Source organism: Mytilus californianus, unplaced genomic scaffold, assembly GCF_021869535.1.
Source record: "Mytilus californianus isolate M0D057914Y unplaced genomic scaffold, xbMytCali1.0.p SCAF_10, whole genome shotgun sequence".
NCBI classification, from domain to species: domain Eukaryota; kingdom Metazoa; phylum Mollusca; class Bivalvia; order Mytilida; family Mytilidae; genus Mytilus; species Mytilus californianus.
Genome location: NW_026262582.1, coordinates 44,021,073 through 44,093,161, shown reverse-complemented (window position 1 = coordinate 44,093,161; position 72,089 = coordinate 44,021,073). Strand labels below are relative to the sequence as shown.

The 72,089-nt window shown below is 31.1% G+C and overlaps 2 long non-coding RNA genes across 2 annotated transcripts; one reads left to right on the top strand and one right to left on the bottom strand.

The window, feature by feature from the left end:
• The first annotated feature begins 46,173 nt into the window (after positions 1-46,173).
• Positions 46,174-58,894, top strand: LOC127718201 (uncharacterized). Its single transcript, XR_007989631.1, has 3 exons — positions 46,174-46,245; positions 46,616-46,669; positions 58,813-58,894. It is a non-coding gene; the product is annotated as an uncharacterized LOC127718201 (long non-coding RNA).
• LOC127718200 (uncharacterized) lies at positions 50,445-53,006 on the bottom strand. The gene is made up of 3 exons (XR_007989630.1): positions 52,745-53,006; positions 51,437-51,546; positions 50,445-50,564 (listed from the first exon to the last, which is right to left on the bottom strand). It is a non-coding gene; the product is annotated as an uncharacterized LOC127718200 (long non-coding RNA).
• Positions 58,895-72,089: the final 13,195 nt, after the last annotated feature.

Below are 72,089 nucleotides of genomic sequence, written 5' to 3'. Positions count from 1 at the left end.
GTTCTAGCCTGATACGGCGAGCGCGTGTCGACAAAAAAAATGGTCATGTTAACAAGAGAACAATTGTTGTGAATATGAGCCAAATTTATGGATGGATCTGATTAAAAACCGTTTATTTTCTCAGAGTTTGATTATTTCATATTTTTCATGTTGGGACCGTTTTAAGCCAACTTAACGAAATGGTTTTTAGAAGGCCGTACGGCTGTCTCTGGTGGCTTTCGTCCACTTCATTTGAACTTTACGGATAGTTGTTTCATAAGCAATTCTTAACATACCACATCTCCTTGTGTTTACATAGAGGAAATTAGTCTGTATTTTTTATGACCACACATACAGGTTATCAAGTATAAATAAGTACATCCGAGTCGTTGCCTACAAGTCTAGTGTTGGAACAAACTTTTGGTTTTACTCCAGTATATAGTCCTTTATTTTTAGTTTTTATGAACTCGTTTAATTATAACAGAACTGTGTTTTAAAGTTATTATTCAAAGTCTCTTTTAAATAAAACAACTTTTTATACTATTCAAAATTGAGAATGGAAATGGGGAATGTGTCAAAGTGACATCAACCCGACCACAGAACCGAAAACAGCCGAAGGCCACCAATGGGTCTCCAACACAGCGAGAAAATCCCGCACCCGGAGGCGTGCTTCAGCTGGCCCCTAAACAGACACCAAGTGATGGATACAATTGTGGCTTATATTGTTTAAATAATTTTTTAGAGCAAAAGATTAATTGATTGTTGGTTGCTTAACGTCCAGTGGCAAACATTTCATGCATATTCAGGACGAGAAAACTTTTCAGAAAAAGATAATGAAGTACTAGGTATTACAAATGTTAAAATTTTCTCATCATTGACCTTTCAATACAATTTTGCTTATGATATGATCTTTCGTTGTCTTTCTATGGTTATGAAGTCATGAAGTGTGTTAACTATATATTCTGATTTAGCATATATGTACAGTTTGTCATTTTGACTTTTTTTTATTTTGCCATGGCGTTGTCAGTTTGTCTTTGAATAATAAGTTTGAATATCACTTTGGAAATTTAATTCCGCCTTTTTACAAAAATCATGAGATTCAAATTTGATAAGATGAAAGATTATATTATAGACTAATACGTATGCACATCCGTACAATTTAATGAGATTCTTGATCGGGGGTAGAAAATTCCTCTATCTAAACCAAGAAAACCAATATGTCTGCTGTATAATTCACCTACTTCTATTATATAAAATTGAAAATTGTCCTAACAGACCAAGTATCGATTTGCCTATTTGTAAAATTTAATGTCAGTGGTACACACAGTGGCGGATTGGGTGGGGCTGATTTTGGACCCCCTTTTGTTAATAAGGACATACGGTTGGATCCCCTCCCTTTATCCTTGGTTGGGAACCCCCATTTTAAAATGACTGGATCCGCCACGTGCACTGTACACAGAATTAGTCCGCATTGTTTTCCGGGCAGAATAGACCACCACTGTTACTAATTTTTATAGCTGTAAATATTTACGCTAAATTTTGTTAATAAAGATAGGAATCCCATGCAGAAAAAATGATAGGATGGCCAACTGCATTGCTCAGCTGGCCGCCAGTTGAGCAAACAGTTGAGGGCCAGTTGAGGGCTAGCTGGCCGTCAGTTGAGCAAATAGTTGAGGGCCAGTTGAGGGCTACCTGGATTTTTGCCATGCAAATTAGGTAGCCCTCAACTATCAATTGCTCAACTTTATGCAAATTAGTTGAGCAAGGTTAAACAAAATATCGCAGTTGAGGGCTAGGTGTCCAACAGATGAGGACCAGGTCATTAAAAGTTGAGGGCTAGGTGGCCAATAGTTGAAGGCCAGGTCATTAAAATTTGAGGGCTAGGTGGCCAATAGTTGAGGGCCAGGTCTTTAAAAGTTGAGCATTAGCTGGTCATTGCAAACTGATGACTACAAATTGTAGAAAAAATATATTTAAATTGTGTATTTTATATAGCCAAAATAATGCTGAAAGATCTAAACTCACAACAGACTACATGACAGCTTTATCCTTGCTTTTTAAATGTTATCTAGTAAATAAAATCTAGCTAATCCTGCAGCCATATTACATTTTATGCAAGAAGAAGTAAGATATATATTGAAACAATGTTTAATGTTGAAAAATCCCTAATTGTCCTTTTCTTTCTTTTATAATATCTTCCTTCCACTGTACATTTTTCATTAATTGCACTTGTGACATCTGTTGACAACATCTTGAAATGGATAAGACCAAAGTCTGAAAGTAAAAAGAAAATAAACCTATATATATATATATATATATATATAATTATGATAACTATAAATGTGACAAAACACAGTTTGTAAAATTAATAAGATGAGATAATCATATATCATATTTTTTAAATGTTATTTAACAAACATTGACATCAAAAGTCTGTACAGTATTGCCTACCTTTATAAACCAATTATACAAATCAATTAAACTAAACAAATGTGGATAAATTCAAGATAAGAATGTGTCTGATATTTTGCTTCACTATTTGAGAAAAAAAAATGTTATGAAATTGTTCTTCCCCACTATTTTAATCTGTTGACTGTCAGAGTGCCTTGATAAAGCAAGGTATTGTAAAAAAAAATTCTAAATGCTGTCTTCATGATTGATCACTCTATAGTTTAAACCAGAGGCTAGTAAAATTGCTATAGCTATGTCTATAAGCAAAATTGTTTTAGATTATAGTTAAAGGCCTTAATAAAATTTCGATTACCCTATTAACTGTATTACGTGAACCTGCTCATTTAACCGTAAAACAATTTTTTTTCCTTAAAAATTTCGACCCCACCCCCCTTGATGAACAAACATGGCAACAGTCAGTACAAAGGGGGGTATTCAAAGTGCACATTGCAAAAATACTCAAAACCGAAAGTGTTGTTCAACCAGAAAAAAATATATATATATATGTATCTGTCATTTGTGGATACATGTAGATGTCTTATTGGCAGTAATACCCCAGATTTCTAGTTTTATACCAAATTCATTATATTAGAAGATTCTTATTTTATTTTCAATACTTTATAAAACAAATTGTCTTAATAATAACAAAAATATGTCTCCTGTCTTACACATTTTGATAACATATAAATTAATGCATAAATATATTGTCTATTTTTTTTCTTCTCTCTAAAAAGTTAAGAAGACACTTTAAATATCACTATTTTGAACTAAAAATAATCTAGCATGCATTTATGCACTTATTCAAAATGGTGGAAATTCTAACCCAATGTACTTACCAAAAGATGTTATCCATAAATATGTGTAAACATCAATCTTCCTAAATCCAAGAGTCATGTCATCAGAAGAATACATCTGCACTAATTAATGTCAATACAGTTATTTGTAACTTTTTGATCCACATACATTGTAAAATCCATAATTTGTTCATGATAACTAGAAGACATCTTCACTTGCCATGTGTATGCTCATGCCCAGTTCAAATTTTAAATTTGTTTGAGGTAGTTTAGGGTATTGTGACAGTGGGATCCCTTTGAGATGTGCCCCTAATAATAACTGATAATTACCTAAATCTTGAATATTTGATATATATTATAATACAAAAATATTGTTTGTTTTTTTTCTTTATCTTTATGTAATAAGTTATACATGTAGTAATTACAGAAAAATGTATAAAAACATGTGCTTCCCTTAATTTGGCCTCAAACTCTGTGTACATTTATAATGATACATCCTGTCTTCTTGCACTACACATACATAGATAAATAGAAAACAGATGGCACATAACATTTATATCTCCGGCTCATATTTCTAATTGCTCAACTTTTGCTCAACTACATGAAAACCAAAGATCAATTGCTCAACTTTTCCTCAACTATAAAAAAATCAAAGTCTGAATGCTCAACTTTTCCTCAACTACAACAAAATCAAAGTCTGAATGCTCAACTTTTCCTCAACTACAAAAAAATCAAAGTCTGAATGCTAAACTTTGGTCAACTACATGAAAACCAAAGATCAATTGCTCAACTTTTCCTCAACTTAATGGCCAGCTTCAGTTGAGGGCCAGTTGAGCGACATCTATCCAACATACAGTGCTTGGCCAGGTTTGAGTTGTTCTAAATTGCTCAACACCTAGCCCTCAACTATTTTGCTTAAAACAGCTAGCCCTTAACTGTCCGCCACATGGCCCTCAACTGGCCCTCAACTTTTTTTTTCTGTAGGGGTTAACAGTTACAATTGTGTGGTCATAGATTTCGTAAATTTGTTTTCTGAATCCATATAGCAAATGGCATGACATCATAATGGTGAATCGGGGAATTCACAGAAAGCTTATGGAAATGTCAGATTTTTTTGAATTTTCGATATATGACAATAGCGCAAAAAATATCAAATATATTTTAATAGAGAAAAAAATGACTGTAGCTGTAATAACTATATTTTTATTTGTTTTTTTATTGTGTCGCTCTTTGATGACCAGTTATGAAACCTGCATTTTCGTCTTTCATTCTTACGTACGTCTAGAAATTTACAGAACTCAAATCATATATATGAATAAAAGGAGTTGTCGGTTTTATTTACGTCAATAATATGGAAAACAAACCACAAAAAAAAACAAAAGACATCCAGAGGGCAAAGTGGATTTTTCGGCTTGCAGTACAAACTATAAGTATAAGTATAAAGGACAGTTATATTATAGTCTATACCACGTCAAAAGTTCTCTCGTTCATTTCATTCCATAGTAGAGTGAAAATGACTTACTTTCATTTGACCTTTAAAGAGGCAGAATTAGTTGACACAAATTTTGAAACTTATGATAAACAAGAAATCACAGCTTATTAGTGTTAGTGTACCGGAAACGAAGGTAACAACCTATCTGGTAAGTTATATCATTCAAGGACGTATATTATAGTTATATGAAATACAATATTTACATTTCTTTACGGTCCTATGTTTTATATATAACGGTCTTTCTATATTTAAATGAGATAGGGTAATACCCATTGAATTCCTTTCTGCACGGGCGATTTTGGCAGTCAGTATATAAGGAAAATTTAAGGTGTGTTTGACAATGCGACGTTCGTTACAAGATACTAAGGACTAGGTTAGTTTGGTATACTATTCCCCTCCCACCCCATGTAATTACCCATCTTATGTATGTAACATTATCGTTTCTTTTCGATATGTGTATGGTAAAAAATCATGCCTTTTTGTATGGCTGATTGTATATATTTATGTTGAACATGTTAAATTCAAGGCGATCTTGTAGCGAACGCACAACCCTATACTGTGTTTGGTTTTTTCTATGATATCTAGATAAGAAAAAACTTTATTATCGGAGGGGTGAAACGAGGGAGAAAATAATATGTATTAGATACACATTAAGGGCGTATTACTTGCACCAAGATGAATTGAATATTGTCAATGCAGAATGACAAATTCAATAATTTAGGACAGGGACTTTCAATACTAACGGATTCCCTGTTAAGGAGGATATCTTTTAACAATTTGACAATATGCTATTGAAATGCATGATAAATGCAGGGTATCAAATTTATTTATCGACATCTTTGTGTAAAAAAAGATACAATATTGCTAGATAAATAGAAAACAAAAACACATTTCCTTGCATAATCTAAAATTATTGAAAATTATCATAATTTATGGGTAATTTTTTAACATGATACACCAAAGCCGAATTTTGTATGTTTGCATTACACACTTACACTGTTTGGATTAACGTATCAATTAGAAGGTAGGTTAGAAAGTCACAAAAAAAGAATTAAAGGACATAACGCCATTATATGGTTTTCCGGATAATGTTTTTTTGGCAAATATTAAAAAAAAAATCAAAAACTTTTACATAATTATACATAACATTTTAGGTAAACACCTAGAGTTACAAAAATACCAGCAGACATTTTTGATAGAAAAAAAATGCTTTCAAAGATACTTCAGAAATGACTAGTTCCATGCCTAAGAAATATACATCTATATTATTGTTCACACCTCCATTTAAACATATTGGTTTCTGTCTTGTCAATATCTTAGCATAGAATATGATCAGAATATGGTCTGTGTATTAAACAAGTATACCGCTGTAATAAAAGCACTTGACAATTTATACATGTAAATATATGGTACTTCCTACAAAATTTTGTTTTGTTTTGTTTTTAGTTTTTAATTATATTTTTGTCATTATCGTATATTTTTTTTTAACCACTAAATTTGCGGTTTTGTGATATGTTCGTGCAGTTTTAACAATGTCGTCAATAGTGTTTAGAAAGAAGCTATTATAAAATGTGTTAGAACCTTAAACTACACATATATGAACGGAGCTATGATACCATGACAGGTGTACATATGATGTAATTGTGAAATAGCCATTGTAATTGCCAACTTTTTAATAGTTTAAGGATCATTGATTGTATTACCTTTTGATTATAGGCACGTGCCATCGAAATCAATCTTTATTGACAGAAGATATTAAATAACGAATACATTTATTACTATTAGAGGAAGAAGAAGACGAAGAAGAATTATTTGTTCTAGTGCAACTTGAATAAACAAATAAATACATAATTATTTTATATTAAATAAAATTGTTATTAAAATGAAAGAAAGGATTAACGCATTTACAAGGATATATACTCGATGCTGAACTTAAATTAGATTATATTGTTTTAACGAAAAGTTCTATGAGGATCTGGAGGGGGTTCCTTTATTTCTGTATTCTTTAATTTTTTATGCCGATTTTCTCTATTATTTAAACTTTTTGTCTTTTATTATCAATTCTTTATATTCAAGCACCTTATTATTCTCTATACTTTATTTTTTTTATCCATTTTCTCTATTCTTAATATTTATTGCCCATATTTTTTTTGACATTTGCGCATATTTTTAAATTTGTCATTATTTCATTTGCGCCGATTTCATTTTTTCATTTGCGCCGATTTTATATTTGCTCCTAATTGCATTTACAGTTCAACGCAGGCGAGTAAATACTTGTACCTGTACTATACCTTGAAGTTATATTGGTAAAATTTGGTTATAAACGTTGTTCACTTATGTTTAAGTTAAGAAAATCTAGGCCGTTACGTATGTTAAAATGCGAACTCTAGAAATGCCCGCATCAGTACGTAAGCCAGACGCTATTGACAATTACGACAAATATAGAAGAGACGAAATCACAAGAAAGGAATATATTAGATGTGTTGATAAATACTCGACAAGAACAGATTTATGATTTTAATGTATTCCGTTTTTATGGGTTTTAATGTTGTAAATAGATTTTTAATTTGTCATTTTAGTATAAACAGAGTACAATCAGAGTGATTTTATCTTCTTTTTTTACTTCTTGATTTTGAAGTATGTGAACATAGTGCGTTTAGATTGATTTATCCTGCTCGACATCCTACTCCCATCTCCCCATGGTGAGTAGAGGACAACAGTCATATACATGTTATGAATGACAATTCATATCATTTGTACAACTGGCCAACAGAAGGGTTCAATAATGATAAATGAAAAATAACATTCACCTGTAATTTACCTGTAAACAAATCGGCGCAAACGAAAAAATAAATCGGGGCAAATGAAAGAAAAAATCGGCGCAAATGCAAAACGCCGTTGCCCATCATTCTCTATTCTGTAAACCCCCCATCAACATCTTCTTCTTTCCGAAGGTTTGTTATTTATAGTTTTATTGTCTCGTCACGGTCTAAGTGCAGTTTTCAAAATATTAACTGCACTCGGAGACATGGTTCCCTGATGCGGCTTTGGTGACTACGCATCACTACGAAATAAAAGCAAAAAAAAGACGGTTGTCCAAATATAAAAAGAATAACTCGCACGGGGAATGATTTCTAAATACCACGAAGTAATTATTAAGTTTTAGAGGAGAGTATCGAAAGATAACGAAATTAACGATATAAATTATCTGACATAAAACATATTCGTATTTACGTTGATCGTTCCCGATGATGTTAAATCCAGAAACGTGCTTCAGACGCATGAAATTTATATGGTGTTTTCACTCTTTTGTTAATGTTATGTTTAAAATTTACAATTACTTCTTTTCAAAGAATAAGTAGATATATACACAAATTAACATCAGAAAATAAAAAATAAAATAAAATCATCAACAGTTTTAGGCGAATAATTTATTTCCTCAACAAAACAAAGTCACAAATCACTTAAAAAAAGACCAACAGAAATAAAAAGTCAACCAATGATTTTATGTTAAATTATTAAAAATATACGTTTTTCATTCTAGCATTTGTATTGTAAATTTTTTGTAAATAAAATGTTTCATCCACATGAAGGGGCGTAACTCCTTATATCATTCTGACACACTAAACGGATCTTAACCCGATCTGAAAATTTTGAACATTACTTTTTATGTTTGGTCTGAATTCGTCTAAAACCGTCTTAACATATCTTGCTTAACAGCTAGAGCCTTCTGTCTTGTTTATCCTGACATGAATGAACAGACTGAACACGACATATGGGAACAGCGTCTGAAAGTCTTAAAAAGTCTTAACGTTTTTCCCTAGCGGTAAATTCAGTCGATTCAGACTTGATCAGACCAAAATGACCGTTTCAGACTGAAATCTTGCTACTAGTGGTGTCGCCCTAGGAAATACCAGACCACGACTTTCAATTGGTCCTGTATGAATATTGCCATCTCTTACAATAACAGAATACTTGATTGAACAGGATAAAGAAAGTTTAGATTGTCAATAGAGCAAACATGTATAATCTAAGTAGAAGAAACAGGCAAAGGAAATGTGTGAATGACTTCAAAAATAGTCGGATAACTGCAAACATTGCTACGACTAATAACATATACATTTAAAGCATGACGTTCAACTGGGCCATATGTGTAAAAAAATATTTATTGATGGCATAAAGTTCAGCTATTAGAAATAGAAGTAGGATGTGACAGATATATTTCAGTGATATACAAGTGTATACACTGTGAAATTCAGACTTAGCAATGACGAAACACATTTCATTCTATGTTGTAATCGTAATGCTGATGCACAACACAAACAGTAAATGTCAATAAATAATCAGGATGATATTTTTCTCATTTGAATTGTTCGGTATAGGTTTTGCCTTGTTGAAGGTAGTACGGTGACCTACATTTATACAGTTGCTGACTTATGTCATGTTGTCTCTGATGAATGATTGTTTTATTGATTATAATGCCATACCTCCGCATTTTGTGTCGTACAAGGATTTTGTAAATAAACACGCAATACTTACTTTTGAATTACTTTTCATTGAAGGGACCACCCAGAAGATGGAGACGAAATAAAGACATTACTCGATGATATAACTTCTATTAAAAATGCTAGCAAACAAGTCCTTTCGTGTATGGAAGGCATTATGAAAGCGAAGAAGCATTATTTAGAAATGTACGTACAATTGATATATATTTAAAAGACTTATTATCATTATTATACGAAAACGCATTTTTTGCCATTTGAAAAAAATTAAGAGTGAATGAGAAATAGATATGATAAATTAACATTTAGAGTAAACAATTGGTATACATTTAATACTCAAACTGTTATTTAATCATTGTATTTTATCATTACCCAGAAACATATTCAACGCAAATATGTTTATTTAACATTGAAAGGAATTGGTTTCGAGTCATAAATATTCGCCGTGCCTTATAAACGACTCTTGTCGTAAATGAATATTTATTCTTGAGTTATCATCGGAATTAAATAACCTATCTGTGTTAATGAAATACTGTTCCATCCATCCATTTGTGAATCAGCTGAATATAACTCTTGGAAAAAATCTTTGTTGTACCAATGTTGTGTGTGAATAGATTTTCATACTAATATTGGTGATTTTTCGCCTTAATGTTCTATGGTTAGTTGATCTATATGAAGCAAGAAGCAGTGATACAAAACTTACAGAGCCGCTTCGTAGAATTTAAGATGAAAGAAAAGCGAAATATAGGCTAGTATAAAGGCAACTTGCGCAATCATCTGTATCCATATAAGCGTGATGGATTATAAGGATAATTCTGATGAATTTAGCTAACTCTTGCAATTGCTATGTAGATATATTTTAGCATATTTATGCAATTTTATAGGCTGTACAATGTACAAATAAATATTATTAATATTGGCAATCCAATTTCATCAAAAAGTACATTAATTAAAATTGTAAACGTTCTTTCAACGAATCTCCACGTAAAGACAAATACAAAAATACAGAATTGCAGAGACCAATTCCCTGAAAGTATTTTCCCTTTCATATGAAATTGAGAATGGAAATGGGGAATGTGTCAAAAAGACAACAACCCGACCATAGAACAGACAACAGCAGAAGGTCACCAACAGGTCTTCAATGCAGCGAGAAATTCCCGCACCCGGAGGCGTCCTTCAGCTGGCCCCTAAACAAATATATATACTAGTTCAGTGATAATGAACGCCAGGTTAAACATGTTAAACATACATAAGTATTCATACATTCACGTGAAAAACATACTAATTCAATGATATAGTCCGATTTGCTGATGATCTGATTATTTTCAGTTCTTACTTCAACATGTTGCTCAACATACTGCCGATGGTTCCTCACCAACGAAAATGTGTCATTGAAGGTCATGCATATAACGATCATTAAAAAGTTATCTTTTGCACAGTTTTGCGTAATATTTTTAAATTCGACCTTCTCACTGTATATGCATTGAACGCAACATGCTCGATTACATTTTTGGCCATGAACATGATAAAGTAAATAATAGCATAGACTCTATATATGTTTGTACGTCGAAGGTAAACTTGACACCAATCCTACTAGGATTTGCGAAACGCAAATGGTATATTTTTTACATCAAAAGATAACCTGTGTAAAAAGTTATATATTGCTTTTTGAGACTAAAATACGATACTGGTTTGCAAGGTGGGTTAAGACTTTTCAATCTGACTTAATATGTTAAATAATGATTACTGCATAATGACACATCGTTTCAACCTCTAAATCTTATTGTCGGCTTCAGTTGCGAATTTTGCTGAAAACAAACGAAGAGGTCAAAGTGGTGAAATGAAATGAAATTAGCATATAGATCGCTTAATGGTTTCTTCTTGGAAAATAAGGAGGTGAAAATATGAAATGATATTCATCTTAAGTAAAGATATGTCTGACTCAAACGAATCAAACTACTAAATTCATATTTCGAATGAAGAATTATCAAAAGAAAAAAATATCATATATTCAAACCATCAAAAAGTATAAAAAGAGAATTAGAAAAATGAACATGCTCAAACCAGTGAATAATCCCTTATTACTCGTAATATACACCTTCTATCCAATCCGAAATCCTGCAAAAATAACAAAATATAAACGGTTAAGGTTACTTCATGATAAAACTATTCGTGTTATACTGTATAAACTGTCCTTTTGAGGGACAGAAATTTCATTTAAAAAGTAGTACAAACATTTAATTTAATATTTAGATTATATAAGACAATCAGATTAGCGGGTTAAGGATATTTTCGATTTATCTCAATCTGTATTTATGTAAGGAGATATGGTATGATTGCAAATGAGACAACTATACCCCAAAGACCAAATAATGAATGAAAACAACTATAGGTCACCGTAAGACCTTCAATTATGAGAATAACCATTTTTCTCTAGTAAGCGATGAAAGTCCCCGGCATAACAAAATGTGAAACAATTTAAACGTGAAAACCGAAAGCCCGATTAATGCAAACACAATAAAAGAAAAACAAATATGGTAAACAGCAACTATCGACAACCACTGTATGATAAAGTCATGACCTTGAACAAGCAATTCAAATGTGGCGGGTAGAACATGTTTGGGAGGGCTCAAATCTCCACTTTATATGAGACAGTAATGTAACAGCGCAGCATAAGAACAAACTGACTGTACAAATCAGTTGGAAAGGGTTTGACTCATCAGATCGCACAATGACAAATTATAAAACAGACAAAAGAGTACAGTTCTAATATTACTCGCTGTTACTCAAAAATATTTGTTCTCGGATTAAAACGCCAATCAGTACATACCGAAAAGATTTTAAAGTAAAACAACAGGATTTGAAAGTTAACATGTCATAAAAAGTCTGAAAAGTACGACCATGTACGAAGCCAAATTATTGTACACAGGATGTGGGACTTTTCGTATTCAAAACTGTATGGCAAAACATATTTAATCACGTTTAGATTGTTTAAAACAATTTCAAAGGTATTATTCCAGTGTTAGATTGATAACTTAAGAATTAGCATATTCAAAGAAACATTATTTTTTATAATAAGTTTTAAATTTACGCGCTCAATACCGGCATCACCGTGAAAATAAGGATATGATTACCGAGTTGGTTAGAAGGTTTCTACAGAAACAGTTGAACTTCCAAACCAAATCTTTGCATCTATCAAAGAATTTTGTAAAGGTTTTAAGAAATGAAGGGTAGCGCAATACTGCACTGTCACTGGTGTATTTTTGCACAGTTTTACTGCAGGATCCCAAATATTGTCACGTTAAGCAATGATGTTAGAGAGGAAGAATAAGAAATGTTTTCCAACACTTACAAGATAATGTATCATCCTTCCAAAAAAAATGCTATGCTTATAGTTATGGATGACCTGAACGCAAAGGTAGGCAAAGACAACAGCCATATGCAAGAGGTGTTAGAAAAACATAGATGTTGGACAATAAATAAAAATGGTGAAATATTATGCCAAATCAACAGCCTCATCATAACAGGTTCTATATTTCTGCACAAAGAAAAACACAAGGTAACATGGAAATTCCCTGGTGGAAAACAACAAACCCGATAGATATGAAGACATCAATATAAGTAATGACAGGAGCTGATGTATACAGTGACCACTACTTAGTAAGATCAAAGATCAAAATCAAACTGTCAAGAAATAAAGGTGACAAGTACTGGAAGAAGGTGACATAGAAGATCCATTGTTGAAATATGAAAGTGCAATAGAGATTTACACTGAGGCAGCTTCTCATGTATTGTATAGAAGAAAAAAGATCAGTAAACCATGGATAACCAACAAACATGGAAAATGGTTGAAGAGAGAAAAGAAATTAAAATTAAAATAGAAAGTGCAAGATCTGAAAGATTAAAAGTGAGACTAAATGAAGATTACAACCTGAAAAATAAAGACGTTAAGAAAAGTGCTCTAGAGGATAACAGGTATTGGTAAAATAAGATGGCTGAAGATGCAGAACAAACAGCAAACACTGCAGATGCAAAGAGTTATATAACATCACCAAAATCCTAAAAGGAGACAAAAAGAGCCAACACACAGGAGAAAAGCACAGGAGAACGTAAAAGCGAAAAAACCGATATACTGAATAAATGGGTAGAACATTTTAGTGAAGTGTTAAATAGGCAAGACCTTATTCATCCAATATCAGAGGAAGATGTAGATCTAGCAAAAAATATAGTTAAGATCGAACTGAGGGAATGGAAAGTAGCTGAAGTTAAAAGAGCACTGAAGAAGACACAAAATGGGAAGTCAGCAGGAATAGTACAGGCCGTCAAATATCTAACAGCAGAGAAAATGACAGAAATATCTAACTGCCTATTGGACGACAAAAATGGCCATCAGATTGTAGAAAGGTAATGATTTGCAAGATACTGAAGAAGGGCGATATGACAGATTGTAACAACTGGAGGGGAGTGACTCTTTTACCTGTGCTCATCAAAATATTCTGCATAATGCTGATAGAAAGGATAGAAGAAGGAATATACAAAAGAATAAGGAATGAGCAGGCAGGTTTTAGACTGAGTAGAGGAACAACCGAGCAGATTTTTATCCTTCGAAACATATTTGGGCAAACAAATGAATGGAGGTCAGCATTATACATACTTTTTATAAACTTTGAAAAAAGCATTTGACTCAGTCCATCAAGAGAGTCTATGGAAGATCACGAAGAGCTATGAAATATCATGCAAGATCATAACCATTTAAGAAATATATACCGAATTTCAGCGTACCATCATCGATCAGGAAGAAACATCGGAATGGTTCGAAATAAAATCAGAAGTGAAGCAGGGTTGTTTCAGGTTTTTATTTTTCTTCAAGGCATATCAACATCAAAATAATTTATTTTGTAAAAATATTTCCTTTCTCCATTTGAACTGTACACGTTTACCTAACAACAAAATTATTTTCATTTACCTGTGTTTAAAATAATTGCAAATGGCTGATATTTTTGTTCAAGCATATTGTTTTTCTTATACTGTTAAACATTTCACAGCGGTATAACATGTTACTTAAATTATTCTTCCCTTAGTTTATTTATTTTGTATTTACATTGTACCATAGATCAAATTTATTTGTTCAGTGTATGTTCACTGGTGTTAATATGTCTTTTGATTGAGTTAAGCCTTTTCAATTGATATTTTATAGTGTGTCTTTCTATGATGTGATGTTACACTATTGTTTCAGATAAGGGTGAAGGTTTGGTACCATTAAAACGTTTGTCCTAAGTCAGGAATCTGATGTTCAGTAGTTGTCGTTTGTTGATGTGGTTGATAAGTGTTTCTCGTTTCTCGTTTTTTATATAGATTAGACCGTTGGTTTTCCCGTTTGAATGGTTTTACACTAGTAATTTTTGGGGCCCTTTATAGCTTGCTGTTCGGTGTGAGCCAAGGCTCCGTGTTGAAGACCGTACTGTGACCTATAATGGTTTACTTTTATAAATCTTGACTTGGATGGAGAGTTGTCTCATTGGCACTCATACCACATCTTCTTATATCTATGGATCATGCAAACAACAACTGCAGACAAAGCCAGAGGGATCAGATGAAACTTTACCACCGTTCTGAAAGATCTTTGACTCGGCTGATGACATAGCACTTCTGTCGTCAAATCTTAGCGACCTTGATGAAAAATCACAGAAATTAACAACAAAAGCTGAGAGAGTTGGAATAAAACTAAACCCCAAATAATGTAAAACTCTGGGATCCCAGCATACACAAAGTAAAGAGCTGATAACCTTATACAATGAGAAAATAGAGGATGTAGACAAGTTTGCATACCTATGATCAGTAAGAACACAGAAGAAGGAGGAAGTAGCAACATTAAGAACAGAATACAGAAAGCAAGAGGGACATTCCGTCGCCGAAGAAACATATGGTATGCATGAAGGATTGGTCGAAAAACAAAAATACACCTGTATAAATCATTGGTAAGATCTGTACTCCTGTATGTGTAAAAACTTAAAAACTCACAAACATTGAAGAAAAGAAACTAAATACTGTACAACATCAATGCCTAAGAAAGATCCTAAAATAAGATGACAAAGTAAAACATTAAATAAGACAGTAAATGAAATTGCTAGCCCCATGAACATCAGTTGTGAAAGCAGAAGGAAACGGTCGACATTGATAGGAAACATATTAAGGCGTGAAAGGGATAACAACAGTAATAAAATAGCTGAAGGCCAAACACAACACGGAGAAAAACAACAGAGAAAACCAGAATCAAACAAGGATAGACAAGTTGGAACATGGCCAGAACAGCGGCACAAGATAGACGTTTTGGTTGCTCAACCAATTTTGTCAATACAACGGAACTATAACAAAAACTGTCATACAAGTTGAAGGTTTAGCTAGCTACAAAACCAGGTTTAAACGACAATTTGCTTTGGAAAATGAATGACTGTACCAAGTCAGGACTATGACAGTTGTTTTCCATGCGTTCCGTTCGTTGATATAGTCGAGCGTTTGATTTTGAAAGGCCCCCTTTTGGATTTACATTGGACTTCAGTATTTTTTTCATTAGTCTTTCACTAAACAAAATTACCAGTTACACATATATAATTATAACGTTCATTGAAATCTAGAACAGACAAGGACATAGCAAAATAGTTTGGAAGTATACACACTGCAAGAAGGGGCCGAGGAAATCATCGTCCAAAAAGGGAAACTTAACAAAAGTGAATTAAAAACTATCTTTTTGTCGTACTTTTTCGTTATAGTTTTCTGTGAAACTGAAATATCCAAACGGGAAAATGACAATTATTACTTCTTAAATTAGATATATGCAGAGTCAATTCCCTTCCGATAAATCTCCGTAGTACAATTAGATAAATCTGTATTAATAAAAGCACAATTATCACTGAGGTAACGTTAAGTGTTATAAAATTTTCAATAAAAAAAGCTTTAGACGGATTTTGACTGAGTTTGGTCATAAACTGTGATTCGTTTCAAAGCAAAATCATGTTTGCCATTAGAGAGGTAAAATTGGTGCCAATAGGAATACACACAACGTTCCAATAAACTTTATTGCTGAAATGTAAATAAATATTATCAAGGAAAAGGTATGATAAGTGACATTTCTGCCCCCCCCCCCTTTTTACCCGAATTAAGAAAATTTTGAAGTTGAAATTCATCCCGCATGTGAAATGATCTGTAGTATCTGCTCGTCCACGTAGCACCTTATTTTGGTATAGTATGTGCCCATATCGGTGTAAACTTACACATTAAAATGCCATGAACGCCGAAAAGTGTCCTGTTTGGGGATGAAATTCTACATCAGCGCCTACGTAGACCATCCTGAAATTTTCAACTATCAATTCTACTCTAATATATCTTTCATTTTATGAAATAGCATGATAGTCTACGTTGGTGCTTATACTTTAAATTGAAAAAAAATATCCAATTGTTTACAAAAAAAAGTTATTTCACAAAAATACTGAACTCCGAGGAAAATTCAAAAAAGGAAAGTCCCCAATCAAATGGCAAAATCATTAGCTCAAACACATCAAACGAATGGACAACAATTGTCATATTCCTGACTTGGTACAGGCATTTTCAAATGTAGAAAATGGTGGATTGAACCTGGTTTTATAGCGCTAAACCTCTCACTTGTATGACAGTCGCATCAAATTCCATTATATTGACAACGATGCGTGAATAAAACAAACAGACATAAAAGGTAAAAATGTCAAAATAGGGGTACAGCAGTCACCACCGTGTCACAATCTCAATCACAACAAAAACAAACAAATATTTAAAAAAAAAAGCACAGAAAGCATATATCATATTTAACAACCTCGTTCATTGCTTACTTATTTTTGTATTTTATTAATGTATGCCAAATCAACCCATAAAGGATCGAGTGTTTTAAGCACTGGGACCGAATCGTAATTTTAACATTAACTCTGGCGTAGAATCGCGTGTTTGACGTCAGAATGTAAACCTCACACAGGTAGAGATATGAAATAATTTTGTCGTTCAAAGTATGCAAAAATTATAATAGAACAATAACACAATGGCGGGATGTATAAAGTACAGAGACACGTCATATGTATCAAAAAATCAAAAAAAGTCACACAGACAAAGCACATAAGTAAAAATGAAAAATAAAACAAACAACTCAATGACGGGATGCATAAGTACAGAGTCACATCAAATATATATCATCAAAAACAGACTAGACAGTAAAAGTAATATCAATAAAGACAAATAAAAGAACATATTAACACGTTATTAATATAATAAACAGCGTCAGTATGCAGAATCTATACTTCAAGACCATCATGTATTATTTGTGAAGTTGATACGGAATATTTATCAACAAGGTCTTGGTACCTTCCGATGAACTTTATAGAAAAAGGACGAGACGTTCTATGACATACCCGTGGTTCATCAACTTTCTGCTCAGACACTGGTGACGTTTTACAAAGTCAATTTTGACAAGTCCATAAAATACGTCAAATGAAACGGCCTGGTAACGAGATTATTCCGGGGTTTATAATTAATCATAATATCACGTACTAATAGATAAAAAGCATTTTACCAAGACATATGCTTTTTTTAAAGATGTTATGCTGTACGTGTAATTAAATCTGGGCAAAAAAGTCTACAACAGAGCAGACGACAGCGTTGTATTACATAAATACTGAGAAATGTCCATTGGAAAAGGGTGAATAATTTCCAGTTTTTCAAATATTCAGATAAACCTTAAACGTCTTTAGTAAAGAGGTCTTTATATATTCAACTCTTTTGTTAATTCGGAAGTAAATTGTACAAATATCACGAACTATTTTGCACTTTTTTACCATACCAATAACAGAAAACGTAAAATAGAAGTACTAGTTAAACGACCGACCGGTAGTTAAGGTCTCGTCGTCGTTCGGTTCTTACCCTCTTGGAAATTGAAAAACACTTTTTTAAAGAACAATAAACCTGTGCAAGAAACGGACGGTATCTTTGCATTCAATATTTAATTATTGTGTCAATAATTTATATAAAATTATACATTAAACCACTGATTTGTCAATATTCTTGTGTAATATGTAATATAATTATTGTATATTTTAATATACAATATTTAAATGAAAATAAAGAAAATGGGTAGTCAAGGTCGTAAAACACACTTCCCCCTTTAGTAGTTTTGGCTCTACTGATCGTGCTAGACGAGTAGTCGAAATAGTCGAAAGATCGTTAGTAACCCTGTAGCATTCTATGATATCTGACCATCCATGCAAGTATCTTATAAGTGGTCAATACCAGTTATCTAATAAATTAAATATATCCTATCTTAAAGAAAATCACATATAGGTCACATGATATAAAAAAAAACGGTTTATATGCAAAACTCTAAATCATAAAGAGTGTATGAAATATGCAAATAAATTCAACAAATACACTAAAACATTCGCACTCCCCCCCCCCCTTTTTACACACTAAAATATGCCCTCTTTTTTCAATAGACGCTAGACAAAAAAACTCATCAGTGACGCTCGAATCAAAAAAGATAAACAGGCCAAATGAAGTAAGAAGTTGAATAGCATTGAGGACCTAAAAAGGTTTTGCCAAAAACATGAAAGAACGTTGAATATCCGGCTCCGAATGGTTTCGACCTTATGTTAGATTGCAAAAATGTTCTTAGCGGTTGCCTTCTTCATCTACATATATTCGTGCGTGTTGTTTATATGTTAAACGCAAACCTCGACGAGAACACTGAACTTTGTGTTCGAATTTACTTTATTCAAAATGTTCATTTTACTGTTTAACAGTTCAGAGTCTAGGGTACGAAAACTAAGCTCAATATATTTTTTACAAACTCGGAAAACTTATTAACCAGATGCTGAATTTTCAATAGCATTTTTAACAGCTTTGTGTATTTTAATGTATTCATTATGAAAATGATACTGCAAATGCTTCACTAATAACTTGGACTATCATTTACGAATAAGTGTCACAATAAAGCTTTGTATATGTAGTTTAATTTGTTTATGCTGTTTATGTAAAGAATCATTACCAATTCCTGTGGATAGACTCATTACCAATTCTTGTGGATAGACTCATAAAGTTCATATGAAAGTTATTGTATGTGAATGAAAAAGTTTACGTTTAAGCTCTATATGAAATGGTCTGTATGTGAATGCAGAACATAAGCTCAGTGTATTTTTAACAAACTCCGAAAAATTATCAATCAGATGCTGAATATTCAATAGCATCTTTGAATGCTTTGTGTATTTTAGTGTAATCATTAAGAAAATGATTTGTTAATGCTGTTTATGTAAAGAATCATTACCAATTACTGTGGATAGACTCATAAAAGTTCATATGAAAGTTATTGTATGTGAATGTAAAAGTTTACGTTTAAGATTTCATATCAAATGGTCTGTATGTGAATGCAAAGTGTTATAAAACTGGTTATATGTGGGATCGTAAGAATGAAATCTGATTAAAACAAAATGATTTCTCTTAATTAACGTTCTTGAGTTTGTTCATTATTAACACACTATGATTACAATTAATATAAAAATTTCAAATTGAATGAAAAACTATGTCGGTATGACAACTTTCTCTGCTGAATACGCTTATAAATCAGTATAATAACTTTGGTATTATACATGTTACATGTATATTATTTTCTTTACTGTTGGTAGGTTGTTTATATGCATTTAGTAAATGGTTAATATTTGTCCGATTGTTCATTTCTTTCTGTTTGTTTTTTGTCAATCTATGTATGCCATTTTGTAAGTGAAATTACTAATTCATTTGTAGTCGTCTTTAATTTTAATATTTAGTTTTTTTTTTCTGTTTCGGTTAGCAACATGTAAGTTATTATGCTCTATATGAACTTCATAAAGGATGAAATTGATCGATGTTTGCTTTACGCCGCGCCAGCGTAAAAATGTTAAATCACGGGGATTAAAAAAATAAGGATGACTAAGATATTACATTGAAATGTAACACCATATGTGAAGGTAAATTTTTTAAAGATTTCAAAATTGATATTTGAATTAAAAAAAAAGCTTTTATTAACCATTCCTCATCACGATTTTTGTTTCTAGGTGGCTTATAGCTTACTTTACCCAGTAAACTACAGTTGAACTGAATCATTTCTTTCTACTTTTTTCTTATTCAGATCTAGACAATCTGATTTGTATTCAGGCATTTTTGTAGAATGATATGACATTTCTAGCTGTCTTTAATTTGAACATGTATGGCAATGGCTAAGCAACGTTTGTGTTGTTATGCTCGAGAAGAAGTTTGTTTGAAAAATATTGATTAACATATTTATCTTAAAGTGTTCACGATCTATGAAAGAAAATTCTTTACAAATTGCAAAGTTCATACTTTGACTGTTAATGACGTTTTTAATCTAAATCCATTGGATGTTGGATGAGTACTAATTGATATTCTAGTCTTAAATACATGATTTTTTTGTATTGGTTGTTATTGGCTTTGAATTAGCTGTCAGTAACTTCGTGTACTCTCTGATCTGTACTTAGTGTCTTTTTGTTGTGGGGATTTATAAGTACCCTGACACGTCCACTATGTGTTTTTGTTAGATATATGCCTGCTTTGAAACGATCTGATGAGTTTACCCCTTTTCAACTATTTTTATAGTTTGTACATATGTTGTGCCGTTACACCACTGCCCCAGGTTAGTAGAGGGTTGGTACGCCTTCAAACAAGTTTAACCCTACCACATTATGTATGTGCCTGTCCTAAGTCAGGAGCCTATAATTTAGTGGTTGTCGTTTGTTGCTATATATCATATTTGTTTATCGTTCATTATTTTGTACATAAATCCAACAGTAAGTTTTCTTGTTTGAATTGTTTTACATTTGTCATTTCGGGGCCTTTTATAGCTGACTATGCAATATGGGTTTTACTCATTGTTAAAGGCCGTACAGTGACCTACAGTTGATAATTTCCGTTTCATTTGGTCTCTTGTGGAGAGTTGTCTCATTAGAAATCATACCACATCTTCTTATTTTTATATCAAGAAAACAAAAAGAACCAATTATTCAACTGTTGCTAGGCTCTATTTTGGTTGCTAAGTTGTTTATAAACATAAAGTACTACTGAATATATTACTTTTATTTCTTACTGTTACATACTCTTATACGACAATTTGATTTGCATTTATTTTAATTTCTACAATGACATTTATTGTTTGTGGTTGTTTTATTTAATGCTTTTTTATGGATGTTGCTAAGCAATGTGTGTGTTGCTATGTTCAATGTGAACTTAAGAAAAAAGAATGAAGATATCAGATAAGAATGAAAAACCATTAATGGAAGCTAAATCTTCAAATTCTGCTATATTTATACCTCAGAGGGGCAACAATAACAATATCTTTAAACGTTACTAAGCAATGTTTTTGTTGCTAGGTTGTTGCTAAGCATTTAGTAAACTGATTTAGAAGTGACTTTTCATTTGTAACTTGAAGTTGTTAAATAACAAACAATCCTATTTGGAATTATGCTAATTTGTACAGATAAAAACAATTCATAAGTGATTATTTTGTTATTTAATAAAAACCGTTGCAAGGCAATCTTCCTTGCACCGGAACATAAAAAAATCATTGTTTTCTCAAGCATCTATACAAAGGCTATCAATAATAAAAATACAAATTCATTTGGGAAGGGGACCAAAAACGCCCATTATCATACCTTGTATCTTTAGCCATTACGGTTTCAAAAAGTTGAGTTGTATAATGATTTTTTACATCTAATAACTAATAACATCATCAAGAAAGTTAATGTTGTATATGACAGAAGTCACCCATGCTTAATTACACCAAACTAAATAATACTTTTAAATACCAAATAATGGAGCCTCGAAAGCTGAATTTCAAAAACTTTTGGTATATCTCAAACACTTTAACCTAATATACAGTTGATGTGTTATATGTTAAAAGAAGATTGTAATTAATTTTTTACTTGAAACCTCTTTCATAGTTGGATGCTATCCAGAGGATATGTTTTATTGTTTGACTTTAGAAAACATAATACATTAGATAGTAAACCTTAATAATCAGTATAATGCTATATGACCTATTGTAAACATTATTTCAAATTAATCAACAAAACTATTAGATTTAGGCTTTGTTAATATTGTTTTAATCTGAAGCACTTTTATGTCTACAAATTATTTTTTTCGGTAATGAGTTATCTGTTCAAAATTAAACTTTACAATTATATTACCACATGTACAGAATTTTTATAATAGTGGACGTTTTCATGAAAACAGCAAAAATTGTCAAATTACAAAAATGTTTCAGAATTACAAAACAAATTACAAAATATAAAACCGTTCATGCAGATATGTTCTAAACATGCACGAAAGCTTCAAATGGCTGGTATGGAAACTGCAAGATCAAGGTAACAGTCGCTATTGCTTGCGTTTGTCATTGTGATTATATCGTATCATCTTGAGAAAAAAACCTGTTTTTGATAATTGCTTTTGAAACTTTTATTTGATTGATTTTACATTTGATTGCCCATTTGAATAGGAAAAATTGGAAACAAAATCTCGCATCACTAACTTAACTTTGGGAACCTCTTTATATAAGGAATGGTTTTTTTTCTTCCGCCATCTTGTTAAATTATCACTAACTAGTAGTGTACTTCTCAGTAATATCTGAGGCTAAAGACCATTTTGGAAGAATAACGGAAATCTAATCTGGAAGGGTTTCTATCGAAGCATAACTTTTAATCTAAATTATATAACATTGATATTCTGTATGCATAGACAGCACTGAAATTTACTCTTCATCATCAAATATATATTATTTGAAATCTATTTTTCAAATAATGTCTTTCGAAGTAATAAAAATTATAAGATCAAAATTTAATGTAACCCTGAATATTTCAGTCATTTTGTTCCGCTTCTCTTCAATGGCTGCATGAATGCCTGATGGCCTTGTCAATCATTTTTTTTAATTACCTCTGGATTTACCCATCTCGTTAACATTAAGGTACCATCACATTGGCGCTCTCATTCAAAGAGCTGCATTCAAAATTATGGATTAGAGACGCTTTTTTATAATATAATTTGTTCAGGCCCTCATGGTCGGAAGAGTAGATCATTTAATGAATTATTAGGATTAGAACAAGTATTTTAAAAAACCTTTTAAAGATATCAAATTTCTAAAATATTATTGTTTTTTAATAATCATGTGCATATTCTTTAACACAGGTACAATAAAATAAACTAAAATAATTATATGCATGAATAGTGCATTCTAAAGTTTCAATAATATAAAATCATTCAACGGAGATCCGTAAACTGTTGGTTGTTTATGTAATATACATCTGTACTGAACCACACATTATCAATCTGAAACCGTATTGATTATGTTTATAACATTTCACAAATGAAGATTGATCAATCATACGTTTAAATAGAACATGACAATTTATTGTAAGATTTCATTAATCACCTATCAATCATATATTTGTTTATAATTATTTTACTGAATATTCATTTATTATAATTATCAATATCATTATTCAAGTTTGTGTAATCTTCATAATTATCATAATTATTATGATTATTATGATAATATATAATTATTCATTAAGGTTTGTTTTTCATAAATTTTTATTATAATCATCATTATCATTATTTCGAATATTGCTATTATTATTATTATTATTATTATTTTTATGTTGGTGATGATGATTATTATTATTATTATCATTATTAGTATTTGCTTTGTAAAAAAATGCATAAAAATTTAAAAAAAAAATAGTTTTAAATAATACATTTTGGGGTATTTTGGTAAAGGAATTTATTGTTAAATGATGATCATTGTCTTATTACTTATTATTTAGGGAAAAAGAAGCCTATGACAAATTGGATGATATCCGGAAAGAACTTACAAGTTTGTAAGTTTACATTCTATTTTTGATGAAAATTATTTGTTTTGACCCAAAACAACAAATATTCAAGTAATTGTTTCATTTGAAACACACAATATCATTTTTGTCTTTATTAACTGTTTTGACAGAACATAGGTTTAACTAAATTCAGATAACACTCACATTTAAATAACCAATTTACTAAGGGAATTATTTCCCTTAAGAGATATTTTCAATTTCAGTTTTTATCAGACTCGTAAAGAAAGTTTATGTGAACAAAATTATCAAGATTTGCACAATTCTTGCCATTTTGTTCTACCAGACCTGTAAAATGCAAATATTGCAATGCTTTATAACATGCTTGATTAATCTTTACAAATAAAGGTTGACCTTATGTTTAACTTTTCCATTAATATTTTATCTATAACCAATCCCAATGTTAATTATGTTTGTAAACGACCTATGAATGTTTTATTTAATGAAATGCATTTTAGAGAGAAAGAACGTGAGAAACGTGAAGAACAGACAAGCCTTTCGTTAGAGTATGTCATAGCTGTTAATGAAAGGATTGAAAAGTTAAGCCTTTGTACATACGGGTACGTTATTTCATTATAAATGGACGTTTAAGAGTAAATAAAAATATAACTTTTCATAGACTTGCTTGAAATAAATATGTTTGATAGCTAACATTTTGTATTTTCTAAACCCACAACTTGACCGAATGAGCAAATAAAGCAAGAGCAAAACGAATCTCTTCTTATATAAAAAGAAATGTGATAAATTTCTGTCAAAGTTACTGATTTGCTTGTTACAGTCAAACATGAAATTACTTTACAGGTCAACTAGTATGTAGTTGCCTTCAAACACTTATAATGATTTATATGTATATAAGATAAAAAGAAGTGCCAATAATAAAAATGCTCAACAGGAAAAAAAGGCTAAAATGTGTAACAGAAAAATCGAAATAAATATTTTTATAAAACTTTAAAAAGAAAGAGCCCATTTGTTTATTTGTTAAATCATAAAAGACTAAATGACAATCAAAAACCTTCAGTCGAATAGAGCTTCATTGTCAAAACGAAAAAACGGCGAATAGACAAACAATATAAAAATCAGAAGGTGTGGCATGATTGCCCATGAGACAACTCCACAAGATACAAAAGGACATAGAAGTTTACAACTTTAGGTCACCGTAAGGCCTTCAAGAATGAGCAAAACCCATACCGCATAGGCAGCTAAAAAAGGCCCCAAAATGACAAATTAGACAATTCAAAAGAGACAACTAACGGCCTGATTTATGTACAAAACAATAAACGAAAAACAAATATGATATATAATATAGCAACAAACGACAACCAATGAATTACAGACTCCTGACTTAAGGTGGCTCAGGAGTCTTCCTCCATTTTGGATTTTGAAATAGCAGATAACGTTGGTCTAGATCTTTGATGAAATGTGCAAATTTTGAGAGTAGTATGTAATTTATGTGTAAGACTTTTGATGTAAATATAGAAAATTGTGGGTTTTATCATAGTTACGGCTGTGATTTCTAAAAACACACCTTACTTGTGTTTGATTAATTTTTTGTCAACTTTGCCAAATAAGTGGAGATAACTCAGATAAAGTAATTTTTATAATAGAAAGTGTTGTGAATTTACCTATTTTAATCTGTAGCAAGAAAACAAGTTCGGTGACCCCATTTTTTTCTTTTTCTATCTGAAAGCATGTTATAAGAGCTATCTTCTCACATTTTATCTTAAAATTCTATCATGTAGTTTTCTTTTTATCACACACAATTTGATTTTCCATGCATAATCTATACAAAATCTGACAATTTTGCACAACCTGTAGCGTGAAAAAAAGTCCGGTGAACCATACTTTTTATTATATTTTTGAAAAAAGCATGATAAAAACATTATGACAAATTATTAAAAAGTTCTATCAGATTTAATTAAGACGCCCCAGCCACCTTAAGGCTACAATACACCATGCAAATTATTAAGTTTAGCTGTGCCTGTCTTAAATATGTGCTAGTATAAAGTATATACTAGTATGTAAGGTACAAATAGTTTGAAAGATAGTTTATAAATTTGTAAGATATCCTATGCATCTGTAATTGGAGATTTGATGAGTTTAAGTCAAACGTAAACTTTTTTTATGTGCTTTCTATACAAATACTAGCCTATTTTAAAATATTTTATTTAATAACATTTCAGACAAAAAAAGATAAATGCATTATATTTTCGATTTTCATTTTTAGTTCAACGATCCAAAGTTGTATTCAAATATTTTACCACAATCTGTGACATAGCCCATATACTGTATCATGACTGCAAATGGCTAGAAATGGAAACATTGGAATACTGTTTAACAAAGATAAAGCACAACCGTTCTGTTCTCTTACATCCTTTACATCAACAACAACATATTCGAATTACTACATTTTGGAAGAACATAAACATGAAACAAATACATATATCTTGTTTTGAATCTCTTTTCTACGTTGAACACATGTTGTAGCATAGAGAATCGTTACAACAGTTAAAAAAACACTAACAAAGATTTAGTTATTTTCTTGTCTCATTGACCTTTTGCCATCAATCTTTTTTTATTTTCATGTAGCATTTTACCCAAAAATTACATGCCTATAGTTGATTCATATTACAAAGAGCAAGATTTACAGACATTTTAAATGATGTAAAGATTAAAACAGACGTATTAGAGTTGATATTTAATACTAGTCATCAATCAAATATATTTTGTCGGTAGGATTTTAAATATATTGTTGCCTGTAATGAAATGTGGCGATGAGGCAGCAATAACAATTGAAGAGGAAAGAAAAAAAATGATGCAAGGAGCGGATACAATAAATGCAAGGTACATTGTGATGCTTTGTCCTACAAAAAAGCACGTAACAAAAAAAAATTGAAACCTATAGCAAAACAAAACAAAAAGATAAAGTGATTGTTATAAACAAGAAATATCAATTAGTATATAAAAACACAGAATAAAACAAAAAAGTGTAGTTTTGTTCATCTAATTTCTATTTAATGGATAATTGTAATTAGATATACATGATATATGTTTAACTAGTTTTATGAGTAAACAAGCTCCATATCAGAGCTTCAGAATAAAGACAAACACTAACAGCGAGCCTTTTACCAGAATATCTCATTTCAAAACAGTAAATAACAGTCTGTATTCATTCATAATTGTTGACGCGATATTATTGATTCAATAGCTGAAGCTAGTAAAACTAGTACTATTTGCTAAATCAAAATTACTACCGATAAACAAAATAAATACTTAAAGATTGCGCAATCCCTTCAGCATCCTAAATATTTTTAGTCCAAAAAAGGTTTCGTTCGAATGGTAGATGTAAGTTATATATCAAAAATCACGATATTTATATTCTGCTAAAAAAAAAAACAAATGATACGTTACGCACGTGAATGTAAACATTACAAGGACATCATAGTTTTGAAATTTGATAAAAAAAAATCCTCTTCAAAAGACGTGATGATAAAGAAAAACAATTAGGTTGATTAATCTCCTCATGTTGTTATCTTGAATTGGACTATAACATCAATTTGATTGTTTACATTGTCCTGTCATTTAGATTAAATTCTACCAAATTATTGGATATTGGATAATTACAATGTATTATAATAATTATGATTAATTATTATTATCTATTTTGTTTCGTTTTTCATTTATTATTATTATTATTATTATTATTATTATTATTATTATTATTATTATTTCTACGTTGATAAAAGTTCATATAATACTTAAAAAAATAAATTTAAGGTTAAATATTTTGGAGCATTTTGTTAAAAGAACTTATTGTTAAATGATGATCATTGTCTTATTACTTATTTTTTAGGGAAAAAGAAGCCTATGACAAATTGGATGATATTCGCAGTGAACTAACATGTTTGTAAGTTAACATTTTATTCTTTATGCCAATTATTTGTTTTGACGCAAACCAACACATATTCAAGTAGTTTACGTATTTAAACATGCAGTTTCATTTTGGTCTTTATTAATTGTCAAGTTCTCACAACAACACATGTTAAACTAACTTCAGATAACACTCAGACTTAAATACCTGTTTACTGAGGGAATAGTTCCTGTAAAAGATATTTTCCATTTCAGTTTTTATCAAACGTCGTCAAGAAAGTTAATGTGAACAAAATTATTAAGTTATGCACAATGTCATCACGTTAATTCTAGCAATGTCTTACAATTTTGTTATACCAAACATGTAAAATGCAAATATTTGAATGTTTTAACATGCTTGATTAATCTACACAATTAAAGTTTGACCATAGGTTTACTCTTCCCTTTACATTTTATCTATAACTCATCCCAATGTTAAGAATGTAGTTAGGTGAAATTAAAAAAATCTAGAATTCAAAATTGATGCCATAAGTCAGAAGAACATTAGTTAAGTAACAAAATAAGCTAAAATATTAATAGGTTATGGAGGTTCTTTTCGAGATATTAAATTTTTTTTTAATGGCGGGAAAAATGCTTACTCGGACTTTTACCTTATATTTGCATTGGTATTATATGGGTCTCAAATCGAAAGAAAAGAAATCTAGATTCTGCTTAAATTTGGTAAATGACCTTTTATGAGCTATTGAAGTCTTATATTAAAAGACAAATAGGTGTTATGTGGGAAAATATTATACCCTGTATCGTAGGAAAAACAATAAGGAGTCCGAACATCTGACAACAATTCCGAAACCTGACCTAAGTACATCCTTTAACGCTACATAGGCAATGAAAAACCATATGTGTAATACAGCTCCATTGCCAAAACGAAAAAGGATAAACCAGTCTACAATACACTATGCAAAAAATAAAGTTAACCATTGCCTGTCTTAAATATATGCTAGCATTAGTTATTTAGTATGTAAGGTACAATTAGTTTGAAAGATAATTAATGAATTTATTAGAAAAACCCATGCATCTGTAATTGGAGATTTAATGAGTTTAAGTTAACTTACACTTTTTTGCGATTGTATGTGCTTTCTATACAAGTACTAGACTATTTTCAAAAAAAATTTGTAACATTTCAGACAATAAAAGAGATAAATGCATTATTTTTCGATTTTCAGTTATAGTTAAACGAGCCAAATATGTATTCAACATTTTACAAAAATCTGAGACATAGCCCATTTTCTGTACCTTGACCTTAAACCGGTAAGAAATGAAAACATAAGTATAATATTTTAGCATGTTTAACAAAGCTAAAACAGCTATCTTTCTGTTCTCTTACATATTTTACATCCGACAACAATTCGAAATACTACACGTGGGCAGAACATATTCATGTAACAAGTACTCATGTCTTGTTTTAAATCTCTGTTCTACATTGTAGCATTAGGAATTTTTACAACAGTTAAAAGACAATAACAAATATTTAGTTATTTGCTTGTCTCACACACCACTTTTGATTTACATGAAGCTTTTTACCCAACAACTGCATGCTTATAGTTGATTCATATTAAGATGATGTTAAGATTAAAACTGACGTTTTGAATTTGACTTTTTATACCAGTGACTTCAATCAAATATGTTTTGTCGGTAGGATTTTAAATATATTGTTGCCTGTTATGAAATGTGGCGAGGAGGCAACAATAGCAATGGAAGAGGAAAGAAAAAAAATGATGCAAGGAACGGATACATTACATTCAAGGTATATTGTGATGCTTTATCCTACAAAACCTTAATCAAAAGCACGAAACGAAAAAATGAAACCTGTGTAATAAAATCTTCACAATAATAGCAACACAAAACAAACAAAAATAATTGTTATAAACAAGAAATGTCAATTAGTTTATTAAAACACGGAATACAACAAAATGAAAAAGGGTAATTTTGACCATTTAATTTCTATTTAATGAAAAAATGTAGTTATATATAGATTGAACTAATTTTACAGTTTATATTCACTCAGAAGTGTTGGCGCTATAAAATGTATTCCTAAGCTGAAGGTAGTAATACTGATACTTTTGGAAAATTAAAATTACTATCGATAAACAAAAAAAAAACGCTTAACAACCAACATCCTGGAAACTTTTTACTCAAAATTATATTTCGTTGAACTAATGGACTTAAGTTATAAAACAAAAACCACTATATTGATATTCCGTTAAAAAAAAATATAATGATGCGTTACGCACGTCGATGTTAACATTACAAGGACATCTAAGTTTTCAAAATTTTGTAGAATACAATTCCCTCTTATTTGAACATTATGAGGAATAATAATCCACCATTTTCTACATAAGAAAATGCCTGTACCCAGTCAGGAATATGACAATTGTTATCCATTCGTTTGATGTGTTTGAGCTTTTGATTTTGCCATTTGATTAGGGACTTTCCTTTTTGAATTTTCCTCGGAGTTTTTTTTGTGATTTTACTTTTTATCCTGGTGTTGTTATCTTGGATGGGACTAAGCAATTAAATGTTTACACTGTCCCGTCATTTTGGTGTAATTCTTCTAAAGTGGGTAACCCTACAGTGAATGTCTGTTTTGAAATATGCTACGAATAAGGAAGATTTTTTTCTTTACATTACAAAGAATACATGTATGTCAGCAATTCTTTTTGAGAAAGGAGAGAAAAAATCTTTACACAATAATTTTTAATCGTAATGAAAGTTAACGTATTCTATGCATATTGAGTTGTGTATTTGATAATCAATTTTCGAACGTTATGTATGATATATTTAACTACAAGTAGTGCATACATAGGTAACTAAAGCCAATGTTTTGTACGCAAATGTTTTACCTAAAAAAAACTCTCAGGTTCAGAACAGTCATAATTTAGACTTTTCGACAGGTATTATCTAGCGAGTCATTACAGGTCTGGTAAGCTTTAGTGATGAGTAAACTTGCTTGAATACTCCAAATACAAACATTTCAAGTCAATTTGTTACGCAGTCAACATATCTACTCAAAATTAACTTTATCACAGAATATGAATGTAATCATCTGTATTTTTGAAAAAAAGATCTTTTCAAAAGAATGATCGGAACAAAATATAAATAAAATATCCTTATTTTAGAATCGTCCCTTATATTCAGAAGTATAATAAATCAATCAAGAAACTAAAACAGGAAGTCAAGCAAAGACATAAGGAGCAAATTGAAAAAGTACAAGAATCAAACTTAAATAAATATAATGAAAATATTGAGAATGCAAAAACAGATATTCGTCAATATTATGATACGGAAATTGAGAAAGCACAGGCAATTAACGCTAAATTGAGCAGCAGATTGAAAAAAGTGAACGACAGGTATTTATGCAATCTTTATCATTTCTTACATTTTTTGTAAGTAAGACAAATTTATATCATTTGCAGTTTGTAAGTAGTTACATTTACCGATAGTCATACATGTTAAGTAAAAATAAGGTACGTAATAATTTAGAAGTAACAAACTAACATAGAACCCTATTTAGTTATGTCCACTACTGTTTCAACCTTATCAAACTCTTTATATCCCAATAGGAAATGAAAAAATGTATGTTTTCCTCACAAAATGTCTAAGAGTACTAAATCGGTAATAGTCAATAGCACAAAGTCACTAATTTTACTGCACCTGATACATGTGATAACTAATAATCCAAAGACTTTATAGAGTCATTATGGCACCTTCAACGGAGTTGGGGTGACATATTGTTATTCTACGTTTCCTTTTTTATGGCACCCTCAACGGAGTTGTTATTCTACGTTTTTTTTTTTCCACACTACTTTGTCCAATCTGGATCTCAGAATTGAAAGGACCCACGTTGATGGAACTGTACAATATTGTTAACCACCATGTGCAGATGTGCAATTGGGGGTTGGCATATTCAAGATGGATGCCGTTGCCATGGTAACAGCAAAAACGCCAAAATGGAAAGTGTTCCAATCTTAATGAAACTTTTCATAAATGGTAACTGCCATGTATGGAATTGAAGTTCGATATTGGAATTTCAAAAATGGCCGCCGTAACCATGGAAACAGCAATAATGTCCAAAATTTCTAAATGCTTCAAACTTACAGAAAATTTACAAAAATGATATTTGGCATGTGACGATGCACTCTTAGACCACTTGGAATTAAAAAAAATGGCTGCCATTACCCTGGTAATAGGGGAAGGGTGCCATCCGTTATTGCTAGCAATTACAAATCTAGTTTTTTCTTATTATTTTTCTTCCACTTTTTTGTCAAGATAATTTCTCGGAATTGCATGGACCAGTTTTAATGGAACTACACAATAATGTTAATCACCATGTGCAGTTGTGCAAATAAGGGTTGGCATCTTCAAGATGGCTACCGTTATCATGGAAACAGCAAAAATGTCAAAAAAATCAATATGCTCCTAAGTTAATGAAATTTCACACAAATATTGACTGGCATATGCAGATGTGCAATTTGACATTGGAATTTCCAAAATGGCCGCCGTTTTAATGGAAACAGCTAAAATGTCCAAAATTTCAAAATGCTCTAAACTTAATGAAACTTCACAACAATATTAGTTGGCATGTGTAGATGTGCTGTTTGACCTTGGAATTTTCAAAATGGCTGCCATCACCCTGACAATGGGGGGACGAGGGTGCCATCCGTTATTGCTCAAAATTACAAATCTAGTTATATTTACATTTTGTTGATAAATAACGAGTTTTACCGTTTATTACGATCAGCAGTACAGATTAATTTTCAAGAAAAAATGCAAACATAAACATGATATATCAGTTCGAATACAGTATTCAACTGTATCGATATAATAGTCATTTGATTCAATTACAAGCAAACGATTAATAGATAATACCGTTTTATGAATACAATGTACAGACAATTACTAAAGCTTACTGAAAGGACATATGATTTCAGACATAGCTAAATTGATAAGAGTTCACAAAACAGAGTGAAACCAACAATTTATCAAAATGAAGTTTATTTACAAATTTACAAAAACTTAACTTACAGACACTTTTGTTATAAAGTCTTAAATGTTATGTCATGTACAGTCTAATGATTGAGATAACTTTCAAATGTAAATTCTACGTTGTTAAACTCAAGTTTGTCCAAAATTTCAATGTTTGATATGGTCGACAAGTAGGCTGATCCCAGATAATATATACCACAGGGAACTTATACATTTCAAATGATAATAATAGTACAGTTCACATCATCATAGCTATATTATCCACTCTTTACACCACCATACCACATGAAAACTAAAAACACGTCTTAAAGAAATAATCCAGAATGCTTTCCTACATAAAAATAGGTTACATACGGTACAAATATATTGTCTTTCGATATAATTCTACCTATTTTGTTAAAAATGAGCCCGAAAATAAAACATACTACACCGATGAATAAGTGATCGGTATGCTGGAGTTTGACAACATATTTGATGAAATTAGAGGTAGAATTTCCAGCAGGTTGTCGGCATTCCTATGGGAACGAACTGTGAACCTCTCCTGACCGACCTTTCCTTATTTTGATATAAGTTGGAGTTTCTTCAGACATTTGTAAAAACAAGAGGACCAAAGAAGCTAGATTATTTAATATCCCATACAGGTATATTGATAATGTTCTTTCCATTTACTATCCAACTTTTTCTGATTGGGTTCCATTAATATATCCTCCTGACCTAGATATTAAATATACTGCAGATACAGCTTCTTCCGCATCATTTCTAGACGTTAAACTCGAATTTGACAGCAGAAGTCATCTCAGTACCAGAATCAAACAAGACGATTTCAATTTTGAAATTGTAAATTTTCCTCACCTTAGCAGCAATATACCAACCGCACCGCGTATGGAGTCTACATTTCTCACTTCATACGATATTCAAGTGTTTGCAGCTGTAACTCAGACTTTATAAAACGTCATCGGTGTCTGAGCAAAGAAATTCTAAGTCAGGGTTTTGTCATAGAACGTCTCGTCCTTTTCCTCGCAAATTTTATCAGAAAGTCCCTTATATTAAGAAGTATAATAAATCAATCAAGAAACTGAGCAACGACATAAGGAGCAAATTGAAAAAGTACAAGAATAAAATAAATATGATGATAATACTGAGATACAAAACCAGATATTCGTCAATATTATGATACGGAAATAGAGAAAGCACAGGCACTTAATGCTAAATTGAGCTATAGATTCTAAAGTTGTGTATCATTTTATTTGACTTCATTTTCTCTGTTATTTGTCTTCGTACTATTATGTTTCTTTTGGTCGTACGACTTTTATCGTGACTCGGTATTTATGCATACCGTCATTGGGTTATTGACTGTTTACCTTTAGGCATTCCTGGTGCAGGTAGATCCTTATGAACGATTCGGACACAAATGGTTTTTACAGTGTTGTTTTTATTGTGTTTGCCCCTGTATTTATATTTACTCAATGTTTACTCTATCGAGAAAGTGTATACTATTTACGGTATGTACTATCAACGACAAAAACTGTTCTTTTGTTGACGTCATTGTCAAATCTACGTCACAGATGAATCTTTTGTAGACGAAGTCTGACGAACAATATTTAATCCTTGCATCTATGATGAGTTTATTACTATTTACTACAATGTTTTTGTTGGTGTCTTTGTTCGATTAATTTGAATGTTTGTTTATATTTTCAATCATTTGTGTTTATAAAAACAAGAAGACGTGGTATGATTGCCAATGAGACAACCCTCCACATGAGACCAAATGACAAAGAAATTAACAACTATAGGTCACTATACGGCCTATAACAATGTTGTATGTTTGTGATGTATGTTTACTGAATTTTGGCTGCATGATCTCATTATGTCTATTAGGTTTGTTTGGGTTGCTTACCCAATTTTGTCAATATAACGGAACTATAAACAACTGTCAAACAACGTTGTACAAGAGGTTTAGCTAACTATAAAAGCAGGTTTAACCCACTACTTTCTTCGGAAAATGCCTTTACCAAGTCAGGATTATAGCAATTGTTTTCACTTGTTCCGTTGATATAGTTTGATTTTGTCAGTTTTTATGAACTTCCCCTTTTTGAATTTGCTTTGGAGTTCGGTATGTTTCTTATACTTTTTTATAAATATATAAAACGCGAATGAATTTGGTTCTTTGAATGTCATGCTGCTAATGATAATAACAAAGATGAAAATGCACATTCAGTGATGTCACAATTGAAACTTATACGTGGTCATCTGGGACGAGGTGTTTATTTTCAGTTTAACATCCATCCATGTATTCTGTATTTTGTAATGTACCCCTAACAGAAGCATAGTTTAGAATCATTTCCGGTTTTGTCTACTTTTTGGGTTCCTTTTTATTTGAGCAGCTATTCCAAGTTGGTATATTTTTTGTTTTTTTAAATTTTTTGGCATTAAGCATCATTCGAAAAGCGCATCTGCGTCGCAAAATTGGCATCGTTTAATTGATTGATCTTGTCTTGGATATATTGAATTTTCGGTTTGGGTTTTTCAATGTTTTCTAATATTTGTCAGGTGTGACGGGACCTGCAGTATTCAACTACATCATGTTTAAGTTATGACGAAAGGAAATCATTTAAACTTTTCTTTTATATTTTATATACGCGTTATACCAGACATTGGTGTTTACTGGCCTAAACGGTCAATTTCTTTCATTTATTTGTAAGGAAGAACAGCTTAATACATTTTTTTAAATATTTTTCCTCTAAAGGTCATCTCTTTATCTCCTGTTAAATCTTTTCCAGAGAGTAAAACAATTCTATCAACTGGAAGAACAAGTCTAATATAACATGTCTGTATGCACCTTAATCGATCATAGCAATACATTGATAAATTTGTTTGATAAATTCATCTCATTTGTTTAGAAGCTTGACGTTTATCTTCGTTTGAACGCTTTGTCATAGCACGAGTAAAACACAACAATTAAAGATGTTCCTGACATAAATTTACATATCTGTCGATGAACAGTTGAGGTGATCATTTGTCAAATCAAAACACAATAAACAAATAAAAAACAAACAAACAAATGATACAAAACAAACACAAAACCATAGAAAACAGAACAAAGGCAAGTAAAATACAAATCCACAATTAAATATGAATAATGCGTCAGTAGTTTACAGATGTTCAAATCTCGTAAATCGATTAGGAAGAGGACATTCAAGACAACAAACAAAAAATGACATTCACGAACGATTGGTTGCCAGTGTTGATGAATTGTGCAATAAATCAAATGTCACAAGGAATTCATTTCTATTGTGGCATTTTCCGTTGATGTTTAACTATTCAGAAGAAAAGCAGACGATAGAAATGTATATGTTTTTATTATTATTATCTACGGTTATTTTCAATACAGTTGTTTTGGTTGATAGTTCACGATGAAGATTATTCAACAAAGGTTTTTCGAACTTCGGACATCATATCAGTTTGACTTTTATTTCATTTATTTCATTTAAACTATCCTGTTTGTCTTTTAATTCGCAGTATAAAAACCGCATCATTCAGAAACCTGCTAATAAGGAACAAATGATATGACACATTATCCAATTAAAACCAAGCAATTGTAGTTTTCCCATTCCACCTAAAGTTAAATGAATAATTCTTCTACATCAACACTAATTCTCTTAAATCAATATCTAATTAATCTATTCTTAGTGCTGTGAGGCTTTTATACTAGACTCATGTCTCTATTGAAGTTCTTCAAGTAGCACTAAACAGCTTTAATTTCCATGTTTGTCGTTAATAAACCTTATATACAGACAGAAAAATTGGACCAGTAAAACTCTTTTACACGAATAATGTTTCATGATATAAAATTGAAAATAATTAACAGGAATCAACATAATAAATTTCTCTCCATAGTTTGGTGCCAAAATTAGAGAAAGATTGTAAAAAAGCGTTAAAAGAAGTTGACGATAAGGCTAAACAGCACTACCATGGAACAATTCAAGAGTTGGAGAACAAGTTTGATACAACAGTTGAGGAGATACAACGTTCAACTGAAAGATGTACGAAATCATCGGGGGAAAGGTTAATATTTATAAAATTTGAGAAAACAATTGAAACGAAAGATAACTAGGATAATTTTGGAAAAGAGTGGAAATCACAAATAACAAAAAAGTGCTAATAATTTTCTTCCATTGTAGAAAACAATAAAAAAAAATGACATTCGCCATGATTGCCAAGGAGAAAAAATCAAGAAGAGACCACATGAATTGGACGTAAGCAACTTTAAGTTTCTGTACGGCCTTACACAATGAGCAAAACTTTTACCGTATAATCAGCTATTAAAGGCCCGACGAGATAACTGAAGGACTGATTTATGTTAAAACAATAAGTGAAAAACATATCAAAGACACACAGTAACAAACCACAACTTCTGAATTACAGACTATTGATTTGAAACATATACATAAAACATCATGCGAGGTTAAGCATATTTGTAAAAAATCAACCCTCCCTCGAACATGAGACAGTGATGTTACAAAAAACATAAAAACAAGCTTTAAAACAAATAAGAAAAAAAAAATTTACAACGTATTTCTAGATTTCCAATGAAGAAAATCACCTTTGTTGCAAAATTTGTATTGACCTTCGTCAGTTTAAGAAAAGATAACGCTTAATTCATTCACTATAATTTATTTAACAAATACAGAGAGAACGATAGCACAACCATCCACGTAAAGAGTTTATATAAGCACCAATCAAACCCAATTAACGTATCAAATACTTGATATTTTTTGGGAATATAAAAATATGGTGTTAATTTAAATGAAACTGTGGACATGTTTGATGGTCACACAAGTCCTTGATCATCAACATAGGGATATTTATTAAAATATTTATTATCATAACACTTTTAAGTATTTAAGAACGATCGTTATGCGTAGTGATCAACATTTCCTTTGAAAACCACTCTAGTTTTTGGTTCTTTCACAAAACAACTCGACCATGGCTTTCTGACATCAAAGTAATGAAAATGGTGGTTTTCTAAAAGCGTTCTATTGATTATTATTTTCAATATATGCGATTCCAAAGTAACTTGACGTTACTGTATCATTACTCTCCGTTTGTTCGTGTTATTTGTATAGTCTGCATTATGTGAGGAGAGAGATTTCATCTTTTTTTGTTACTTATTTCATTAATGGCACTCATAAACATCACTATAAAACAAAACATTGGATTATAACAATACTTTTATCGGGATAAGGTTGTGTTTTCATAAAGCAACACCGTAATATAAGGCAAAAACTGGTACTACAAAGAATAGAAAGGATAAAAGCACGAACTCTTTTATTCCAAATATTGATTTTCATCCTTATTGTGAGATGTGATGATACGAAACTTTATATGATAGCTGATATTCCGCCCCTGTTACGAATTGAAATGTAAAATAAGCATGTAATTGCCCATTATACTTGTCTATAGTTTTCAAAGGTACCAGGATTATAATTTATATCAATATACAGGGACTTTCGATTTTTTCTTTCATCGTAGCTTTTATTTATCTTTGTTTTTAATATCATACAAGTGTGGACACAGATGAATGTGGATAGTATGTTTGGATGTTTGACAGTGTTTTATATGACAAAAGGAGTTCTATGTTTTTTCCTATATGGTGTTATTAACTGTGTTGCACGATGACAACCAACCTGAGCATGAGGAGTGTTGTTTATTTAATATTTAAATTTTATGTTCAAGACGGGCATGGAAGAGACACTAATTGCATTAATAACCAAATGATTATGATAGAATATTTTCCACATCTTTGATTTTGGATACATTTTGTAGCTAGGAGAGCAACACATAGTAGGTTCATTTTTTCATGTGATTTTTTTTTAAATGGGAGATGATATCTGAGAACATGACATCAGGAGGCTGTAATTCAGTGGTTGTCGTTTGTCTATGTGTTACATAATATTTGTTTTTCGTTTATTTTGTGTACATAAATAACATAAATGACTATGCGTTATAGGCTTTGCTCATTATTGAAGGCTGTACGGTGACCCGTAGTTGTTAATTTCTATGTCATTTTGGTCTGTTGTGGAGAATTGTCTCATTGGCAATCATACCACATCTTTTTTATATGTATTTGCTCACTATTTGTATGGTTCTATTTATAATACTTTGTGGTGGATTGTCAGTATCATTAGTAAATATTTTGTTAAAATGTCGAAATTGTTTCTCAGATTAGAAGACATTTATTGGTTTTTAGTAATGACAATGCCTGACAAGATGCTTGGGGCTAGATGAGCTAGAAAGTAAACTTCTGTGTTGTTTTTTATCAATTCTTTGATAACATCTCCTCCAAAGCTGGCCGAAGCAAAACAAAGTTTTGACCAATATGAAAATGATATCAACAAAAAAACCTTTGTGAGCATGATTCAAAGACTCATAACTGCTCCAAAAGTAATCTGATAGAATTTCAAGCATGTCAAATCGGTATTATGAAAATCTACTTAATATGTCTAAATATCAAAAAAGTTATTTTTAATATCATAATACATGCTACCAATATGGTTTATTTTGATTGATTGTAACCCGTATGAATAAATATCCCGACATTATAAAATTAAAACCGATAACAAAAACTAGCTAACATACTAACTACAAAATATAATTCGACTTTCGTAAACTTTTCTGAAGCCTAAACAAAAATATGAACCTTACGAATCGAATTATTTCAAACCATTCAGAAAAATATACAAATATAAGATTATCATTATTTAACCCATTTCTCTGACGTCAGTCTATTGTTCTGACTGTAGATTATTTTTCAAGAATCCACTGACCATAGTATTAACTTAAGAGAACTTATATTATAACTTGAACCTTTTAGCTTACGATCTTTTATCCTCTCAAAAACGAGTGGCATGTGGAGGATTCGAACCCGCGCGTATTTTCTTCGTAATCAATACAGTCTTCAGTCTATGCATGATACCACTAGACCACGATGGCTGACATCAATCATTATATAAATAGTACTCTTAAAGCGCTTACTTTGTCAATACATGTCATTTAACTGTATTTCTGTCTCATTGATAAGTCGCTTTTGTAATCTAATGAAATATATATATCTTGGTTTGTTCATGTTTATTGAATTTGTTTTATTTTGGGTGTTATTTTTCTTTAAGAAATGGGTTAAAACTACTTCTTTGACAATAAAAACAGAACAAAATCATTGCCATTATATGAAAATGAAATATATGATACTTCTACATGTTCTAGGATTAAAACAATATTTTGGTCCAGAAAAAAAAATTACAATGAAAAAAATTCATTCCGGGTACAAGGTTCGAACTTTGCACTGTTAATATCACCGTTTGACATTCGTTATCAACGACTAGACGATCACGGCTATGAACATCTTGATGGTAAGTTTATGAAATCAACATAATTATTCATTGTACATCCGTAGCAAGAGCAATTCTGATGTGGATTCAGAATGCGTACCACAGAAAAAACTATTTTACTGACCGGTGAACGATATATGCCAAATGTAATAACGCTAAAATAATCTTAACTTAAATGAAACGGAAACAGTTTAAACAAAATTTAAATATAATTGTTCAATTTAAATCGTAAGCACATAATTTTAATACTTTTAACTGCAATATGAATTATGAAATGGCAGATTTATGGCATATACGCTAATAATATTTAATTGACTAAGAACGACATAATGGTGTTACGATTTCATTATGCCATATCACGTTGCTAAATATAATATATATTAATTTTGAAGATTCTAAATTTTGGTAATTAAAATTTTTTAACTTTTCAAAACAAGATAAATAAATTCTGTATATCAATATATGTCTTTTTGAATAAATTAAATAAACCAAAATCTATTTAATTTAAATAATTTGTAATGATTAAAGATTAAATGAAATATGTATATACAAAAATAAAATCTGGTATTAAAAAGGGGAGCTAACACCCCCTTTAAGTTATATTAAACTTATGTTAACTTGTCAAATGTCTAAATATAGATGCGAACCGTGTGGATATTGTCAAAACGTAAAACAGACAGTCGTTTTACTAGAAATGGGTTAAGCTAGAGAATTGATAAGAAGTAGTGGATTCGGAAACGATAATCAACTTGCGACTAAAGTCGCTCGTTGATTATCCTTTACGAATCCACTACTTCTTATCAATTCTCTACTACATAATAACATTGATTTTCTGTAAAATATTGATAAACACAATATTGCATATTTGTAAAGTAAGAATGGTTTATAAGAGTTGTGTTTTCGAAACATTGATCGTTGATTATCCTTTCCAAATTCATTTCTTCTTATAAATGGTCTACTACATTATATAGCATAACTAATTTGACAGTGTTGAAAGCAGTAAAGAATAATCAAGACTAGGGGAAAAGGTTTATAAATAAATTTTCATTATATGTTCGAGTTTCTATTAGAAAACAAAACAATCTTTATATATAGTAATGGTTTTCTTTTGAAATATGTTTTACGGCTGAAAAAAAAATAGAATTGTTCTCGAAATACAAAAATAAAATAGGCAGAAGACCTTAACCTGAAGAAAATGTATATCGACCATGACTGACTATTACTTAATATCTAAGTGTTTGGTTTCCAAACATTAAAAATCAAATGTATGGAATGACGCTTATTTTTAGAAACGCGACGAACATGGTGAAATCGAAATCTTGTGTTATGTGAACATTTAAAAGTCAAAATTATAGAAAGTCAGTAGAATCCTTCAGTTTTAGTTAATCTACCTAAACAAGCATAAAAGATGGTAGTAATCGCAATGCAGTCCGCAACATATTATGACTGCAGCAATCTTAGTAGATATATCTTTGACAACGAAAATGTTCATCATCACTAACATTTCTCTATCATAATGTTGTTTCTACAAATTGATATTGAAATTAAATGTAATTTCTTATTCTTTCTCCCACTGGTACGGCAATGTCGTGAATAGAACCAAAACCAGAATAGGACCAAAACAGTAAAGACTACTATATTAACACTCAGGATTGTTCAACATTCAACAACAAAGACTACAGGCGTTATGTACTGACTTATTCTGTTAGAATTGTAATTTCTTGTGGGTACATAATATATAACAAATTCAACGGTTGTGTTGAAATTATTGTACTTCAAATGTTAATTTCATTTAAATTAAATGTTACAAATGTTTTCCATTCGTTTGATGTGTTTAAGCTTTTGATTTTGCCATATGTTTAGGGACTTTCCGTTTTGAATTTTCATTGCAGTTCGATATTTTGTCATTTTACTTTTTACAGGATACACCAAATGAAACAAGAGATTCAAGACTTGCACATAACAGTCGATGAATTAAAAAAGGAAAATGAAATGCTGAATGCTACAGTTGACGAAAAAATCAATGAAAACCTTAGGTTGGACACAGAGCTGCAGACCTTGATCAAAGAAAACGAGAGGTTATTGACAAAACATGTTTATCAGCAGATTGATAATAGCATGTTCTACAGTTTTGGTTCAATCAGTCTTCTGAATTGTTCAAAACTAGAATTATTGATAAAGAAAACTTTTTGAGCAATTTTCGAAAAGTCATGACTTTGAGTTTATGATTAATGATCACAATGATAGTGTAAAAAAATTATTAGAGTATTTGAAGATCCTTTTCTATATAAAAAGAGAACATTATTAGGAACAAATGCATATGAATACATTGAAAAAAAAATTTCCCAAAATTAGGAATATAAATATATTATCCGTCTTATTATCTTATTAGAACTAAAATGTAAGTAAAATTGCATGCATTTAAGGAACAGCATATAAAGTATTTGGAGCTCGGAGTCCCAGTGATCTTAGTAGTTCTATCATTGTATCACTAGATTGTCAACACTGATGGTGTGGATTCGAATCCTGCACGTGGCAGGTGCGTTCGACTCCAATCTTAATTGACAAGTTTTGTCAGTTTTCCTGCCGATGGTCGATGATTCTCTCCGGGCACTCCGGCTTCATCCATCAATAAAAAGTGGCAGCCACAGAATAGCCAATAGTGCTGAAAGGGGCGTTAAAACACCAACAAATCAATCAAGTAATATAAAATATTTGAAAGGTGAACGGTTTTAAAGATATAAAATGAATGGCAAATCTAAATTACAGGATAACAGTAAACAAGACAGTCACGGCGTTACAAACGGAAAACGACGAACTAAGGAAAGAATTAATAGACAAACACGTCTTGATAGATCAAGCACACAAAACATTAAGCAGGTAAGCAGGAACATGTTGGTCGCTTAACATATTGAAAAAACATAAAAAAAAAACTTTAAATTTCTTTATTGCAAAACCACAGCTTTAACATTGTTGAGTTTCTTCTGATAAGAATTCATATGGAATTTCTAAACGTTTTGTATCAGATAAAATCTGAATACCTTTTACTTTACATAAAACAGTAAGATCTTGTTAACCTATATGATAATTGCATAAGACATTGATAATTTTATACGAGAGGGATTCTAACAAAATAATCAAAATGGGTTTATCTCGCATAAATTGTTATACTTATTTGGTTAACATTTCCTGTGTAATCCTTGTCCTATGCACGCTAGATATCTTTGTTTAAAGGTTGTTATTGTTGCCGTTACCACGTAATTCAGTAAAACGACCATGGACACAGTTGTCCTAGTTTATTAAAGCATTTTGTTGACAAACTGAATATTTCAATTCTACAAAATGTTTTTAATTCTGAAGGTATCATTATCATTTATTATTATTATTATAATTATTATTATCCCCTGCAAACAAAGTTTGGGGTAAATAGGAATCCCCATGTAAGTCTGTCTGTCTATCGATTTGTCTGTCCGTCCGTCCGTCTGTCTGTCCGTCCGTCCCGCTTCGTGTCCGGTGCATAACTTTTGTACCATAAAACTTAGATTAACAAAACTTGGTATGCAGTTGCATCATGGGCTAGGGATGTCTTTGTACTAGTCAGTTTACTTTGATCTTGACTTTGATCTTTGACACCTATGATAGTTGTCCAATTCGTGTCCCGCTCAAATTTTTTTTACCGTAAAACTAAGGTTAACCAAACTTATAATGTAGCTGCATCAAGAGCTGAGGTAGTGTCATATACCAAAGTCCGGTCACTCTGGCCTTGACCCCTATGATAGTAAAACCTTGTCTGATGTGTGCCCTGTGCATAACTTTTGTAACATAGAACTTAGGTTGACCAAACTTGATATGCTGATACATCATGGGATGAGGTATCATATATCAAAGTCAGGTTTATCTGAAAAAAGTAAAATCACAAAAATAAAAATGATATTATTATTATTATAATTATTATAATAATTATGACATATTGATGACATTGAATTTGGTTTTTGATCCCTATGATACTATTGTACTCTAGCACTTAGGTTGACAACACATTGTATGCAGAAGCATCACACTGACCTTGAACTTGACCTTTAATTTCTGCATTTGCAGTGTACAAACCTCAGACTCGGTTCCTGTGTCAGTGTAATTCTTTCAGATTAACCTATCAGTACCCATGTGTCAATTTAACACAGAGGTAATCATTATACAAAATGAATGGCTGAAAATAAAAAACTTGAAAACGTTATTGTCTCAATACTGAATTTCAAGGCAGCAATTAAAATGCATATACGGGGGTATAGGTCCCATTATGTGGACAGCTCTAGTTATCATTTTTATAATTATTATTATTTTTATTATGATTATTATTATTATTATTATTATTATTATTATTATCATTATTATCATTATTGTTATTATTATTATTATTATTATTATTATTATTATTTTATTATTATTCTTGTGGTTATGGCTGTTGTTGACATTGTTTTGAAAAATCATAAACAAACAATGTCCAAATATTTGACATGTAATATATCAAATTCGTAATATACAAAGTGCTCTATTGATAAGATAGATTACCCTGTCTAGACGTGGAACTAAACGTATCTCAAAATGATAAGCTGAACTAAATTGCTAATTAATCAACAAACGTAAACGATCAAATACGTCAATTATTATTTCTCTTTAAAGAAGAAGAAATAATAAAATGAAAAAAATATTCGGGTCTTTCCATTGATTTGTGCAATTATCATATATTTATTGAACATACTTAAGATTATTGAGGTATATAAATAATAAACCAATGTGGTTGATAGACCTTATCGATTGTATTAATCAAACAAGAAAGAAGAGAAGCATACTTAAATACATAAAAATATCAAATTAAATGGACGAAATTCATGAAACATGTTTCTGTGAAGTATAATTGAACCATTGTGATGTACAAATATTCTTTGTGTTTGGCATAGACAATGTCTGATAATAGGATAAAAAACAAAAAAGTTTAATGTACATATTGATAATGGAGGGAATAACGGACACCATGAATTCAAGCGTTCTAATAATCTCATCATAGATACCAGCAATAAAATTATGTACGCCAGACGCACGTGTGATCTAAAATAAAACTCATCAGTGACGCTCGAATAAAAAGTAAAATAGGCCAAAGAGAGTACGAAGTTGAAGGCAATGAGGACCTATACATATATATTTTTTTTATCTAAACCACAGGACATAATCCCCTCCAAAATAATTAAATTTTCAGTATAGTAATGCCAGCTGTACTTTTTATAATTTTACGTTTTAGGTCTAAATCACTGTGTGATTTAAGTTATTCAAAAGAAGAGATGAAGATTCGATCGAAGATGCTGAAACGTATGCGCAGAGAGACCAACCAACAGCAGCAACAGATATCAAAAGACTACGCAGAAACTGTGTATGAATGCACAGGAAAAGCAAAGTCTCTACAGTCTTTAACACAAAAGTATGATAATTTTAATTCTGATTTTAAAGAAATACAAAAAATGAATCGATAACCACGACAGAATCTTAAGAAGGTAGTTCATATTATTTGCACTATTTTTAATGTGCATTGTCATGTTTCCTCTTATACGTTTTATCCCTGGACACTTTGTAAAGACCATATGCACTGAATCAATATAAAGCTACTGATATTTTACAATGAGATTAAATAAACTTTTACTTGTATCTTTATTTTAGATTAAAAAACGATTACCGATTACAAATGGACGAAACTGGTATGTTTGATTCGGATGAGGATTTAACAGAAAGAGAAATGTAGGTTGTTATTTCGGTCATGAATACTTCATTTTTGCATTTATCTTAAAATACAGTGTTTATAAAGATAAGAAGATGTGGTATAATTGCCAATGGTATAAATCTCTACCAGAGACTAAACGACATATATATTAAACTTTGCATTCTTTGTTAAGCCTAAGAGACTTGCAAGATTTCTTTATGATACATTTCATCTGGGTGTACGATATTTACATTATTTGATGTTAGACCATCATATCTAACTTGATAATGTGTTGTTTATTGAAATCCACGCAATTCTTGCACACACTTTATGCAAAACTCATATTTTTACGGAATTACAAAATATTTTCGTATTTTAGAAATGTAAACATACTGCATTTTCTTTCAGGACAGCTCAAGATATCCTTAAAAGTTTATCAAAGGATTCTAAGACAACGACAACGTATGTATTATTATAAGTTTTTAATCATGAATCCTACCGAGGAATTTTCTTATTTAGCAAATTAGGAAGGTTGTTTAAAACCAATGACAAACATTGATGAAGTAAACAATAATTCCCCTGAATATCTACTTCATGTACTTCTGAGGCGCTTTTTTTTCGAACTTAGTCCCTAATTCATATTATGGAGTTATTATTTCTCATTCAATCAAATACAGTCCAGAAATTCAAGAACCCACAAAATATTGTTGATATATGGAAGCTTAAATATTTTTTTATTTTTCCTAGATGTTGAAAGGTTTTGCACACACCTTAAGCTTTTGGCTGAAAAGCAAAAACATTAGTTTTACTTTACAGAACAATTATAGACGGACCATTTATAATAAGGAATAAGATACATGAGCTAGTTTTTTCGGCATGTTGAACATTTCAACAATGGTACTGTTTGAATTAAACTTAGACAAACCCGGTTATATTTTACGATTATTATTTTTAATCTTGCTTTATTGCCAACTACAAGATAGTGTTTAAGCAAAATGTTTGTTTGTTTTTATTTCTTAACCTTGATATACTTTTAGTGTTTTCGTGAATTGTTCTAAATTAATTTTTCGATCTGGTTGGGTCTCATTGATTTAAAGTCCATATTTCAATTTAAACAGCATCGCTTTTTCTAAGAAATGTCGTCTGATTAGTTTCGAACTGATGATGATTTAATGAACATCCACGATTTTAAGCGCATTCTTTACCAACATTGATCTATATAGTGACGAACTTGCGAGATAGTAACATCGTAAACTTCTCTTGCCTTGATTTATAACTAAAAATGTATAGAGGAAGAATAATATGTGTTTTTTTTTCTATTATCAACGCATTAGGGATTGTGTATGCTCCAAATATGTGAAGACTGCATATTCATATTCCGATCATTTTACTATTGTACTCTTAAAAGATAATGAATGCCGTATGAAATATCAATATAAACACAATGAATTTTCTTAAACTACAATGGCAGAATGATACAAATACAAAAAAGTTATTATTAAAGAAAAACGATATGTACCTATAACATATTTCCAATTTACAATATTGAACCTTTTTGCCGTGTTTAGAAAAAGCTATTCAGATAAGGACAAAAAAAATGTTATTATGGATTTGTGTCAGAAATCATAAAATTTCATGCGATTAAAAACAGATTGATAAACCCTTTACGTCTTTGTCTTTTTGAAGGGACGGGTTCAAAATAATGTAAACTCATATATCCTTGCAAGCAAAGCGCGAACACTGGATCATTATTTAAATCAGATTGTGAATCTGCCATCGAAAGTTAACCGTTAGCGTTGGTCATCCACGGTGTCTGTTATATATTTATGGTTTTATGGGTATATTGGTATCCCAGCTATATCATAAACGTAAATTAGTTTCAAAATGAAACAAAGAGGGTGTGTAAAAGTTAACTAATCATATTGTAGTATTGTTTTAAGAAGGAGCATTGAAAAAGCTGTATCCTTAAAAGATTTATAAAAAGCTTTAATGAAATAAAGTATAATATGTTTAAAAAAAAAAAGGATTGTTTTTAAATTCTATTTTCATTTTTTGCCGTATCATTCAACGAGGAACCAATACAACGCATGTGTTATGCTAATATTGATAAAAGCTTAAAATTTCTATATCAAAATTGATCTATTGGATTCCTTTAAAGTTTGTAGTTTGAACGTTACTGATAAAAGACGCATCAAATTTATAAACTGTATTTTTTTATATTCTAGTACTTGGTCGATACTGCTGCTGGTTGATTGGTAGTACCATCAGCTCAGTTGTACTGACATTATTTATAGCATCCCTTTGCCAAATAATCCATAATCATTCAAGAATTTATTAAGAAACTATGGTGTTAACTCCCTAACGCATATCCGGATTTTCATTATTCATTTGTGATATATGGTAGTAAAAGGTCAAATCACAAAAATACTGAACTCCGAGGAAAATTCAAAACGGAAAGTCCCTAATCAAATGGCAAAATCAAAAGAACAAACACATCAAACGAATGGACAACTACTGTCATATTCCTGACTTTGTACAGGCATTTTCTTATGTAGAAAATGGTGGATTGAACCTGGTTTTATAGCGCTAAACATCTCACTTGTATGACAGTCGCATCAAATTCCATTATGTTGACAACGATACGTGAATAAAGCAAACAGACATAAAAGGTAAAAATGTCGAAATATTCCTTGTCTTTCGAAATTTTGTTTTTGAGCGTTTCTGACAAAGGATACTCAGACGAGCGCTTTTTGCGCTCCAAAGTTTTAGAGCATTATCTTTATATATTTATTGTCAATATGATCGTTTTATTCCAGCCACCATATACTAGTAGTCGAGTTTTTTTAACTTTACATTCAATTCGTCACGATGAATTAAGAAATTTGTCATAATTCACCCATATAAAATCAAAAGTCTGTAGATGTCTTTGTGTGATAATGCTGAACTTTTAATAGAAAAAAACTCGAATTCAGTTAATTCCCTAGATCGAATTTATGATGGGATCAATTATATTCAGTCTCTGCACAGATGTGTAACTATATTTACACACCATGCCATACTATTCATTCACACAAAATTCAAAACTCTTATATTTTTACGATTTATAGATGTATTCAAGTATAAGCTAAAACCAGAAAGACTAATAAAAGAAAATAAAGTCATGATAATTTTTAAGAACACACTAGACCAGGTACAACTAATCAATCAACGTTACTTAGGAGCAGTCAAATATCGCCTTTTAAAACATGCTGTAAAAAATACTCTCATTATCCACGATGATCGATTGTGAAACCGGTAGTGTAATGGATGTTACTGAAAATTTAAACATCAGCAGAACAACCATACATTAAACAATACTACAGTAAACGACGTCACAAGTAAGCCGAGTCTTAGAGATACTAAACAATAACAACGTATTGTAGCCGAGAAAAAAAGAATTCATTAGTAGGAACTAATAAGTATTATGTTACATAAGTTATTTTTAGACATAATATGATTTTATTTTACACTCAGTAGTTTTTGTTTAAGATTTTAGTATGATGTTTTGTTTTATTAACTATAGAGATAGAACCCCAGCAAACACAAAAACATCTTTAAAATGTTTTTAAAATGTTGTGTCTAATGTCATGAAAATATCACAAAAAAACGTGAGAAAAACATTAAATGTATGGTAGAATATATATCGCTAAAACGTTTTCTAATATATTTTCTAAAATATTTGCATAATATAATTAAAATGTTGTAAAGAAATATCATGATAATGTGAAAAACAATGGCGTATAAAACATTTTGATAATCTTTTAAAAAATATTTTCTAGAAATATTTTCTGAACGTTTGAAAAACATCATGAACATCAAATAATGTTATAAAAATGTGTTTTTGGATGTTTTCTTGCAAGTGAGACTGCCTAAAAAATGTTTTCAAAATGTTTTAAGAAGATGTTTTTGGTTGATATCTAGATCATATCAATATAAAAATTTCTGTACTTTTGATTGAGTTTCCTGCTTTTTTAAATAACAAATCATTAGTGATTAATTCTATATACAAACAAGAATAAATCAGTTGTTTTGCTAAGCATATGAAATTCACAATTCAAAGTCTCTAAAAACAAGAAGTATCTACAAATTTTGACACATCCAAAATGGCAGACACAACTCAAAACTTCACTTCTAATAGGGTTACATCTTAAGTCAATAATCATTGATAATTGGCTGAAGAGATGAGAACAAAACACCATTTTACATCAACTATTTGGTTTATTTAAGAATACATTGAAAAAGTCAATCAATTGTCTTATTCAAAGTCACTTGGAATGTCTTGTAGTGTCTTATATCTTTTTCTTGCTGTGCCATGCTTCTGAAAAAAAAATTAATCTTACATTCACATATAAACTTCTTGCACATTCCTTTATTATAGAAGGATTCACGTTGCCTGAAGGATATACATCCCCTCCCCTTTAAAGTTTTGAAACAAATAACGATGATAGTCTGTCGGAAGGGGACGATAAATGGCTGACCGTGTTAAGAGAGAGCAATATGCCACGCTGAACTTCATTTAGTTATTAAAAAAAAACACATAAAAAACTTTAGACTAAATATGTGTCCAGTCAAGAGTCTTATTTCATTATACTCGTTGATTGTTGTCTATCATATTTTTTTTCTTTTATTGTTTTTTATAAATCAGGCTGTTGTTTTTCTTGGTTTTTTTTAGTTTTCATTAAATGCATTGTATCATATAGGTGCCTTTAAAAGCCCTGCTACATAATGTCATTAAACATCTTATTGTCCTTTTTAAGTGTTAAACTCTGTAGAGTGACATACATGTAGTTTATAACTTGTCATTTGTATCTAAGGGCATATGATACAGTCCTAGAAGTATACTATAGGCACATAATAACTTATCGAAGTGTTACGCATTGTTTTCGCAATGATGATAATAATATAACTTAACTTCCGAGAAACACACATATGTCATTAAATGAGTTGTTTATATGTATTTGAAATACTTCAAAGGAAAGCAAATATGTTGTTTATGAAAGCACACTGTTGGACTAAAAGATTGATTTAAATAAACAACTTGTTTCTATTTTGTCACAAAAAAAATAATTTATTCAAATATCCAGATATCTTTTCTGTATTGTATGCCCTTAATCTTGAATGTAATGCATTGTTTATGCTAAATATTTGAATTAAATATGGAATAACAGTAATTCTGTATGAAAATCTTACTTCAAAAAAAAATTCTCCCGAAAGGTTGTAGACATTCATAAGAACCTGTGCCACTTCCAAATTGTAAACCTGCATATTGAACTTGTCCTTTGTGGCTTTTCTTTTAGCTCCTGTTAAAAAATAAAAGATACATTGTATGTACATTGTGTGTATGAAGCAATAAATATAATTTAAGCAACAGTTTATATTATCTTGCTTGTACTGAAGTCTTACATAGTCTTTGTAATGTTCATTAAGCTGTTAAGGGAAATTTAATTTACTGTTTTGCAAATACATACATACACTGATTTTACTAGAAAAAAAAATCTCCATATTCAAATGGTGCTTATGTTAGTGTTATTGTAACTTGTTTGTGTGCCTTGGAAACAAGGTATTGAGTCATGCTTATTGCAATAGTTGTTGTTGGTTTAAGTCTGTCAAATTTCTTTTTCATAATGTGTATTTAATGTAGGCAGTTAGTTGTTTTGTTTCAATTGTGTTGAAAAAAATTTAACATTTGTTTGTCAAGGCTTCAAAGTGGACTATATGGCATTGGTTTTCTCAGTTTTGAATGCCGTACAGTGACCTATAATTTCTTTTATCCAAGTCATTTAAATTCTGGTGGATAGCTGTCTCATACACGTTATCGCTATTTCAGTATTTGGAAATCTGTCCTGCTTGATCTTTTTACGTCAGCATACGTCATACAATAAAACACCTTATCGCTATTCCCGCTTGACCCGAGAATCTATCCTGCTTGAACTTTTGACGTCAAACAACAATCACTTTTCCATTGTGGCATCAGATATTTTTTATGATGACGTCAAAATTTTAAGGGAACTTGTGACAGTTGTGTGATGTCCAGTAATGGTGGACAAATAGCGATAAGGTGTATTACTTTCAATTGTGGTGTCAAATATTTTCTAATATGACGTCAACATTTTACGGGAACTTTTGTGATGTCCATGGCCAGTAATGGCGGACAAATAGCGATAAGGTGTATTGGCAATCAAACGCACAAGCCACATATCCTTATAATTTTTTTATATCAATGAACAAATTCATAATTGGTGTACGTAGATGCTTGAACAGTGGCGGATTTAGGGGCCCCGACCCCCTTATGGAGCTACTTATAAGATAAATGTATAGACTTATAGACTATTTACAAGTATCACTCCAAACCGTAACGTTTGCTTGCCTTGGGCAGGGGCCCCCTTTTTTCGAAACCTTGATCTGCACCTCCAGAAACAGATGTAATTTGGTTCCGATTATGATTGAACACACACAATGAATGCACAAGTTTCATCTTAACAGATTAATCGTTCTTACCAAGTGAGTATATATCACGTAACAAACAATTTTCTTGGCTCTCTTTGTTGATATCCTGTCTTCGTTTCGAAATTCAAATTTCAAAATCATTTCCGGTGATAAAACAAAAATCGATTCCGGAAAAGGTCGGTTTTCCGTAAGGCATATAAACGATACGAAAATTGAACTTAGTACAGTTACAGTTTTCATTTCTTAATTTCTAAAATATACACGAACGAAATGAATAAACATTAAAGAAAGGTGATTGTTTATTAATACATTATTGCTTATTTTAATGTTGACTCTTTTGAATTTTAATATTCGAAGAAGGAATAAAATCTGACTTCAAGGATCTTCAAGATATCAATTAAGGATTTCAACCATAGTATCTTGTTTGTCATGATATTGATGAAATGTAGTACTATATCTTATCCTGAAAAAAACGAGCTAATTCCACAAAACGTTGTTTGTGGGGTTTTGAATAAAGTTTAAATAAAATGTTATTTTTATATCCGTAAAATGTTGAATAAAATATCAGTAAGACTATTAAGTAATGTGTATGTCAGAATATTTTATAGAAAACATTTAGCTGATATTTTTCAGATGTTTTATGTAAAACATTTTAATTTTACGTTATAAAACATTTTATGCAAATAGCAAAACTATATTTTCTGTAAAACATTTTTTTACAGAATGTTTTTTGGATATTTGGAAAATATTTACTTTAAATGTTGTTAAAATATAAAATACCAATTGAAGAAAATATTATTTTTTTATATTATAAAATATCTACGGGATATTTTAGAACAATGTTTGAGAACATGAATAAAAGATATTAGCAAATAATATTTTGTTAATGTTGTAAAAACATTTTACTTAAATGTTAGAAATAAAACATTTCAAAAACAATAAAATAAACATTTTTTTTATGTTTAAATGATATCTTATTGAAATATTTTGTGAGAGACGTCCATATGACATTTAAAAAATGTTTTTAAACTGATGTGTGTTTGCTGGGACGGATTTATTTTCATTTCTCAATTAGCTAGATGCGAAGTTTATCACACGTTCTTTGCCAGAGTTTTATTACATCAATTTCAATACAAATATACATGCTTTGTTAATAGTTTCCAATAGTGGCATTTAACTTTCTTTTGTCCTTTGTTTGTTTGTATATAAACATGAGTGCAGTCTAGCTCCTCCCATTTAAGAATATGTCATTAAGAAGTTGTGTAGTAAAAACCAATACATGCTGCCTGTAGTATCCAGTTGTTTTGTAAATGCAGAATTCGAAGTTAAAAGACTAATTTGTTGCTCAAATAGTGTCGTAGTTTTAAACTTGTAAGTAACACCTATGGAAGATACACAACATACAGACAATTTTGGTAATAATGAGATTGACACAGATTATTTTCCAGATAGCATAGTACCGATTACTTTTAGGAATCAGTGCATAAACACAACAACAATGTATCAAATGGTTAAAAATGAAAATGATGGACAAGAGCAAAAACTGAATCACAAAAACATAGTTCAGTGTATTGCAAGAGACTTTCAATCAATTGATGAACAAAGACAAGACTCAGGACACGAATAAAGAATTCACCTTTATTACTACTGTAACAGTCGTATAATAATACAGGGATTTAAAATAGCAGTGAACCCCACACTTCTAACAGGGGAACATAAAAATGCATAGCATACATCTTTCATATGAGGAACTCACATTGGAAATTGTTCATTTGGAGTGCGTTCTGGTGAATATTTTGATGTTGACACAATCATGATAATATCTCAATCTATTCATAGGTAAATCATTGACGATCAGGATGTTGATTATCATTCTAACAAAGAGGAGTGCAATAATTTCAATACTGCACATCTGTAGTAGATGTTAAATATCTGTTCATACAGAATTAGCTTGTCGAAAGGTTTTTCCCTCTCTAGGTAGAACAGAAGTTCAAACTATGTAATGTACAATTATCCCTGCTCCAAAATTTGAGAAAACAAGTACTGCAACAAATAAGTACGGTAATGACTACATGCTTTTCCTTATCAGGCAACTACTCCAATTAATGTAAATAAATTTGTACAAAAATTATTCTCTCACCCTGACAAAAACAATTGTAAATCGTTTGTGTAATGGCTATTAGAAAGGTTTGCTTCCTTGGTAGCAACAACAGATTTACCAGCAAAAGAATGTAGGCATAGTGTATCTACCAGAAGTGGTTTCTAAGTTGATAGATAAACAAGTCCATAAAAGTTTCTTGTATTTACCTTTTAAAGACACACCTTTTGAAAATTGTAGGGTACGCCCAATAACTATTGCAGATGGAAAATATTCAAGTAAAAAACGCTTAACATTGAATTAATGCTCACCATATAAGGAGTATAACCATTAGAGCATTAATGATCTAATGGAAAGATCCATGTACTTTGAAGGAATAGATGATGTCAATGGTGTTATTTGAAATTTAAAACTCCTGGATGTTCAAGTTTGACATGTCCGATTCATTTAAAATTTGCCAATCCAAGTCAGTGACACCTTTTTGTCTTGAATGGGATGGATGGATGGAAGGATGGATGGCTGTTTAACGTCCAGTGACAAATTAATGATGATGATATTCAAAGGAATTAACATCTTTATAGCTAAATATGAGAAATTACTTCCAGAAAAAAGTTTAAATATAAATACTGCTCGACAGCCCCTTGATAAAGTCAATTGGCCATTTAAATTTTGCTTTACGAGTCAGTTTACCTGGTAGACCTTTTGTTTCTTATCTCATAGGACTGTCCACTACTGTCAATGTTTTGCATCACTATATCAAACTAGATAAGGAATGCCCTGTTGACCTATAGTTTTCTGTGCTTTTCTGGCTAGCTGGAATGGTGCGAAAATGTTTTTAAGACTAATTAATTCAAGTTATGAAATGTAACTTAGCATAGATGCCTCAACTTTCAAAAGATTTTTTTGGATATTTCAAAGGAGAATGGTTTTATTCATCATGGCCATCAGACATTGCTTATCCAGACAAAAAATTTTAAATGGCTATTCTCAAATGAAACCCTATTGTAGTATCAGCTATATTGTAGAGTTCACATTGGACAACAAATTGGATTTTCTTCTGATGTGACAATGAAGCTACAGTAGTCAAAAAGGGTTGTTTATGCAAATGAGGAAATTAATGAGGGAACTTACCTATTATGCGTGTAAATATTATTTTTATTTTAGCTCGAAACATATTCCAGGATATCAGAATAACATAAGTAATAATCTATCCCGCTTTCAGATAGACAGATTTCGCAAACTAGCACCGAATACAGCACAATTCTGATCAAGTGCCCAAACAGCTCAGTCCTAAATCAAGAAGTGAATGAACTTTGGAAATAGTGCTATTGTGCTATTAAAAACAGGCTTAATCCGCCATTTTCTACATAAGAAAATGCCTATACCAAGTCAAGAATATGACAGTGGTTTTTCATTCATTTCATGTGTTTGAGCTTTTGATTTTGCAATTGATAAGGGACTTTCCGTTTTGAATTTTCTTTGGAGTTCGGTATTTTTGTTATTTTACTTTTCGCTACAACTACGAAAACTGTTTATATATATGAGACTTGGTTCAGAAAGTTTGAGACTTTTGTGTTATTGACTGGATTTCAATTTACTCTTTTTTTTCCCTATTTAATATTTTCATAATTGACTTCAAAGACAATTGCTTAACAATTTTGAGTTTACAACAATCTACCATTCAACTGTATTAATGTGGAATAAGATATGGGTATCTGCAGCGTAATTTAAATAATCTCTAGCAATCAGCAAATAATACAACTTTATATATATGCTGTTATATAGGCACCTACGTTTAAATATTGTTTTTATATTGTGTCATAAATCAAACTTATTCGTTCAGTGTATGTTTACTTGTTTTTGTTTAAATGTCTTTTTGATCGAGTTTCAATTTCATTTCAATTGATATTTATTAGTGTGTCTTTTTATGTTGTAATGTTACACTACTGTCTCGGGTTAGGGTGAAGGTTAGCGCCTGTTAAAACGTTTAAACCCGCTCCATTTTTAAGCACCTGTCCTTGGTTAGGAGCTTTGTTGTTCAGTGGTTGTCGTTTGTTGGTGTGGTTCGTAGGTGTTTCTCGTTTCTCGTTTTTTATATTGATTAGACCGTTGGTTTTCCTGTTTGAATTGTTTTACACTATCATTTTAGGGCCCTTTATAGCTTGCTGTTCGGTGTGAGCCAAGGCTCCGTGTTGAAGGCGGAACTTTGACCTATACTTGTTAACTTTTTTTACATTATGACTGGATGGAGAGTTGTCTCATTGGCACTCATACCACATCTTCTTATTTATATTGATTATGTTTTAAATTTTGTAAATGACTGCAAAAACAAAGAAATAACATCAGATTACCAATAACTTTTGAAAGGTTCGACAAATATTGTAAATTGTCACCAAAAACACGTTGTTTATTTGATGTGATGAACTAGATGTAATGTACCATTTTATGGATTTTTTAGATGTCCCGAGTTGACAGTGTCAAAGGCCTCAAAACCTGACCCAGCTATGAATCTATGAATTAAAGATTTTGTAGCTTAAACGAACTAAATAAAAACAATCAAAACCTGAACATTCAGCTTTATATATTAGGTAGAGCAATTTGCCCATAAAAGATTTTATTAAAATATATACAAATAAGAAATGCATTTACCCCCAATGCATCCAACATATTCACTTTTCCTCGCCATTGATAAGGAACCTCTAGAAAGACAATATTTCGTAACCTGTATTAAGAAAGTACTGGATTTATGTGGCTTCAACTCAAGTCACTATAATGGCCATGGCTTTATAATTTGGACAGCTACTTATGCTGGAAAAGCACACACCAAAATTCATTTGATAAAAACATTAGGGCGCTGGTCATCAGATACATAAGGGTTACACTAGCATATATAAAAAGTGCCCAAAGTCGGTTTGGTAGAATTAAAGGAAATGTTAATGTTCAAGTTTTTCATATGCATGTTTTCATATATTAAGTAGTTGAAATATAATATTGTTTTACTAATGTTTTCTTTAATGTGCCATTTCATGTGATTTCTTTTACCTTTGCTTTTATGAGTTTGGTTTTTTTTTCTCTCGTGGTTTTATCCACTTACTCAAAAAATCCATGGGGCATTCATCTGTAACTTACCATTTGAGTTTTGGGGCATTTATGAACTTTTGTCACTGATTGTTTCAAAATTTTCACTCATCTCCTATGAATTTCTGGATACAAACTGTCAAATTTCATTCATATTCATTCCAACACCAATTCAACATTAACACTACTTGGCTTCCTCATAGGCTCATGAAACCATCGTTTCATTCGCATTTTTTTTAAACCATCGTTCCGATCGGATTAGTGTATTGTCAAGCAAAGGGTCTAATCTTTGCTACTTTACAGTACGAACAAAGGGTCTAGGTTTAGGCATGGAGCAAAAGTTTTCGAATTAAGTGACGAATACAAAATAAAAGTTTTATTTTACTAATGATTTATGTTTTTTTTTAACTCAAACCGGTATAAAACTGGATCCACTACACAATATTAAACAAGGAGTTATTTACAATGGGTAGAACAGGACTTTGAATTATGTTGATAATATTATTGGTATAAGCACTAAATGCTTAATTTTACATATTATGAGTTGAAATGGAGAGTTCTGAAAGACATCGAGGAGTTATTAAAATATTATTTCAATTATAAGGAACTAATTAAGTGTGACTTATGGACTTTGTTGATTGACACATATTTCAGCATAACTTTTATATGGACTTGAGGGCAAGTACAGTAACTGTTCAGGGCAGGTTTTTAATGTCAGGTAAAAAATCAATGTGCTGGATGTTTACTCAGGTGTTATATACTTTCCATTATTACTTCACATACTTGAACTGACCAAAGGAGATATACAATATATACAATAAACAATCAAATGCAAGTATCACATTACAATAAATTATAAATACGAACACGAATATATTGACAATCCAAGAATAAAGAATATGTAATATTTCATTGTTAACAATAGCACATGTTATATTTACAGGGTGCAAAACAATTACAATATCATCACCAGCAATGCAACTTTCCAAAAAGACTGCTTGGTAGAGGCCTTTACTGCAACCGCCAATTCAGATCATTCTATTGCTGATTGTTAATTATAGATAACACGTATACTGAGTTACTTTTAACTTGACTTGATTACAGCAATTTTCATTTATATATGTGTGTGTCCTTTACAAATGGGATAAGGTGTAATAATAAACCAAGCAGTAATATTCAAACTTCTCCGGGTATTAAGGTGGTACCCAACACCTTGACTAATATTAATTTGGCTCGTTTAATTTTCATAAAATTTTGACAAAAAGTTTACTTTGACCCTTTGACAAAAATATAAAAATTTCAAAAAATTTAAACCAACCACTTTATCAGAAAAATTTCATTGGTTATATAGCAGTTTGACAAACACTTATTTTGATCATTGAGAAGCTTAATATTTCCTTAACAATACAACGTAATTAAAACGTTTAGCTGATTTTTACAGAGTTATCTCCCTGTAGTGTTAGGTACCACCTTAAGATACATACACGGTATTTATTTTGTAAAAAATCATCGGTGCCTGGGCGAACATAAATGAGCCAGGGTTATTGTCAAATAATAAAGTCCCGTCCCAGTTCAGCGGCAATTACCAAGACCTAATAGATACATATTAAGTGTTTACTTCACAAATAATACAGGATGGTCTTGAATTTTAGATTATATGTGCTGACGTTGTGTATCGTTTTATTTTCTTTACAGTGTTTCCTTTATTTGTTTTGTACCATTATGTTCCATTTATTCGTATGCCTCTTGACGTGAATTGGATTTTAAGTATCCAGCTAACGTGTTTTTGCATCGGCTGTTCCTGATGCGGATGGGTCTAGAGGTACGATTCGGACGCATGAGTTTTTTTTTATTTTATTTTCATTTGTTCACCCATGTTTTCATATTCTACTTAATTTGTGATATATCATGAAAGTGTATATGAAATTATGTTTTACTATTCTTAATGTACTATCAGCTACAAAAACAACTTTGTTTTGTTGGCGTATTTGTCAGATTTATTTGTATATTTGTTTGAATATTTGAGTCATTTGTATTTATATATCTGTGCTGTATGTTAACACTGATTTGACTGCTCATATTTATCAAAACTGTATGTACCTCTTCTACTTCTATATTGTATCCATTCTATTTGCACGGTCACCGCATTAACAATATACTGTGGATTCATTAATATTCGTTGGATACCAATTTTCGTCGATTTCGTGGGTACAGGGGAACAACGAATTTAAAGGTTCAACGAATTACAAATTTCTTTTAGGAATATATTCATACTTTGCCAAAACTATGAAATTTAATATCCACGAAAATGCAATTTTTCTATATTCCACGAAAATTGGTTCCCACGAAAATAAATGAATCCACAGTACGTAATTATGTTGTATTGTGGATGCTGATCATATTATTAATGAGCAAAGAACTGGCTAAGCTGCATCTGATATGCCAGAGTATTGAACAAAAATGAAAACTTCTAATGGCATATATAACATACATGTCAGAACGATAACATTTTGACGAGATAATATTATGAACCTTTAACTAGTAAATGTTTGAGTCATATATTTGACCTAGCAGGGTATTGAACGCAGGACCTTCTTTACGGTTGGTGAGAAGGTTATCAAGAGTTTTGAATGTTGAAATTTTAGGACAGACCAAAAGGTAATCAATAGAATAGTTCAAAATGAGAACAATATAAACCAACTGGGTATTTTAGTCTAAACGATAGTAAGTCATTTACACAAAAGCACTATCTAATGAAATATCAAATTTATTTCTGCTGAGATTTGGAAAATATTACTAAAGTCTTAATAAGAACATACATGCTGTGCGCTAAGCATTCACTTATATTACAATCAATACATGTTATCTAAAGAAGTAAAGGTAATGAAAAGAAATCCTAATCGAAATGATCTCTTTTGGGAAAAACAATAATTGCTTCACACATTTTTTTTTTTTTTAATGTTTGTTGAATATCCAATAATAAGATTTTCAAAAACAATTGGAAAAGAATACACAGACAAGTGTTTATAGGAATTCTAGTTGACTGCAGAAAAAAATCTCTTGATCATATTGGTTTTCAACATGTATACCGTAAAAAACAAAAACATTTCAGCATGCCGATATCATGGATAATACTCCAATAACACTAATAATTTGCTGTTTTGTTCTTCTCTTCAACATTGGTTTTCCTACTTTGATTATTCTAGCGTTACTGACGATTCTAACGTTAAGAACGCGCATCTGGTGAATTTTGACAAGTCAGTTCTTAAGGTTACAAGGGCAAAATCGGAAGAATGCACAAACTACAAAAAGGTGTAGCTGCTTTTGTTATTCGAAATATCGGCGAACCTTGTCAGATGGATATTTACACATTTGTTTTAAAATTAGCAAATAAAACAAATGGTTCGTTGGCAACATATGTTTTTGATCATATGAGAAACATATGAAAAACATACGTGTTTAAAAATCATATGAAAAACATACGTGTTTTAAAATCATATGAAAAACATACGTGTTTAAAACTCATATGAAAAACATAAGTGTTTAAAAATCATATGAAAAAATACGTGTTTAAAATCAAATGAAAAACATATGTTTATCATATGTGTAAACAAATGAAAAATATGTGTTTTTCATATAATGTTAACGATTATATATTTTTCATGATTTTCATTTTTCCTGAACATATGTTTTTATATGATTTGCATTTGTCCTGAATAAATGTATCTAGTAATATGTTTCTCATATGTTTGTCCAAAACCTCTGAACTTGGAACAAATTTTTAATGATAGCTACATAATAAAATATTGGACAAATGCAACAGAGAGGCGAAAGATTCTAAATATATATTCAAACTCATAAGTCAAAAATAAACTGAAAACACCATGGCAGAATAAGAAAAAAGTGAACAATAGACAAACATCAGTACGAACCACATCGCAAATTTGGGATATCAGGGCTCTGGAGCAGCAAATGAATATTCATACAACAAAAATGAATTGGAGGCTCCAATTTGAGTAAACAGATACAGGCACTCCCAATGTAAACCCGGCAAAGTTAATGTTTGAATGTGATTTTGTTCAAAATATATATTGGGCTTTCTATCACGAAGACAGTGCTGAAGAGAGAGGATGTACTGCTCAATAGTCAAAGAGAAGGCAAAACAAGAAGTAAGAATAGATTGTTAACCAGAATTACACACTGTAAACATTAATTATTCAGTAAACAATGAGACATACAAATCAATAACGCAAAAAAGGGGATAACATTTGACAAAATACGAATTGTCTGGAATTTCTCTTCAATGCTGATGAATGGATGCGTCTATTTGTTTGGTTGTTTTTTGTTGTTTTTTTTTTTTTTTGTTGTCTAATTGAATTTATAACCTGCATATCAGGACGGGAACATGATGTTGCAATTTAATTATGACCCCTTCGACAGTTCTTGTCTCGTCTGATTTACATTGTTTTCTTTACTTTATGAGAAAGAATATCCGTCCGTTTTACATGCCAATTCAAATTAGACAATTGTACTGAATTTCATTTATGACTAGGAATAGGCTTTTTCTGTTAAATTTTCAGTGTTGCAATCGCCTTAGAGAATTTATACAGCTTTAAGAGTCATCTTTTTTTACCAGCTAAACATGCTAAATAACATATTGGTTTTTCTTGAACATGTTTTTTGTGTGTTAGTTCCAATTTTTTTTCATTGGTAAATTTTGCATTCCGTTTTCTACAGTGGCGTTACTTAGTGATTGAGTAGTCCGTCTGGTTGTCTGTTCGAATGTTCGCCCGTTTTTTTCCGTTACTGTCTGACAGAATAATCTGAAACTTTAACATATTACACAATATACAATCTTACCTTCTATCTTGTTTCTCTATCTGAATATATTCGGGGTTAACTTGTATATGACATTGAACGAGTTATATCTGCAAACTAAAGTACTTATTTCTATCCATTGTCTATCTTCAGTTCCTCCAAATTGTTGTTGTGGATCACTTATATTATTTCTTCTTATAGTACAATCCTGTTCTATTTAATTTTTTTTTATGAGTATGATATTTTTAATATTTGCTACCTTTGACAAGTTCTGTTCTTGTACTATGAACAACATAATTATCTATTTTGTAATATATATTTCCGTTCTGCATTGTATACCTTACTACAAAATTATTTCATTTACTTGTCCTCGTTATTGTCTTTGGCGGTATTTCGTCCAAGGGTATGGTGTCTTTCTGAAATTGTTTAACATCCAACGCCCTTGTTTTCTTGATTTTGTATTTACACTGTGTCATAGATCAAATACGTTGATGATTGATACTTTGACAGTGACTAGTATCTAATGCATATTCAAGAGAAGAAAAATAAAAAATGAAACAAAAGTTGGTTTATCACGATAGGTCAACAAGGGTGAAGGAATTAAATTTAGACTGCCACTAGAAAAGAAATATAATTAATTTTAGCATTTTAGTAAGATCTATGAATAATGTCGTTATCGGTATTTACATTGTACATTAATTCTATTCTTAAAGTTTGAACATGTTTGTTTTCCATGTATGACCACTTTGGTAGTACTTCCAGTTGAAACTTACATCATGAAATTAAGCATGACCATGCTGTTATAATACTGCTAATTGCGAATTTGAATTAAAACCGTATAACGTACTAATTGAAATTCTAGTCTGAGATAACGTGCTTTATTAAACAAATGGTTTTAAACTAGTTCTTTAAACACTTTTAGACTTTTCTTATGTTGTATTGTGACACTATTTCCAAGGTTAAGAGAAGATTTTCTAATCAATGATCTGCGTATATTTTCCTTTTCAAACTGCTCGTACATTTTGTGGTATTGAAGTTTGATAATTTGAGTCAAAATACTTACAACAAATCTTTCAGTTCCAACACGACGGCCGTGATTTTCAGTCCCAATACTAACATAGTAAGAATGTTAAGGCGGTGCTTAGTTCAATTAAAAATCAATTGATCTACAGTGAAATTCTGTCAGTCTAACCTGTAACATGCATGAAACACCTTAAGATTATCTTAGTTTCCATTTTTAACCACCCTGCATTTATTCAGAATTTTTTCGGTTTTAACCACACTGCATTTATATGGACTTCTTAGGATTCACTAATAAAGAAAAATCTGTTAGAAGCAACAAACCCTCAGTGGTTATATTATCTGTATATGTATATAAAAAGTGTTTCTAAACGATATCTAAAATTAATTTCAATAGTCAAGATACACATTACAGTTTCAATCATTTATATTTATTATATATTTGATTTCTCATTTAAAGTATTTCAAAAACGTCCATAATCCAGGTCACACAATGATAATATATCACACCTGAGATGTATTATAATCGTACTGTACAAAAGGTTGCAACAGATAATATATTAAATAATTGCAAGATAGTATAAAACTGTGTGACGTTTCAAAGGTTAGTCCGCCATTTTCATGATTTTAGAAAATACGAAACTGAAACTACGGAATGTTTTGCAATAATAGTGTTATTATATACAACAAAACCTAGGTTAACTAGTAGTGCAGTTCAGGTTGGTAAATAACTATGAAAACAAGTCATTCATGTTCGTATTTGCATAATTGTATTACTAGGATTACATATAGAAATACGGAGATGTGGTATGATTGCCAATGAGTAAACTATCCATCAAAGTTCAAATGAAGTGCATGTAAGCAACTAAAGGCAACGGTATGGCCTTCAATAATGATGGAAAAAAACATACCGTATAGTCTGCTATAAAATGCCCCGTCATGAATTTTTTTGATAATTTTATTCAATTTAAAAAAAACTAACGGCATTATTCATAACAAAACAATTTACGAAAAACAATTATGACAAACAGGACCCAACGACAACCACCACAACATGCAGGCTCCGGATGGGCTAGGCACATATAGAATGTGGCTATCTGAAAAACTAGTCTGAAGGCGCTGATCCTGTCATAACCTGTGACAGTGGTGTAACAGCAAACACAGGAGCAAATATGCTAAACAATAAACGACATATAATGACAGCCTTTCATTTACAGGTTCCTGATATGGGACGGGCACATTTACAATAAAGCGGTTTTAAACTTGTTTGCTGGTGCCAAATCCTGCCCCTAACATAGCACAGTGGCGGGAAAATACAAAATTAGAACAGACTTTACAAATCAGTTGAAAAGTTGTTTTTTTTTTCTGATACCAATATGTTTTAGTAAATAATGCAAAGATCGACCCTTATATTTGCATTAACATTATTTTTTTTAAACTGTGTATGAATAGCAAACATAAGACTCGTTTAGTAAAACGAATCAACCATCACCACTAAAACATCTGCAAGGAATAACACTGAATAGATGTTTTGTACACATCATATATTTCGCATCATGAAGATTCCTGCAGATGCGTCATATAAAGGCAGCAGTAGTATACCGCTGTTCAAAAGTCATAACTCGATTGAGAAAAAACAAACCCAGGGAAACACATCAACTATAAGAGGAAAACAACGGAACAACAGAAACACTGAGGTGCAACAAAAACAAACGCCAATACAACATACATACAAACGAACTATTTGATTACAACTGCCATATTCCTGACTTGGTATAGTACATTTTAAGAAAAAATGTTGGGTTGAACCTGATTTTATGGCTAGCCAAACCTCCCGTTATATGGCAATGTTAAAAACACCGCTAAAATGACAACATTACGTGACAGAAATACAGTACACATAAATACAAGAACACTCAGGACAGAGAAATACATAAATAAATAATATAAAAGTACATTTCGACATATTAACTACAGAACAACAACGACATATTTTACGACAGTACACAAATACAGCATAATAGAATTATAAATTGTGAGTCACACGAATGTATCAACGGCACAAAAAGTCACGCCACATGTAAGTTTCTTAAAACTGCATAGAAAATCAGGATTAAGTTAGTAATGGTGATATTTGATATATTTTCTAACAATTACAAGAACATTGATATAGAATTGTGTTAGTTATGGTGTAATTAATTCTATTTTCTAACTATGTCGGTTTTTCTTCTAAATCAAAATATGTAAAAACAAATAAATCCTGTGCATATAGTTGCTTTAAACTAAAAATTATATAAATGAACTAGGTGATTATCTTTACTTTTACATACATATAGAAAATAAAAATAGAATTAAAACCACAAACGATAAGTCATAAAACAATATATAATTAAAATTACAAATAAATCATCGTAACTGAATAAACTAACTCGGCAAAACAGTCATATTCGGGAATGGGTCACGTTCGATACTTAAAAGACCAGACGATGTAGATGATAAACCACAATCGAAAACGTGGTAAAAATGTAATACGATAAAATAAAGCTATAAATGTTTTGTTTAAAGTATTCGTTAACGTTTTGAAACTCAAATTTCTAAATATGATGCTTTGGCCCATGCGTTTATCTCAATCAGAGAGTTCAGTATGTTTTTCATTTTTTAAAGGTTTGTACAAAAATGCAGAATCAACTCGAACTAGAGGCACTCTCAGTTAGACTATTCAAATACATGTGCGATGAAGTAGGTGGTTCTGAAAACATCGTCAGATACAGAAGATTGTATTTCAAACTCCATGATGACATGTGCAATCAAACCTATATGGAATATATTAGCAGTGGAAGCAAGGCTGAAGGTTTGGATCTTCCAGGGAGCGATTTTGATTTGATGTATCTCTGGAAACAATATAAAGTTTATGAAGATAAGCCTAGAGACAGAGAAGACATTTTAATGATTGACACATAGAATGCTTTACCGGGTTTTGCACTATTGAAAATAGCAGAAAGTTCATTTTTTCCATGTTCCTCAACAAAAACTGATGATGGGAATCTTATTTGCAACAGTAATTTTGGAATATTGCCCATGATCTCGAGCGAAACAGCACAATTTGCAGATTTTGCCAAATCTTTTGAAATTCATGGACCGTGTATTTCAAACTCGTATCCTTTCAATATTGAGATATTGAATTGTTTAAAGTGCCATACATAGCCCTCTGTAGCACAACAATGGTTGTTAAGGTTTAGACCTTCTGGATGGCCCTCGCAAGATATAATTTCGGACATAGTGTCTCAAGGTTGTTTAATAGTACCGGTTGGGAGCAAGTCATCATGCAACGAAGGTCATCCTTTTGAATGGCGATTTTCCTTTTCTCTTTCAGAAAAACTATTGGTTCATTCTTTTAATCACACCCAATTGCTTTGCTATGCGTTGTTGAAAATTTGGCTAAAGGAAATATTAAACAGTGACAACAAACTAAACAACATGAACAATAAATTATGCTCCTATTTTATGAAAACCGTGCTATTTTGGATATTAGAAGAAGGTGAAAACTTAAACTGGATCCCACAAAATCTTCTGCACTGTTTTATTTTATGCATTGATCGTCTTCATTATTGGATTGTATGTGGTTATTTTCCAAACTATTTCATACCTGAACATAATATGATTGATGGGAAACTCTCTCGTGATGATCTCGCATATCTTTTGTTAACTTTAGACAATATGAATATGCGTAAAAATTGGAAAATAATGTTTTCAGTTCCATCATTACGCAATTTTCGAAACTTTCTTATATGCATTAAAAGAAAGTCATATCGTTTGAATGAATTTCACGAAGCAGTGTTATCGCTACAAACTTTTGGCAGTTTCATGATGAATAGATCGAATGGTTGGATAGAAGACAGTATATCTAAATGTATAATGTATAGGATGATACACAAGCATCTACCATATTCTGCAAGACAAATTCTTAGCTTGATGTTTTTGAGAGAGAATAAGAATACATTAGCGTCTCTTATTATTGTAAATCGTAACAACAAACAAGGCTATCTTCGCATCAAGCGATGTCTATCTCGCATTTTGATAAATACATTTTACGATGCCGAGTCTGGATGGTTGCTTCTTGCAGCATTTTTTTACTCCACAGAGAAGTATAATGAAATGTCACGTGCATTACAATTGTCATCGAGTATTTTTTCTTTGAAAATGTGTTGTGTACATAACAATGATGACATTCAATTGCATAGAGACATATCGAAATTAAAGAAAATTGTATACAGTAGGTCATTTATAAAAAGGATGAAATACGAAAGTTCGAGAGTTTTTCATATGGATTATAGTGGTATTACCACTGGAAATTATCCATTTCTAACTGAAGAAATTCCTAGAATAGCAACTGTTGGAGGACATCAATCTTATAGCTTATTCTGTTTTCTTAAATGTTTATATGGTCGTAAACAAGGAAACTCACTTGACACCCAATCTGCCTTGCAATGTCTTAAAACGATCTTTGAAGACGAAACAGATAAACCGACAAATACGTCCTGCTTAGTTTCATCCTACAGGTTTCTAGCAAAAGCGTTTGAACTTTTGAATGATGAAGAAGGGTGTAAAACTTATTCTTTTCGTTTTTTAAAAGCACTTAAAAAGTCTGATAAATTCAAAGCTTTGATGAATTATGAACATATAAAAAAGGTACTTGAATTAGTGTCAAAATATTTTAAAGGGGCATTAGCTGTCAAATTCATGTTCACCGATTTGGCTTAAATTCTCATATTTGATTTATAACATACTAAAACGTATATCCAAATTAATAAAGTCTAAAATAAACAATTCACAATGCATGATGTCGATAATATTTATCAGCATTTTGTATGTATTTTAGTCTAGATGCCATCTAATCAACTATTTAGATGACCTCCGAAGACTGTCGACGGTCATATAGCCCGATATCAATAAAACATATATACAAATAGATAGCGAACTCGTGTAATTGCATTTTTCTAAGTCTGTTTGATTTCAAATAATACGTTCAAAATATATGTTAATCATCGTTTTTACCTGTATAAGAATAAGTTTGTGTGGATCGAATCAGTCAATCAAATGGTTTTGTTTAACTTTCAATATTGACATTCTTTTCCTTTTCAAAACTGATCACGCATAATTCGTGCGTAACCCATCTCTAGCTATGGGGTTAAATTTAAGGTCACATGAATACGGATTCAATGAGGTCGAATTATGAAATTGAATAATTCATCAGCGATGTCTCAGCTTATTTTGACAAATTTGAACCAAACTGGCTGCTAGAAGCGATTTAGTATTTCACTATTTCACTTTCATTAATGATTGAACACAAAAATCATATACTATATCTCGTAGCTAATTCCCCTTTAACTTTAATTAGACAAATAAGTGCCCTCCATTGTAGCTCACACTAAATATTCATATGATATTATTTACTTGACATATTTGTGCTTTCCTCAAATATTGCACTTGTTATCTGACATATGAGTTGTTGCCATCACGTGTCGTCTTTCGACATCGTCTGTTGTCCGATATCCGTCGTACGTCGTCAGTCAGCAGTCGAAATTTTCCTGAATGTTCCTTTGGGTATCTTATATTTATTATATATTTAATTTCTCATTTAAAGTATTTCAAAAACGTCCATAATCCAGGTCACACAATGATAATATATCACACCTGAGATGTATTATAATCGTACTGTACAAAAGGTTGCAACAGATAATATATTAAATAATTGCAAGATAGTATAAAACTGTTTGACGTTTCAAAGGTTAGTCCGCCATTTTCATGATTTTAGAAAATACGAAACTGAAACTACGGAATGTTTTGCAATAATAGTGTTATTATATACAACAAAACCTAGGTTAACTAGTAGTGCAGTTCAGGTTGGTAAATAACTATGAAAACAAGTCATTCATGTTCGTATTTGCATAATTGTATTACTAGGATTACATATAGAAATACGGAGATGTGGTATGATTGCCAAAGAGTAAACTATCCATCAAAGTTCAAATGAAGTGCATGTAAGCAATTAAAGGCAACGGTATGGCCTTCAATAATGATGGAAAAAAACATACCGTATAGTCTGCTATAAAATGCCCCGTCATGAATTTTTTTGATAATTTTATTCAATTTAAAAAAAACTAACGGCATTATTCATAACAAAACAATTTACGAAAAACAATTATGACAAACAGGACCCAACGACAACCACCACAACATGCAGGCTCCGGATGGGCTAGGCACATATAGAATGTGGCTATCTGAAAAACTAGTCTGAAGGCGCTGATCCTGTCATAACCTGTGACAGTGGTGTAACAGCAAACACATGAGCAAATATGCTAAACAATAAACGACATATAACGACAGCCTTTCATTTACAGGTTCCTGATATGGGACGGGCACATTTACAATAAAGCGGTTTTAAACTTGTTTGCTGGTGCCAAATCCTGCCCCTAACATAGCACAGTGGCGGGAAAATACAAAATTAGAACAGACTTTACAAATCAGTTGAAAAGTATTTTTTTTCTGATACCAATATGTTTTAGTAAATAATGCAAAGATCGACCCTTATATTTGCATTAACATTATTTTTTTTAAACTGTGTATGAATAGCAAACATAAGACTCGTTTAGTAAAACGAATCAACCATCACCACTAAAACATCTTCAAGGAATAACACTGAATAGATGTTTTGTACACAGCATATATTTCGCATCATGAAGATTCCTGCAGATGCGTCATATAAAGGCAGCAGTAGTATACCGCTGTTCAAAAGTCATAACTCGATTGAGAAAAAACAAACCCAGGGAAACACATCAACTATAAGAGGAAAACAACGGAACAACAGAAACACTGAGGTGCAACAAAAACAAACGCCAATACAACATACATTAAAACCAACTATTTGATTACAACTGCCATATTCCTGACTTGGTATAGTACATTTTAAGAAAAAATGTTGGGTTGAACCTGATTTTATGGCTAGCCAAACCTCCCGTTATATGGCAATGTTAAATACACCGCTAAAATGACAACATTACGTGACAGAAATACAGTACACATAAATACAAGAACACTCAGGACAGAGAAATACATAAATAAATAATATAAAAGTACATTTCGACATATTAACTACAGAACAACAACGACATATTTTACGACAGTACACAAATACAGCATAATAGAATTATAAATTGTGAGTCACACGAATGTATCAACGGCACAAAAAGTCACGCCACATGTAAGTTTCTTAAAACTGCATAGAAAATCAGGTTTAAGTTAGTAATGGTGATATTTGATATATTTTCTAACAATTACAAGAACATTGATATAGAATTGTGTTAGTTATGGTGTAATTAATTCTATTTTCTAACTATGTCGGTTTTTCTTCTAAATCAAAATATGTAAAAACAAATAAATCCTGTGCATATAGTTGCTTTAAACTAAAAATTATATAAATGAACTAGGTGATTATCTTTACTTTTACATACATATAGAAAATAAAAATAGAATTAAAACCACAAACGATAAGTCATAAAACAATATATAATCAAAATTACAAATAAATCATCGTAACTGAATAAACTAACTCGGCAAAACAGTCATATTCGGGAATGGGTCACGTTCGATACTTAAAAGACCAGACGATGTAGATGATAAACCACAATCGAAAACGTGGTAAAAATGTAATACGATAAAATAAAGCTATAAATGTTTTGTTTAAAGTATTCGTTAACGTTTTGAAACTCAAATTTCTAAATATGATGCTTTGGCCCATGCGTTTATCTCATTCAGAGAGTTCAGTATGTTTTTCATTTTTTAAAGGTTTGTACAAAAATGCAGAATCAACTCGAACTAGAGGCACTCTCAGTTAGACTATTCAAATACATGTGCGATGAAGTAGTTGGTTCTGAAAACATCGTCAGATACAGAAGATTGTATTTCAAACTCCATGATGACATGTGCAATCAAACCTATATGGAATATATTAGCAGTGGAAGCAAGGCTGAAGGTTTGGGTCTTCCAGGGAGCGATTTTGATTTGATGTATCTCTGGAAACAATATAAAGTTTATGAAGATAAGCCTAGAGACAGAGAAGACATTTTAATGATTGACACACAGAATGCTTTACCGGGTTTTGCACTATTGAAAATAGCAGAAAGTTCATTTTTTCCATGTTCCTCAACAAAAACTGATGATGGGAATCTTATTTGCAACAGTAATTTTGGAATATTGCTCATGATCGCGAGCGAAACAGCACAATTTGCAGATTTTGCCAAATCTTTTGAAATTCATGGACCGTGTATTTCAAACTCGTATCCTTTCAATATTGAGATATTGAATTGTTTAAAGTGCCATACA